The sequence below is a fragment of the Scomber japonicus genome, chromosome 5 (assembly GCF_027409825.1).
Source record: "Scomber japonicus isolate fScoJap1 chromosome 5, fScoJap1.pri, whole genome shotgun sequence".
In the NCBI taxonomy this organism is placed as follows: Eukaryota; Metazoa; Chordata; class Actinopteri; order Scombriformes; family Scombridae; genus Scomber; species Scomber japonicus.
Window position 1 is genome coordinate 14492174 of NC_070582.1, and position 71260 is coordinate 14563433.

A 71260-nucleotide genomic window follows, 5' to 3' on the forward strand; every position below is an offset into this window, starting at 1 on the left:
GCCTTTCACATCTGACATTCATGAGTCATATTGAAAACTGTACACTCTAATGATTCATCACATTTGTCTTCTCAATAATGTGTTTAATATGAATTCACACCACTTTGACTTATTATGATTAATTTAAAAAGCAAGTTAAATATGGTATGGCTTTCACCAGGTATAAAATATATTTTTCAGGTATTTGATGCCTGTGTTCTGATAAGGTGACTGATAAGTACAACACAAAAAAAACTTAAATTCTTAGACTGACAAACTAGAAAAGAAATCAATAGAAGATGATATATATGCACTTTAATAGCTGTACAAAAATACTAAATTCCCAGAGATAATATAAAACAAATGCCAGAAAAATAAGCTTTTTTATTTAATTCACCTCATTAGTCTGCTGAAAGGCAGATGGCCTTCACTCTCTCAGTGCCATCTTGTGTGCATGTCAGTGAATTGCATCGATTCTCACGTCAGAGTGGAGCAATACTGAGGTCAGACAGACAGTGTCACCCTTGGACCGTCCCAGGGCCACATACTTAATGACCTAAGACGCGGGAAACAAAAATGTTGCTGCAGGGACAGCAAGGGCAGAGAGAATACAAAGAAAAAATAGACTTTGTGCTCCAGGTTATCCTTTAAAAATGAAATGATATTTAGACCAGAGTATTAGTTAGGCCAATAAAGAGTTTATTTTTTATAATACCTCCTTTTGGATTTGTTGATAGGTGTGTAGGACAGTAGCAATGTCCTCCTAACATACATCACATGGAGCATCATATGAAAGACTGTTCTATAATGTGTATTTATTTTTGTCTTTGGACATTAAAAAAACAAATGAAAGATATGACTCAGGATTGCCCATTACATATCTACAACCAGGTTTGACAGTGTGCCAGAAGCCTGACAGAAAATAATAGTTTGGCAATCAAAATGTAGAGAAAAATGTGAAAGATTAATACAGATACATTTTGTGTTCTAATTCATAATATTATGTCTCTTTGTGTACTGGTTTTGGTTACATGCAGTTTCAAAATGGCAGTGTAGCAACAAGTAGTGGCTTTGCAAAGCTCACAATATGCAGTCTTCAATCACACTTTGTCACATCAATGTAAACCCACAGGTTTACAGGGTCAGGGACAGTCAAGCATGTTGGATATATTTTTCGAAACTAACATAGACTCTGATGGGTTTCCTCATACAACCTCCCTAACAGGCTTACGTCATTGTTTTGCAAAAACTTGATCCTCTCTATACGCACTAAAACATCAAGCTGGCATTTTAACATTTATCCACTCTGGAGATTGTCAGCTTATGGACAGGAGGCTGAAATGGAGATGATAAGATGTGTTTGAAATGTGACCGGCTGAATGTAGATGTACTCTTAGTCAAAACATGATTATATGTATGTTGATCTTTTATAGACTCTCCATGCAGTGCAGTTGCTCCACACATGCACTCCCATTCCCCCTGGATCCTATTGTGAATGTGTGCAGTGAGCTGGCTCATTGGGTCCTCATGGTGAATAGCCCACAGCCATTCACTCAGCACACAGAAGCTCATTAGAACTCTATAGACATACAATTGTGAGGCTCACATTAGAAACTTCCTCCTCTGGGGCACAGACACCGCACACAAAGTGCCAGTTTGCTGCTAAGCTAAGCGCATTGTCTTCCTGATTCATGGAGCCTGGCCCTCCATTCATGATATTAAGTTCGAGTGGTGGAATATCAATTGCGTGTGCAATGGGCCGGTATCTTTTTAAGAGCTTTAGTGGGGTTAAAAAGGAGAGAAAAGGGATCTCAGCCGGTCTGCAGAGTGCTAGCTTTCAACAGGGCCATTGTGAGGATTCTGAATGAAGGGAACCCTGTTTTTTCCCTCCATTTCTTAAAAGAGATGGACATCAAATAAATTCACATGAACTTGCTGCAGGGTGTTACCAAGACCTACCGTTTAAGAATATCCTAATTATACCTCCCTCTCCTGGAGAGCTCTATAGGAATCTGGCTAATTACGAAGTGGTGAATCTTAATGACGATACGCTCTTAGCAATGCCTTTTAAAGTCGTGTGAGATCGTTTCCAGACAAAATTTCAATGGACACAGAAATAGCCTATATGGTTCCAACAGGAATACATGAATTTCTATGAAGAGTCATGATGTGTTCTGAGGCACTCATAATTATTTTCTGCTCGAATGCTAATTTTAGGGGTAAAGAACTGTATGAATAAAATGCTATCACACAAAACATATCTTGACCACAATCAGGATCCTTCCAAAGCATAAACAATCATAGTTAATAACATTAGAGAGCAGTCTGGGATTCCCACTTGTTTTCTCTGAGTGTGTCAAAAAAACAAATGACTCTTGACAAAAAGACATGCAGCATGCAGCATGTTAACACACATTCGCTACACAAAAGTAGATATCGCACACAGACTTGCTAACACTCATCATGTGACAGAGCGCTATGCCTTCTCCACCAGTCTGAGGAATAAAACCTCAAATTTGATTACAAGCAACCTTTGGCTCCCTGGCCATCACACAATAGGCCTAGCTGTCTGGGCCAATTTCCATGCTCAGCATGAGGTATCTACACGCGCGGACTGGAGCTCCCTGCCGCCCCCCACAAATCCCCTGACTAGTGTGGATATGCCTGTTTACTGTGCCTAAACTCTTGGTCTGTCGCCCCTCTTGTTGGTCTTTCTATTATGATGTTGAGGATCATTAGTTGCAGTGTGAAAGGTTACACAAGCCTCTCATTCGATGTGTTTACATCAAAACATCACTACATGCATGTACGTGTGTGTTTGTGTGACCATTTTTATTTTACAGTTTCAACCTTCAGACATGCAGCATGACACCCTCCTACTGGAAAATGGAACTAAATAAAAAATGTAGTGGCTGAGTCTCCTACTGCTGGGTTTCTCCTTACTGACCTAGAACTGAATCTCAGCAGGTCCGACATCTCAGTGTAAATCTAAGTGTTTTGACTGATTGGCACTCAAATTAGCACGCTAATGACCAAAACTAAATGAAAAACAAAACAAAAAGTAGTTTTCCCCAAACTACTCATTCTTTCAGATGAGAAATATCTTTGTCAACATATTTTTATTTACTTGACATATTTTAAATCATTTTGCAATCAATACTACATTCACACTGCAGAGTTTCTAAAATGAAACAGAAAAAAGCCCATTGCAAACAAACTGCTCAGGGGTTTGTATGCAGCACAATGAAGCTCTGAGGGAGGCTGGAGAAAAGAGAAAACTATTTACTACTGGGGAAGACTGTTTGGTGCATGTTAAACTTTGGCCAGCAGTTCATTGTCTCTGATGTCTATCATTTAATAGGCTAGTTGACATAATGAATGAGCCAGACCCACCTTCTGCCCCTCCAGAAAGGACCCCAGCCATATCTGAATTGAGAAGCACATTAGAGCCTCTCAGCCAATCACGATACAGCTCTGTAGCAAAGTGCAGGCCCGAAAGAGGAAGAGCAGACAACTTTTGTTTTCCTCAGAGTTTAATGAAGTTGGCCTGGTCACTCAAGAAGGGATTAAAAGAGTTTTTAGTATCACTGAGCTGTGCCTACTGAAGAGGGAACTCAAGTGTTCGGGTCACTGTGTGAACAGGATGATCTCAGTTCAGAGCTGCTCGAGGAGGAATATGGCTGGCTCTCCTCCTGCTTTACCAGGCTTCGGGAGCTCAGGAAAGAGTTTTCTTATTGACAATCTGCTGCAGTCACAGACATCTTCAGCTCGTCAAGAAGGGACAGCAGGTGGGCACATGAGACGAGCAACATGTGAACGTCCGAGGAGAACCTGGGGTCTTGAGCATGGAGCCTACCAAAGCCAGGCCCACGGTCCACAGCCGGTGAAAGACTTAGGGGGACCACTTCTGCCACACTCAGGTAGACAAATGATTTTATAAAGACTGACTTTTCAAAGAAATAGTACATTTTCAGATTATGGCAAAAGTCTTAAGTGTATGCAGCTATAAATGTATACAATGACAGCATGTTCAGCTGCATTGCAGTATAGTGTTCTTAAAGACATGTATTTTATTTTTCTTTCCAACAATGTATACATTCAAGATATGTAATGATAAACACTCTCCATTTTCCTCTGTCATTGTCATTATGCATAAGAAATAGTGTTTCCCTTAAACAACAAGAAAAAAAAGATTGCAAAAAATAGCAAAATAAAATTAATGAAAAGGCCTGGATAAAAGTCATGATTCAAAATAGTTATAATTAAAAGGATGTTCATGTTCCTAAAGTGCAAGAGTGCCCATTATTGATGGTCTTAAAGATCGTAAAGATCATATGCATATATTGTCTTTTAGAAATATCACAATACATGCAGCGGTCCTTGACTGACTGCCATAAATTAACTGTTTTTTTTTAAACTTAAATAAATTAAAATAATTTAATCAAGAATGACTATTAATAATTGAATTGTCCATGCTTTACTACTGCCAATATTTGTTCCTAGCAAATATTATGTGCTGCTAAAGTAAGTAAAACCCATATTTTGCAGTTTACATTTGTAAATGAACCTGCTGAGCCCTATCAACACTGCATACATTAAATTAAGTAGGTCCCTATGAATACATAGCATATAGAAAAAGTCAACAGCAATAATACATTTACTTATAACTTACTTAGGACAATACTAAATACAATAGACACCAAGGCATAACAAATCATGCAGCACCACTGCATACATAAATGTATAATAATAAAATGGAATACGTAAATGGAATAAATCAACAGGTCACATTGGTAAATTAACCTGATAATATATGTACATATTCATACATATCAAAGGTTGTTTGGAGCTGGACAAGGAACCCCTTAATCACTAGCAAAAAAGAAAATAATCTACAAATAATATACAGTAAATAATCTGTATAAGGAATCATGGGAAATGTTAAGAAGTCGTTCATCATTCATTCCCATAACTTAAATTATTAATTATATTTTCAAATATATACTATATTTACTGTAGGTCTATGTAGACTGTTTAAATGGTTGATGAGGCAGTCTCCCTCACTTAAATAAGAATTTTGATAATTGGGGACTTTGAAATTTAACAAGAATTGAATGACATGTAAATTGAAATACGACAGAAAATTAGTAGCAAATACCACTTTATAACTTTGATATTTCATAACATAATAGATTCTCCCAGTCTTGATAAGCAACAACAATTTCAGGAAATATTTTGCAAATTTAAAGTAAAGCTAAATGTAATGATTTAGGTTTTAAAAATACAATAATGCAAACCTTAAAGTTGTGTGAAATTTCCATTCATGACGTGTTCATTAATATGGAACACATTATTATTTAGTAATTCATTTTCGAACTGAATTAGTAAATAGATTCTATCCCTTAGATATGTAGTTTTCAAGTATTTGTAATAAAATGATTTTTGGTTAAACATTAAATACCAAATAAACAGTTGAGGGTTCATCTGTGTGTATCATTTAAAACCTAGCACTGCTGCAAAAATACAGATTGAAAAGGAAACATCACGGCAAATATTCGCAAGAGTACACATTTCCTCAGAAGTTGGTTGTAATCCAGTTAACGCCATTGTGGATCATACCTACAGTATCATATCTGGCTATCACATGTTCATATCTCACTGTCCTTATCTCTCTGTGCAGGTGTGCTGAGCAGTGTTTTCCTGCGGAGCCCACAGTATCTGCTGGCATACTGTGGAGGGTCCAGCCCCCCTCCTGTCTTCTCCAGTGAGTGTTTTATGCCTCATCAGCAATGCCTCAGCTACTCTCTAAGCATTAGCAGCAGGGTCTCCCATGCTCTCCACAGCTAATTACTGATGCAATGCCAAAGAGCTAATTCTCCGCTCAACTCTGCACAGCTCTATTCATAAGCATTCACGGCTGTTTAGGATGGGGAAGAGGGGTGAGTTGCAAGGCTTTTAAGAGTCCCTGGGGCCCCCTATTTTGTAATTGCAAATACACACTTTTTCTAACGCAAATATGCAGAGCTAATAAACATCTTGTCTTCTGTCATATTAAGATTATAATTACCAGGTGTGGATTCTTAGTGCTGAGCAAGGCAGATCCTATCAAAGCTCAGCACTCCCTCAGCATATTAATATGTTTGGTTGTGAATCCCAGCAGTTTCAAGTTTATATTATCTGAATGTTTAAATTTTAGAATAAATTATGCTTTAAATATATCATGTACAACTTGTATTGAGTACGTCTACCATCTAGTACTCTAGTGGTTGTCTTATTTTGGCATTGTCCCAAAGCAATTGGAAGTTATTAGTTGCTGCATCCTATGATGCCTGTCAAGAGTTGTTGAATACAGCACAAATCAGAAAGCCCTCATCCCACAGGTCCCTTGAATCTTCTTGGTAGGTTGACACTTTCCCACAGTGCCCAGCAACACAACAATGCCAAGCCTGGCCGTGACCAATTGGCACTTTCACTCCACCATCCACACGCGACCTCACTTCAATTTTTCACTGCAGCAATGAACTCTGCTAAGCACAAAAAACTCACCCAGTTCTCTGCAGAAGAGGGCTGGACCAGGAACATCCCCCTGCCATTGTGTGGCTAAAGAGCTTGGTTCACCGACCCCCCTCCTTTCTCCTGTCCTTCAACACTCATTCCTTCCCATTGGAGACCTCTTGACTAGGACATAAAGCATTCAATAAGAGTGACTTTTATAGACTTATTCGAGCTCATCTTCACATACAAACTGCCTTCATACCTGCAAGTAAAAAGATTTAGTGTTGGGCCACTGAGCCATCGAGTAATGGTATTTCCATTGAACAGCTCTATTGTTGGTATCCTGCAGGGCTCTATAGTTGGCCCACTAGGGTAGACACACACGTTGCCCAGGAATGACCTGGTAATCAGCTATTTAAGTGAAAGCCATTGAGTCCCAATAGAGAAGTGAGAAGCATGTCCAAACCTGTTATGTGCTCCCTAGAGGTGGTCTATGTGCAGATTTGTCGTACAGATTAAAAAGGCAACGTTGAATGGATTGGATAAATTGTTCCACTTGACTTTTGTTGTGCATGCACCTGTGAGTGAAGCAGCGTGGGATTGCTCCTCACAGTTCACCAAATCCTTTTGTTCTTCAGATGAAATGGCTTTCTATTCTCTTTAGTCACCCCCAGTTTGTTAAATTGGACAAATGGAAAGAAAAAAAAAAGATTGAAAGTGAGTGATAAAGAAAGTGTGACAAATACAGGCATGATCTTTGGTTGAAAAGATAGGAAATGTGGTGTGGTTGGTAAAGTACATAGTGATTGTGGACAGAATCTGATTTTGTGCTTTTGTGCCACTATTTGTCTCCCCCTTCCTTCTTTTCAAACTAAGCTACACATAATTTTAGAATTGTAACAACTTGCACATGGGCCAGAGTGAAAATCAATCAATTGAGATGCTAGCATAGTAGCATAGCATAGTGAATCATCACACCAACATCAATATATATTTTTTCTTCAATTAATGTTTCAGAGGGAGCAAATATCCGCATGTGGTCTGCAGATATAAGTCCTAAATCACGTAGAGGGATCCTTAGGAGGGCTGTGTTTTCCGAAGAACAAAGGAAGGAGCTGGAGAAAACTTTTCGAAGACAGAAGTACATCAGCAAGACAGACAGGAACAAGCTTGCAGCTGATCTCAGTCTCAAGGAGTCACAGGTAATCAAGTATGAATTACTTAAGTTTTTGACTAAGTCATCTATGATCGTAAAAGGTTGTGTGTACTTTTGAGGCATATGGCAGTGAGAAATAGTTCCTTTAATAGCTTAATAGTAGCCTGGACTGCATGGTTATGCCTAAATGTCGACCCATTCAGTGATCAACAACTGACTCTGATTATTCTGTGCCGCTTCTAGTATATCTTATTTATTATTTAATTATTATTTTCCCATATGATTATATGACTGAAAGTCTACAAAAAACACAAACACTATCTTAACAATACTACAGCCACAGTACAGTAGGCTACTGTAAACTTTGGTGCTTTGAGTTGGATGCTAATGTCAGCATGCTACTATGCTCATAATGACATTGCTGACTTGGTGATGGTAAGCAAGTAGGCTATAATATATACCATGTTCACCAATATCACACATTAGCTGAAACCACAAAGTAAAGCAGAGGCCAATATGAATAGTTTTACATGTACTCAGTGATAAATTGTCAAGTATTTGAGAAGTAAAAAGATGACCTGAAGGTGGCTTTACAGGAAAGGTTATGGGATTGATAAAGCTATTACAATTCATCCTTAAACCTCTGTACCAAATGTCATGGCAATCGACCAAATAATTGTAAAATAATGGCGCTGGAGCAAAAGTCAAGTCAGTAGGCTTCATCCTCTATGGAATATGAAGGAGGTACAATATTTTATGGCAATCCATCAAATAGCAGATATTTCCATCTGGACCAGAGCAGTGGACTGACCAACGAACTTTGCCATCCCTAGAGCCATACAGCTAGTTTAGCTAAAAATTAACAAACTACACAGATTAACCAAAACTGCCTTTCCACTTTCCTGATGCTATAGGTCAAGATCTGGTTCCAGAACCGCAGAATGAAGTGGAGGAACTGTAAGGAGAAAGAGGTTCATAACACTCGCTCCCCAATGGATGAGCTCATGGCACGGGGTTTGGCTCAGGAGGAGGAAGAGCCATCACCGAATCATACTGATGCAAAGTCTGATAAATCACCACCACAGAAGAATGCCAGGGACACATGAGATGATGCAATGAATGGGAAGTTAAGCAGAGACTCTAACATCCACCGACAGCTTTAAAAAAGCTACAAGAGTGGGAGGGCATCAACAGTGTGTCGATGGAATACTGTGAAGTCTAACATTGATAATATTAACTTTTCTTTCAATGTATGTAACTGCTTTTTGCATCATAATTGTAATGAGGCTCAAGTGCTTAGTCAATCATCTTTTTGCGTTTCACTGGCTTCAATAAGCAATTTCACGGTTATTACACTGACAAGGATTTCCAGGAAAGATTCCCACTCTACATTTGTCATTTCAATTGCTTAAAGGACAAATGAGTTGCTTCATTTATTGCATTTACATATCAGACTTTTCTTCTATCTTCCATGTTTTGGAAACCTTTACATTAATACTCTGCTCATAAACCAAATCCTTTTTTAAATCAAATTTTACTGGGTATATTTTGTAAATAGTTTTTTTTAATGATCTTGAATGCATAGATCAACTGTAAATAAAGTGTTTAAATGAATGCTGACTTACACAATCTTACTGTTAGGTCTGGTAGAACAAAACCATTTACATGTTAATGAACACCATTTTCCATTTCTTTAAATACAATGAATGAATGAACTGTACAATCCATTAAGATGACCAAAAGAGATACTGCTTTACTTAATTTTTTATTTTTAACCTTTTTATGATTAGTGCTTAAAAGAGAATGTATTTTAATAACCTCTGGCAATTATATTCACACACAGACGCATGCAGTCCTCTACAGAAAATATATACATAAAATGCATTACAATAAATACAAGCACATGAAGTGTAGTTACATCAAATGAAAAATAAAAAATGTTTTCTAATTTGCCAAAATTTTAAGATACTATTTTAGACAGCTTTGCTATCATATTTAACAATCCAGTTCAGGAAGAGTGGTGCATTTCAAAATACGGAGATAATTTTTGACTTTGTTGGAGTCTCTCCGGAAGCAGTAAAGGAGGTCATTATGGTCTATAGAGTTGAGTTCTCCTTGTTTGTAGAAGGAAAGGGCAGAGGAGGGGACCAGACTCTCAGAAGAGATGTAACCCACAGTGTTACCAAGCACTCCTAGTAGCCTCATCTGAGGGGGACAGAATAAAATATATCTAATTCCTTCAAGGAATGCACAAACACATATGATGTAAATGGCATAAATACAAATCTAAAATGAATACATAAACATTGTGAACATTTGCTGTAATTCAATTTTATATTTCCTCCTAATAAAAATTAAACATTGGCTAATTTAGCTCAGATTTTGCAGTGAATACAACATGAGGAAATCCAAATGCATTGCAAATAAGCACATATTCAATATATCAATCCAGCTTTTTTTATTTTATTCAGCTTTTTTATTTCTCTAAATGACCATGAATACAATTTGTATAAGATATAACTGCACACCACCAGCATCTACCAGCTCAGCATTCATAAGTGTACTCTTACCTTCTCTGCCATTTTTGCCACTCCATCCCTCAATTCATGTACTATATCACTAATCTCCAGTGCCTTGTTGGAGCTGTAGTGGTTGAAATCTTGATTCTGATCCTGAGACATGCTTCGGTGGAGTTGTGTCAAGGGGTTACCCCAAGCCCCCAGCAGCCTTAGGATCACTTCTGTCAGTTCTTCTCGCTGCACATGAAAGAATAGATTAAAAAGCTAATGATACTAGCTCCCAGAAGAAAAAAAAAGTTTCTGTCTTAAACCGGTTAAACACTTGTTGTATGTATGAAATGTGTATGTATAGACACAACTGTATGTAATATTAACAAACTGAATACTTACCCCTAGTCTTTGTACATTTTCTTTGTCATCAGGTGTTTGTATGCCATGTGTGTGGCACTTTCGTTTTCCTATGAGGTTCTTGTTGGGAAAGGAATATTGCTCCTGCATAGAAGACAAACGTATCATGTCAGTTATGGATGAAGGGTGATGGATGGTGATGGATGGTGATGGATGATAGATGTCAAGCCAGAAAGAAAGGACTCACAAATTCAGAGTGAAGATCACTGGAGATCCCATGCATTCTGGAGGACTGTTGTATGACCCTGTCGAAGAGATCTGCCAGGGAAGGAACATGGCATCCAGTCTGCCCATAGGCACAGATTGGTGCTGAGCCAACTCTCATGTAAAGCTCCAGGTGCACCAGTGAAAGGACAGCAAACCAAACTGAGGAACATAACTTAAAGTCACTGAACATATTCTCACTTCATGAATACATAAAACTAAACTAAAATATTAAAATCTTTTATCTTACCCATGTTCATGGTTCCTGGTCTTGTGGTGGAGCAGCAGTTGACTAGTAGAGTTCTTTTGACACCAGAGCTACTCTTGCAAGGGCTAACTTGTACAATGATGATGCTGCTGGTTTAGCAATTGATTTATAGCGGGGGGGAAACGTGATTTTTCTCTTTGCCAGTCATGTGCTTCCTTTAGTTATTTGCTCAGCCAAGTGCAGACAAAACTAACCCAGGCAGAAAATGTACTACACACTGTAGGCTGGCTTAGGCAATTAGTCTATTGGAGGTAATGACGCACATTTGCATATGGAATATAGAAAAACTTGTTGTTAGTCAAAGTAGTTTCTTTTAATTGTGATTTTTTTTAAATCCACTACAAAAGCATATGCACTATCCTCACTGTCCTCAATTAACCTTAGTTTGACCAGTCCTGAAGTCCTGAGTATAAAATATATTTTTCATGGTGTATTATTTGATATAATGATGTGATAAATTATGATATTACTCTAAATGGAAAAAATATTATGACTTCACTGCTGCACACTGCAACTGAATTGTCCCCAAAAGAAAAAGACAGTACCATAAAACAAACTCATGCATAAGAAATGATTATAAATTGGTGGGGCAACTAATCATATCTAAATCACTTAGTCATTATGCATTTATTTCAAACTACAAGACAGCAAATCATCTGTTAAGAGCACAATATCAAAAATAAATACCATTGCAAAAATGTATTGAATCAGCCTATTGTTCAACAACCCTAGCTAGTGAAAGTCTGTTCAGCCTGATAGTGAAAACAAGGCTATTCATATGTAAAGTGAGTGATTCATCTTCTCATTAGCCCTAAATAGCATGGTCAATACCACTGGCCATCTACTGTGAATAGAGTTGTGCGTCATTCTGAACAGTCTGACTTCTTACCCTAAAGCTACTTTAAACATTATGAAGCAACTCATTTGTTAAAGACAAAGACTTATAAAGTGACGTTTTTAAAAAGAAAGGGTAAAAAGCCCTGTAGTCACGTATGGTTTGTGTTTACATTTCATTATAAATGGTCTTTTAAAATTTGCATTGGGGAAAGGCATGGCAACCCAAGCCTACACTAATGGAGATGCAGAAGTCTTCTGAATCTCATCTGGTGTGACACTTTGTGGCGATATGAGTGATGAGAGAAAGAGCAAGATAAGGCCAACCCAAAGATTCCATTACGTGAGTTCAAGTCATTTGCAGTCAAGCATCACAAATACCAATCAAGTATAATTTTACAGAATATTTTATTGTCATCTTCTGCCACACGACTTACAAAAAGATGTCATAAATACATCAATATTTTTATAGAAAATAGATTTACATTTATTAATACTATGTACATGTCCTAGTGCATTGTATTACTGTGTGCAGTAAGAGCAGAGATGAGAGGGCGAACTGAAGGAAGTAAAGGGTATTGATGTCTGAGTCCAGCTCCATTCTTGTATTCATTTCTATTGAGTCTACTTTTGAAATCTCCATTAACACCCAAAGCCAAGAAACTCTCCATCTCAAAATTCCTGCTTGATTTTGTCTCAAATCGTGTGTCTCAAGTGTAGAACCATACAAGATTCTTCTTATGCGATACTACACTTTAAACACAAATTCAGAGCTCCAGTATTTAAATATAAGTCCATTCAACATCTATGATGCTTCCACTTGCGAGTGGCCACAGCAATGTTTGCATCTTTTTTGTGCCAAGGGAAGAGTCGGGTGAGAGCAAGGGTGCCATCAAGCTGCACAGAACCAGTCAGTACATAAAGCTGTGCTCGTCCAGGGCGCACAAGGGCAACAGCACAGCGAAGGTTGATGAGGAGCCACTGTTGGAGGAGGTGCTGGGTGTCATAAGGCAGCAGAGGCCCCTGGCGGATAAATTCAACCCGGCCCTCAACCTCAAATTCTGGCTCTCCCATAGGAAGGCGACGACGATGAAGTTTGGCGGTCACAGCTGTAGAAAAGAGGGAAAAAAGAAATGAATCATTTGGCTTGGAAAATTAAACACAACCATGATTTGTAAGTAAGTACCACAGCTTTTATAAAAAAAATCTGAATCTTACCAAAGTCATGCTGGCAAAAAGCATCCAGGACTGTTTTCATTGCAGGAGCCTCTTCCATAGAAGGGCAGTTTTGGCAGGCAGGTTTGGGCAAGTCTGTCATAAAAATTAAAGAGTTTAATTTAACTGCATATTCAGTAATTATAGTAAACCAAAAACAGAAAGCACATGGTAGTTTTTTCTGGCATTGGGATGACAGACAGTTAACTAAAATAGCATTCAAAAAATTAGGCTGTGGTTCTAACCTTTGGCAAAGTGGCTGAATTTTGCAAGGGGTGAAAGGCACATGTCTTCTTCGGCAGGGAAGCGGTCACAGTCAAGTGCCTCAGGCCACGGGTGACCCTGGCAGGCCAGCACTGGAGCACAGCTGTCCCTCACTGCCACACACAGACTACGGCAGGGCTGAATAAAACTGAAAGAAATAAAGTCAAAATGTTACACAATGAATACAAAGTCACTGTAAGACTGAGAAAGAGTTTAAACCATAAAAAATAAGGTATTTTTGTTTTACAAAGAATAAACAAAGACATTAAAAAGAACAAGAAATATAAAATATACTTACGTGTCAAGACAGACAGGAGCAATGAGGGAGCAGAGGAAGGCCTGGGCCTGGGGGTGGCAGCCTGTCTGCAACAGGGGTCTCCAGTCTTCTGAGCGTGGCACCACCTCACCTTCAAGGTTACTGTGGCCCAAAAAATTGGGCAGTCGCATTTCAGAATATCCAACATCTTTGCACACTTTCATTTGGTTAGGGATTGTGACACAACGGGTAGATTGACCCATGTCAAATGCCATTGAAGGACATGCCACAGACAGGAGAGCTAAAATGAAGATCACAGCCATTATGAAGTTTTGCAAAAATCTAGAGTCCACGTGGTAGACAGATGTGCTCTCTCTGGGGTTGCTTGTTAGAAGTCTCTGCTGTCCTTGACTGGCTTTGCAACTGCTGCTGCTTGCTTTATATACAGCAAGGTCAGCCAGCCCCATCAGTCTGAATGTCTGTTATCAACTACCTATCAAAGACGCAGAGACGATGCGTTTGGAGACAACAGCTTTTTTTGTGATGACTGCAGACAGGGGGGGGGGGGGGGGGGGGGCAGTAAGAAGATGGAGGGTGTGTGTGAGGGGGAGGACAATGGGCAATCACAAGCCACCTTTCACTAAGTGAAGCCCAGTCACACAAGGTTGAATATTCTTCATTTGCTTTCATAGTCCATAGAAATTCCAAATTGAGCATTTCTTGGAAAAGGATGAAAAACTGATTCTAGGTGCCGAAGGTGTACATGACTGCTTGGCATTCAACTTTGTGATCTTTGCAGTCTGCAATAGTGAATCAATCAACTCAAAAAGTGAATATTTTAATTTTCAGTTTTGTTCACTTCCTTTACTACATCTACTTTGAACTTGTGCTTTAAAAACAATAAATGAAAAGCAAAATGATGAGAGGCACAGGAAGCTGATGTTAACAAACTGCATCACTGAAGTTCCTTCAAAATGAAATAAAGAAATCTGAGGTTTTTGTAGACAGACAGGCAGTCTCCTTCATATTGCTAGTCTCTTTCATGTATCCCTGCTTCCTAATTGGAGGGTTTCATCGGCAGAGCCTCCAGTTCTCATTAGCGAAGCCTTGTCTCTTCTGGTTCACCTGGCTTTGATCTGCCAATAACACAGACTCAAATCCACATGCAAAATACTATAAGCCCACCTCTATTGCTTTTCTGTTTGATGCAGCAGCAGCAAAGAAAACTCAGCATCACCAGTTAGTGTATATCGTACTCACATGAAAACAGTAGCATCTGTATTATACAGAGTTCATGCATGTTCAGTGTGATGCTGCAGCCGGAGACTATCCTATCCAAAGGACAGACACATACATTTTCATCTGATCAGGATTCATTTGAACTGAATATATATACATACACACACACATATTTGTAGGAATAAATGTTTCGTTTAAATATTTATTGCTACAAATAACCAGAGCAACATGCAAATTCTGTCGTCAGACAGACACAGTAAGTCACAACATGCCAACATCCCTTTCAAGAGACCAGAGATCTCGTCCTGAGATGCAGACTGGTGGCACAGACACAAGTGCTAATTTGTCTCATTCTCTCCGTCTCGTGTGCTTAAGACTCTTAATCCAACAATAGAACTACGTTACAGAATAATCGTATTTGTTTGGATGTCGTCTGTCTCCAGATTTAGATGTGTATCTGGGACTGATGCCTCTGGGCCTTTTCAGGACTTTTCCTCATGAATCAGAGGTCTCTATCCTAGCCAGCCTGTGATGGTCACTCTAGCTTCAGACGTGCCAAAGTAAAGTCCATTCTGACTGGCTTTACTCTTATTTCTGTGTCCAGCCCTGCCTCCAGCAAGGACTACACTCCTGCTGCCAGCCAAAGTCCTCCATCGGCCCCAGCGTAGCCAACTTTTACAGCCTGATCTGATGAGTGGAGGCTGGTTCCAGTGTGGGTAGACGAGTACACCCCGTAAGAGGGGACTAACTGGGCAATTAGAGTCACAGACCAATTTAGGAGAACAATAGGTCCACATATTTAACAAGCTCCCCCTGCCGGTAGCCCAGCAGGGGTCTGTTGTTGGGCCTAATGGCTGCCCTGTAGACACTGTGTCTGTCTTGGTAATGTGTTGCCTACCCCTGCCTCAGTTAATGTGGAGGTAATAGTGTATGAGCTGAATGGTTGGGCACCTGTCTGTCAAACAGACGAGTAGACAACACAGGAAAAATTAAAATTGGCTTTTAAAAAAGGAAGATGTAAATCTTTAAAAAAACAGACTAATAAATGCTCAACCCAACTCAACTTTTTTTGTTGTACAGTCGACCAAAACATGACTTGATATTCTTTTAATTTAGGAATTTGCTTCTAATGCACGCAGTCATGTTCAAATTAACAATGAACAGTTTGTTTAGGTGAAATATCTGTGCTTAAATGGAAAACCCACCCTAAAATAACTAATTTTGTTGTTTAAAATATAGTCAGAGGTGGAAGAAGTATTGAGATTCTTTAAAAATACTCAAGTCATGCATGAAATATTCTACTAGTATCCTACTAGTAAAGTACATATTAGCAGACAAATGTACTTTAAGTACATTAACTTATTTATTTCATTCCTCTGACTGAAATATTATATATGACATCACTGGATTATTAATATTGATGCCTCAGTGTGTAAGCACACTGCTTTTTTAAGACGTCAAAAAGCAAAAAAGGTTGGGAACCACTGGTTTCAATGTGTTGTATTTTACAAGTCTGATATATTACATTATGTTAAACCCTCATTGGAACAGTAACTAAAGCTGACTAATAAATGTAGTGTAGAAGGGAGTAAAATATTTGCTAAAATGTAGTGGAGTGGAAACATAAAGCAGCATACAAATATTCAAGTACCTCAAAATTGTATTTTAGAACACTACTGTGTTTAGTTACCTTCCACCACTGCATATAGCACACATGGTGTCGCTATATATGTTGTTGCTTTGGCTAGGTTCTGGTTCTCCCTCGTCTTGTACGGTGTCGTGTGCATCTTCATGTTAATATATTATATTTGACTATAAATAAAATATAGCACAGGTCAGCATTTACTTGTGATAAAAAATCATTTTTAGCTGAACTTTTACTTTTAGGTGGACTATATTAACTAATCATTTGGAGACCTTGGTGCTGCGTCCATAAAACTGAGGATGACAAAACAACTAATTTTAACAGCACACTGTGGTAATGTAACTGGGATAGGAGTGTGATTTCTGGCTCATTCTAAGAAGGATCAGGCATTATGTCACCTGAAGACATCATGAAGTCAAATTTCCAATATCCAGTCTGGGAAGATGTCAGTTTGTAGTAAATTGTACATTATTTGAAAAGCATAATGTGAAATTTTTTTTGAGTTGATGTTCCCTTTACACTACAGTCTCCACTGGCAGAGTGGGACAGCAGAACAAACACCTGAGACATACATCAAAGACAGAGGCGTGCTTGGGAAGAAAAGGAGGGGCGAATGGGTGTCTGAGATGGGCTCCCTTGTAGCACAGTGCACTTAGATAAAAGCTGTCTCCTCCCTGCACATAAGAGACTCATTAACTTAAGAGATTGAACCCCCATTTGCCCCCACCCTCCACCCTCCATCCTGCTGGGCTCCAGTGGGACTGACAGTCCCTGCACAGACTGTCAGTAGCACTCAATTGTCACATCCAGTCTCCGAGCCTTGCAGGCAGACGCTGCCACGCCGAGGTGTGCAGACAACTCTTCCTGGAAAGTGCAGACAACTGTGGGTCCACTAAGTATGCTAAACCAAGTTAACACACTCTACAACATGCTAAAAATTACAACGTTGTCTGTCTTGCATCTAATTTTTCTTTCTCAAAAAAGAGTCAATACTAAAGCACTGGAAGCAGCGATTAAATTTAGGCTGATGCCATTCAAATCATTTTAGCAGCATCACTGTGCAGCTTTGGCAGATATCAAACGGCTGTGACGCAATTCACAATAATTTACCCAGAATCTGTAACAGTTTAATTGAAAATCTTATGCACAGTCAAGCACATCGGCATAATAAACACAGAACAAAGAAATAATTGTGCAGTGTACAGTAGCGTCATCTTGGTTTCTACCCCCGAGTGGAAGTGCATTTGGCTCTAACAGAAACAAAAAAAATCTGTTTTCAAACCAATTCAGTCAACAATGATTAGGGCTGCTACAGCTCACTTTGTGAACGGTCAACTTAGAGGCAAGCCAAGGACATGTAAAGAGAAAAAAAACTTGGCACACAATGTCAGGTTGACAACGCTGAGGTGCATCATCCATGATTACATTGTCCTCTTATGCACTCCTTTGTTCCTCTGCAGCTCTGTGGGCATAAAAGAGGAGAAGAGTTAGGTTCATAATTTGCCAAATCCAATTTAAACTGAAGCTGTTGTTGTGCTTAGTAGTCATTTTAATATCATTGAGTGTGGCAGATATGTGGAGCTCACTGTATTGAATAGTCCAGTCCAAAATACATACATACAAAGCATCCTAAATAACATTATTAGAATGAATGCTGCAAACAAACTAATCAAACCAGACATATTTTATATTGTGAATACTTGTGTCTTAGAAATTTCTTCACATTTCTTGAAAATCAAAACAACCTAAAGCATGTAGATTAACTTTAACAAATGTTACAAATTTAACAAAAGCATGTTGAAAGTTGGTATTTGTACTGTTATCCATCTACTCTACTATTTTCAATGCAAATTACTTGAATAATATGGGTCTTAAGTGCCAGTACCCTTTGGTACTTACAGAACGGTGGTTTAACAACACTGCTGAGGCGTACTGTACTTTTTTTACCCATAGAAATATTTGGTTTGTATTGTCTCCTGTGACTGCAATGATAATCCTAAGTATCCGTTTTGAATGAAGAAAACATGATGGGCAATTAGTTTACGTACATGTGAGAGTCTCTTAGGGAAGGAGGGGGGTCACAGCCCACATATGCCCCGTTGATGTAGCAGTACTGCAGTAAAGCCCTGAAGCATGGGTCCTTGAGAGATATGAAGATATTTAAAGTACACAATACATGTATAATGAACTCGTATCAACACAATCAAATATTTTATAATATATATGATAAAGCTTTCATGTTTCACTCACCCAGATGAGAATGTGAGGGTTTCCAACAATTAATAACATGGCTTTAGGGCGGGTGACGGCAACGTTGAAGCGCTTGGGGTTAGCCAGAAAGCCAAGCACACTCTGCAAATCATCACTCTCTACCGATTCATTAGAACGCACCTACATTATAAGAAAATTAAAATAGAGCAGTTTCTACATTAGGGGATAAACTGTGAGAGGGTATGACTCATAGCTCCACAGCCCCCCCCCCCCCCCCCCCCCCATTTAAAATGGACTGCTTTATCTGATAGTTTTTTGGATGTGATATTTGATTGTAGTTATTGATTGTTGAAGTGTTGTTAATTGTTGCTAATAATATATAATATATAATAATAACTAAACTCAATGGATACCTTCAACATTTCATGTCTCACTCAAAAAAAAATACATAAATTAGTAACCATGTGACCACATGGAGGCACTGAAAGACTGATTTCAAATTATGGTCAGTAACCTCTAAACCATTCCATAAAGTATGTTCTTCCTAAATTCATTGTATCATAACAAATGTTTATTTGTTTTGCAAGCCAAAAACTTATTACCCACACTTTTTGTCCAAATAGTTTCAAAGCCTTCCAAATAAATCTTCACCACATTTGGCTCTGAACTTCATTTGAGTTTCATTTAATATCAAACAATGGCCCTGTTATTTATAAGGCATCACATTCTGATGTCTGCTATTTCTATTACCCAAATTCAGATTTTGCCTACCGTAGAGATGATGATGACCAGGAATTCTTGTCCTTGGAACTCTTCCACAGACCCCACTTTGATGTCAGACAAGCCTACTTTACCCAGCAGTACACGAATCTTCTCACACTGGAGAGACATAAAAAATTAAAGACACGTTTTGGATTACAGAATGTAAAGCACCACTTAATACATTAAAAACAATAAATATTTAATCTCTCACATATAGATTCATATAACAATCATTTTAAAGGGTAATTCTGGTATTTTTCAACCTGGACTCTATTTTCCCATCAATGTCGCAGGGATCCCACTGGATGCGCCTGCGTAGCATTTTTGCTCCAATAATAGGAAAAAAGGATCCAGGTTGAGAAACACCAGAATTACCCTTTAAGCTTGAGGTTGGATGTGGAGTGACACAAATAGCTTTTCCCCCCTCACTCATGCAACTTATTCTTATGCACCTCTAATATAAGACTGCACATCAAACACCATATTTTCCACAGATTGCGGTCTGTGTAGTCTTACTTGTTTTTTGTAGGGGGCAATGATGCCGATGTCAGAGACGTTCACAGGGTTGTAGAGCTTTTTGGCCAGCTGGCAGCAGTAAAGCATTACCTGCACAGCCTCCACTGGGTTGAACCATGATGGGTTGTTACCTTCCCTCATTTCTGTGCCCTAAAGCAGAGCAAAATCAGTAAAAAGAATGCAGGAGCTAAATATCCCAATAAACTGAAGTGACATTAAAGCCAAACAAGGATTTACAAGGATTAGATTGTAGAGATATACCAAAATTAAAAAAAACAACTAGTAACACAATATAGATTGACAAACTCTGTTACAGAATAGGTCTCATACTCGCTTTGCAAGACCAAAGCCATATTTTTGTAAGACCCCTCACCCTGACACCATGAAAAAGGAGAGGGAAGCCTCTTTTGGGCAGGTTTTTCCACTGGCAGAGGGAGTCCACTACAGCCCTGGGGGCTTTAAAACACAGTTCCCCCTGGTAGAAAAGCTTGGAGGGCAGTGTGAGCAAGGCCTCATGTGAACGGTAGTTGTAGATCAGCTTAGTCACCTGTAGTAGATAAAAACAAATTGCAGTCAGGTATGATACAGCACATTCTGTTAAGCTGATTCATGTGAGTGTGTGTCACTTTATATTGGATATAAACGCATGTGATTTGTATATAGTGCACCAACCAGCTTAGGGTTGTATCCCCACTCATGCCTGGAGTACAGTGGGTTGGCCATAAGCCTCTCCAACAAAGACACCCCCAAGCCAAAGGCAGTGGCTATCTTGGACTTCACTACTGGACCCAATTGACAGGGGTCTCCGGCCAACACTATCTAAGCAAGCAAGTAAAAAAAAAAGTTTTAATCAATAGGAGTCATTTTTTGTTTTAACAAATATTCACCTGCAAAAGCATATAACATATTTCTTATGAAAAAACAAGCACACAGAATGAAGACAGGAAAAAAGTATCTTGTAATAACCACAGCTCTGAAAACCTCAGACATGAATAAATGTAGATATGGCTCAACTTTAGCTGGAGAACATAACAACCACTAACAGGATTTGACATGATTTCTAAACACCACATAAGACAGGGGCACTAGCTTTCCATGGTTTGCATGATGGTAGTGTGTATAACTGAACTGACCTGTCCATCTCTCTCTGACACAAGACTTATGGGGATCAGGGACTCTGGCTCTGTGGCCTGGCCTGCTTCATCCAGGAACAGATGGGTAAAATGTCCCACTCTAAGGAAAAACAGGTGAGTAGTTCACAAACTGGGTCTAAAGTAGGAGAAAGATGAAGAACAAAGCTGCTAACTGGAAGTGTTGACCCCCATCCTGACTACAGCCCAGGACTTACTGTAGTCCTACATTATAGAACATGCCAGCACTGGAGCAGGTGCTGACAACAATCCTGTGAAAAGAGGCATGACGAATGTCCTCTCCAGCCCTCGAATACGGTCTCAGTACTTCTGGAATGAACTATAGAAATAAAAGACATCACAAGTCACATCAACATGGCATGTACATTTTAGATGTTGAAACGTGCTAAAAGTGGATGCAGACAACACGTTATAACAACCACGTCTATTATTTAGCTTACCACCCAACCTGGTGGTGATGGCAGCTGTACAGACCTTACTCTACACAGGAGCATGCATATCATCCCTTTGATCATACATAAGGCAGCGTTCAGACCAAATCAGGCAATGCAGCAGGTTCGGTGGGGGTATGGGTGTTTCACTACATGACCCATTTGTGTGACGTAAGTGATCGTAGCACAAATATAGAAATACCGAGTTGCAGCCCAAAACAATGCCATGTGAATGCATGGTGATTTATGTCTTTGTACTCCCTCATTGCAAGGTTGTACAGTTCTGGAAAAGGCATTAAGGCATCCCTTCCATCTTCACAGCTCCTTGATAAACTGCAGAATGCTACAATGCTACAAGGTAAATAAGATATTTCTCCCCGTTGGCATCTTCGTTCTATCACATTGCGTTCCGGCAAAAGTTGAGCCTGGTTCTTTTTTACACAGCTGAGATTGGGTCTACCCTCAGCCCCAACCTCTGCAATGTAAACAAACTACCTCTATTCAAATGAATAGGATTTTCACACATTGTCATATCTGGTCTGAACGCAGTCTGCAGCCATAAAAATTGTCCAGTAAGTGATTTTTTCATGATGGTCTGCATTACCTCTTCCTGCCTACAAGATGCATTGACACGGGCCAAACTTGCAGCATGCAGGAAGCCGCTGTGATGTAGACGGATGCAGATGAGGTCAGCAGCACTGTTGGAAGGAGTGCATACAAGTACCCGACTACTGGGCAGAAAGTGGTACACCTGGAGGTGGAGAGACTTTATGAAGTTACGGGTATGTCCACATTATTGCAGTTGACTGACAATGTTGATTAGTTGGATTCAATGGACAACAGTGTTTTTACATATGCTACAGTGAGACCTGCATTTTTAATGGACTTGGACTACATTTGTGAGCGTTTGTGTTTGTGAACACCTGCAGTATAGCCTCTATAAGAGTGATGGTTTTTCCAGTGCCTGGGGGTCCAAATAGAACATAAGGGGTGGGTCGACACTCTCCAGCCAAAATCCTCTTCACTGCCTCTCTCTGAGGGGGGTTGAGGTTGGGGTTAAAGAAGTGACCAGGGCTGGGGATGGGTTTGGATGGCAGCCCACCATCTAAAAGAGATTACACATATCAGTGATGCCCTTCATCTTATCTAGTATGCACTAGAGATGTTTGCAAACAAGCCCCAAATCAAATACAGATACCTTTTGTCTGTGTTGCCTTTGACTTCATGTCCACAGAAATGTTCGACACCTTTCCATTTTCTGGATTGTCTGGATTCTAGTGTTCAGATACAATTAGACTCAAAAATCAAACATGTTTTAATTATGTTTTTATGCTTCCAATTTTTTCACCTCTGTGTCCACCTTCATTTCGTTTTGGTCTGCCTCCTCCATCCACTTTCCTGTCCACTGAGGGGTCTGTGAAGTCACTCTAGAGGGGAAAAGAACTATCCAACAACATGAACATTTATTTGAGTTGAATAATTTAAGTCTGACTTTTGAAATACCCACCACAAAAGCTTGTCTGGCATTCTCCAATATCAATAAAAACAAAAGTGTAATTGTCTTATGAAAAAGTAAGCCAAGACTGATAAACTAGAATCTTCTATTAAATTTTCTTGTATATGATTTTGTCTATTCAACAAATACAATGTCATTTTGCTTGCAAAAATTATTCTTAGCATATGTAAAGGCGGATAATCCTGGAAAGATAAATTGAGATACAGAAATCATCCCTTAAGGCAAATTCAAATTTTTTCTTCTCCTCAGTGTGAGAAACAAAAGGGTTGTGGAAAAGATAGAGAATACCACCATCTAGAGTCGATTTTGTGTCACTTCATGTGCAAGGATGGTCTTTCAATGTAGTACTTCACTTCACTGCTGAATAAAAGACAGCCAGAGTATGTTCCTAGATTGATCCAGCTATATTCAGATACCCAAAATGAAGCTTATGACTATGTTTTTGTCATCTCCCAAAATTATATAGTTGATTTGTTTAGTAAAATTCAATAACAACACAATTATTTCATTTTTATATTATTTTGTAGCACAATCTATGTGACAAATTCTAACTTGATCACGACTCTGCAGTGAAACATTTGTGGCTTATCTTTTATAATGACTGATTCCATAGACAGCTGTATATGGCCTGTAACAGTAATGTTGACCCCAAAATAAGATCACGTCCTATTCATCATCTCTAAAATGTCAGGAAACATGCTCACAGTAAAATCCTCACTTACTCTCCCCAAACTGTTTCGTTTGGTCAAGTCCGTGATGACACCGCCTCATGGTCAACCTGGTAACGAAAGCAGTCAAAAAAAAACATCACCAGAAAAACTATGACTGATGACATACTGGTGAAATATAAATGTAAATCAACGTAAGATTATATTAATACTGACTCTCCCCTTTCTCACCTGTTGTAAGAGAATTCCACATCAAGCGGCTCTCCAACATAGCTACGCTGAAACTCTGAGTTCACTCTCAAACTCACATTCTCATCATTGATCTGTAGTGTCAAAACAGAGCATTAGATTTCATATAGATTTAAGCACCATTTATGTTTGATAATGCAGAACATAAAAGATGTTTCAGAGTACCAAATATCTCCCTACCTCTGTGACATAACTAACGTACTCCATTACCATACCGTCACGCCGTGGTTTCTTCAATACTATTCTGTCACCTGTAGAGCAAGTGAGTGGGTCAAGAGCCTTGTTGTGTTGCATGAAAAACTCATCAACTTTTGCATACATTCAGCAATGAAGAAGGGAAATACAGGCCTCCACACCTATACTGAGATTGGGTCTACCCTCAGCCAAGCCATGGACCTCTAGGTGCAGGTAGACAGCTCCTCTTTTTAAAATGGCCCCATTGATTATGAATTCTTTCAGTTCCCACTCTACATGCAGCTCTTCCAACCACAGGAGGGCTGAAAATCGTAAATGTGTGTTGGATTGTGACAGCACCTGGACAAACAGCAGGAGACAGAAAATGTGATTTCAATTGATCCAAAAGTTTTCTCCTTTATGGAAAATACAAATTTGTTTGGCAAATCAGGAAATCATATTTATAGTAAATAAACAAATAATGGTAGATTCCATTAGATACCACAGTGCCCTAATAAGCCACTAATCAACATATATATTGCACAACCTGCCCAAATCCATACTTTTGTTAAACAACTCTATTTAATTACTGAAACTTCATCATGGGCATTCTCACCTCTCCTAGGCATGGCTGCACAACCAGCACATCATTATTTGCCTCCACACAGTCTCTTAGGCCCTGAGGCACTGGGTAGGAAGGTAAGAAGCTTGGCAGTCGCCGCTTAGTAAGCCTGGAGGAGGGAAAGTTATTCTCAAACAAGAGGTGACACAAATTATTCATTCTGTATAAATACTTGCCTCTGTTTTAGAGACAGCAAAACAATAATCACCCACATAAATCCCACTAGGTCAACAAACAAAGCCTTATTTATAGAAGGTTTAGTAAAAACAATGGAAATCAACTTGGTTGAGTTATGTCATGGATCATCTGTTAATTATACAAATGGAAAACAAAAATAGATCATGATTTCATTATCTGACTGAAAGTTAAACTGCAACAGTAGATAGATAAGCAATGCATTCTGAGTTCATTGCTCTTCCTCAGGGAGCAATGTAATTGCATGTTTTGATACCTAGGTGCATCTTTTGGAGCAGAGACAGTGATCACATGACCAGGCGTTGTTGAGACCGGCCTGGCATCGCTGGGACTGTAAGGCACAGATGGCTGCAGCAGGTTCTCCTCTTCACTACCCACTGTGACCTCCAGGCGCCTCCCAATGACAAAACTGGAGAAATGCAGCAGCAGCAGCTCGGCACAGCTTCCCAGGCTCCTGAGCAATTTCCCACACATGGAATTTAGCAGCACAGACATCATACTAACAAGAACCTCACAGAATCACCTAAGAAGAGCTCATTTTATATTTCACAAAAACATGCCCAGATAGAGAATCCGAAAACCTTCCATTTGTCATTGTTATTTATACTATTGTCACAACAATAGTAATATAAAAATAACTCACTTTGCTTGACAGCCCACTACTATAGACAGCCTCTCTCCTGGTTGAATATCCAACTCAATTTGTTCTCTTCTGAGACCAGGGGAATGGAGAGTGTCCTTCAGAATTTTTCCATTTTTTTTGTCTACCTCTTTTGTAGCGCTGACTTGTTTTTCTGAAGGTTCAACAGCAGACTCAGACAATGAGCAGCTTTCCTGCAAAGGCTGTTGTTTCTGTCCCAGTGATGTAGACCCTTTAACAGTAACAAGGGAGAACTGTTCTTCTGAGTCCCAGTTAGCAAAGTCACAGAATTTCAGCCTGTGAGTCTCTGAACCTTTATTCCTGTTTAGAAAGAACAATGAGAATTATATAGTGCGGTAAGTTCAAACAGATGGCAAGAAGTATTTTTTCTGTGATAAGGCATTTGGCCCCTTGTTTTCTCTCGGATTTGAGGTACAAGACGACCAGTGGCTTTAATGAAGGTTGCAAAGAATAATGTCCAATTCTCATCAAAACTATACATATAATTTACAGAAATTTGTGGCTAATTATATTAGTGCTTTCATCTCCTCTTACACTAGGAATGTCAAAATTGTTGTGCTTCTTTGATCACTCACTGTATCCACAGCACCAGCTCTCGTCTCTCCCCAATCATCACTTCCCCAAACTGGCCATAGTCTGTTATATCAACCCCCCCTTTGTTTTCAAGGAGTTTCTGGAGATCAGCCGCTGGTAGATGTGTAGCAGCAAAATTCGTACTGCATCAAGAATAACAAGAAAAAAAGATTAAATTACTACTATCTGTCAATTCATTCATATTTTCACATTACTGCACTTCTGACAAAGATACAAGTTTAAAAACTGTGGTTACCCTTGAAGGCAGGGTGCCATGCACAGGGCCCGCCAACAGTAGAAGGACTGACTGCTCTCCACCATTACCAGGTTGACCACGTGCCCTGGCAAAGGCCGGTAGTGGGCAGGCAGCAGCAGAGAGTCCAGGCTGAAGAACACACTGTCTGCCACCACACCATTGTTACCATACATGCTGGTCACACACGCCTAGAGAAAGGGGATCATTCAAAGGAGGGCAGAGGAATCAGAGCAGGCATTAGAAATATATCTAAACAAGGTTTTAATAAAACCATGTCATTGATGTACCAAGAGGAATTTAATAAATGATTGTGTAAATTCTGTAAAGCCTAAAACTTTCAAGCATGCAGTTACCTGGTCTAGGCGGCAATAGCGTAAAGGGGCCACAGAATGAGCCTGGGTGGTCCACTGAGTAGGATTGATAAAATATTTTGCTTGGACCCAGTCTCCTTTCATTGGCTCGTAACCTAACAGACAGGAAAGAAAATACATAAGTGTGCCAATGGGCAGGGAAGTTAACATCAGCCTTCAGCCAACTGCTTATACATTTTGGTGTGGCTGCAAGTTTGTGTAATCTACTCTCAGTTTGAGAGCTCAACAAACTTGAATTATAAAAACATGGGTGGCTCTTAAATCAGTCACAGGATTCTGGCCATTTAAAAGGCCACTGTAAGTGAAGACAACAGAGTTGATGCAAAGCATCATGGGGCTAAGAGGCTCACAAATTTAGTGTGTGAAGTACAGTGTGCAACAATACCTTCCCAAAGACTGTAGCGTGGGAAGTAAGTGGTCTGGTTAATGTGGCCACCATCTCCATCAAATGATGTGACTGTGCCAATGAGAGGCCGCAGCTGCATACTGTCAGCTTCTGGGGAAGTGCATCCTCCGTCCTCCCAAGCATCAGCACTCTTCTCCACCTAAAAGACAGAATTAAATAGTGTATTTCCAAACAAAGCTCATTGTGATGACCTTATTTTCCTAATTGAACCAATGTAAGATAACGAAAATAAACTTAGACTTTGGTTTAATTTAAATAAAGGGCCTACCAGCTTCTACTCAAACGTTCAAATGTTAGAGGTTCAGTCTAACATGTGATAAAAAGAGGGGGCACACACTGTATGTTTTATTTTACCATATCCAACAAGCTCAACTGAACTGAAGGGGGGAAATGTAACTTGTTCAGTGTTTGCAGGTTTACACTGGAGGACACACAGGTTTCTCACCCTTAAAGCTTTCCAACCCCCTTGGGCACCATGTCGTACTGCTATGCAGTTCACTAGGTCCCCTTCTTTCAGTGGCATCCCACCCAAAACCTCTCCACTAGTGAAATAGACTGCTTTGTCTATCAAGCCGTAGTCCAGGCACAGCTGGGTTACCACACCAGCCCGAATGTGGCGAATGTCCTCCATGCCTGACCAGAAAAGTGAAATATGGAGCAAACACGACAGGACAATACAAATACAATTTGTAATACTGAACGAATACGCTACATAAGTGAGCTGTATCTGGATATATTGGGTGCTATGTGTTACGTGCTGTATTTACCTGGCACACCGGAGAAAATGCCTTCTTCATCAACTTCTACTGGCCTCCACAATGGAGAAACCAGTTTGCACAACATGCGCCGCACAGCAGTGAGCATATCTCCGGAGCTGTCACAGTAGCTCCCTGTCCACCCTGAGAAAACTGGACAGAGAACAGGCGATTTTTACAGCATTGTAAGCAGTCTAACCTAATTGTTGTTTTTTTTTTTTATTGAACTCTAACCTAAAGTAGATGCTGCTACACTACTATCTTAACACGCTCAAAAAATTAGGAATTACTAAAATATAAAATACATATTTTTAAATGACAGGAATGAACTTACAACTAACGCTGGACAACTTTTAAGCTAGCTAACAGCAAACGCGCTAACTCAGATATTCCACAGCCACCTTAGCACGAAATAGCGTCGTCTAGATGCAAGTAAATGAAAACATTACTTCATAAGAAATGGATGGGTTGGACATGTTTCAATACAAAGTTGAATTAACCGTACTCAACGCAAAATATGAACATGAAATTTCACGGATGAGGGTCGAAACTCGAGTGAAGTTAGTCGTCACGAACTTCAAAAATACGTACGGAAGGACGCGGTGGATGGCGGTTCATGACGTGAGGCGGTGTCACGGTTGATTTGGTAAACCTACCAGAGCGGGGAGTTCCTGTCCTCTGAAAAGAAGCCAATGCGGAAGTAACTTAGAGCTGCATTCTATCAAAATGCCACCAGGGGGCGATCGTTTTGTGTTCAAAAAGACTTCCGGCTCTATACAAGTCAATGGAGAATTCACCAACTTCTCACTTGATTTCTAACCTCAGTAAACGTTTTCAAAATGTGTTTATGGTCTCAATCGCTAGTTTAAAGCCTTCTTCAATGCAGTCTGATTTTCATTTGTGAAATGTTAGCCTCCCTGATTTTATATTTGACGATAAAGCAGGCTACGTGGCTACGTTGTGATTGACAGGTTGATTGACCAATATCCTCGAGATCCAGCCCTCGCAACCAATCGCAGCCTCCCCTGCTCCGCCGTTGGTCCCGCCCATACTTCCGTCTATGACTCCGCCTCATGCCCTTATAAGTAGAATCCGTGTTCTTTTTTTCCCAGCATGCACCTGAAATTTTCAAGATGGCGCTGCCTAGATTCGATACTATTGGCTTCCGAGCAGCAGTCCACAAACCAATGGGTGACGTCACGGATGTTACGTCCATTTCTTATGGTCCCAAGTGGCAATAGCCTAATGGAACCCTGCTTAAATGTAAGTTTAAATTTAATTTTAAAGTCTGTGAACTGTCTGTTCACAAAGGCTGTATTGTAAGGTCTAAAACTGTTCAAAATAATGATAATAACAATAATAATAATAATAATAATAATAATGAAAATAAGTCTAAAGTGACGTCTTTAAGAAAACAAGATGCACTTCTCAGAAATAATGCTAATGGTGGCGTACACATTCGTGCCGTTTCTCTGAAGAAAACCCAGGTCTTACTTGTTCTTACTGGTCTATATCTTACTACTTCATCATAAGATAATTAGTAAGTTATCAGGAGGTTATTGCTGTTGAAGTCTGGTAGTTAACCCTGAATTGGCATTAACGGTTTCTGAGTGATCCCAAAGGCTTGAAGCAAGCTATAATGAAGTAGTGGTGGGTGGAAAATCAATATCAAAAGTACTGAAACCTGTAGCCTATATTGTGGTAATGATCAATTCTCATTGCATTAGCACTAGGTAAATATTAACAAAACAGTAGTCTTTCTTGTTCTTCTACTGATGAATTTCCAGCAGGCTGTAAAGTGAAAATCGCAATGCTGCCCTATTTGTCCAACATTCTTGAATACAAAGCAGTTGTGTGGAGAAATCATAAGATTGCTTTACCAGTAGGTTGAAATTTCACTTCAGATGCAAAAATAGACTTGAAAGAGAAAGCCGAAAGACCCAGATCTGACAACTCCCTGAATAACTGTTGCCTTTCACTTTTGTACTTATTGCATGAGAACATAACGTTTTGGACAGTTTCCAAATCTCCTCACTGACTCAGACCGTCTGGATGTTTGCCTATGACTTTCAAGTAGCTGGCTAGACCACAATGCCTCAGTCTCAGCCTAGTTAGAACAACATCATCTCTTCTTCCAGATTTTATCATCCACCTCTTAGTTTTAACAGATGTCTGCAGAGAGAAATAATGCCTATCCCTTTGTTCTTTCTGTCCACTCTTTTTGCCACTGAAGCTCTATTTTTTTTCTTTACAAATGCTGAAGCACTCACATTAACCCAACTGAATCTTCAGATCAATAGTTTCCAGTTTAATAGAGAGATTTGTCAGCCAATTTGTGAGTTTTCATTTCCCTTGACCACTGAGTGCCCAGGTATCTACAAACAGCCTACATTACATATACCTTACCTAAGCATGCAGTAAAAGAATCTCCAGGAGAAGGTCAGGGTGGGCCCTTGATATAGTTTAGTTTAGTCCAAAATGGGACTGCAACGACTTTCATTAGCAGTTAGTTTGGCAATTATTTTCTTGATTCGTCAATTAATGGCCCTATTTTCCAACCTATATTTCTGACCACCATATTTTTTACATTAAAATGAATGAAAATGCTATTTGATTGCCAAATTAGTTGCAGAATAATTTTCTGTTGATCAACTAAATTATTAATCGATAAATCCTTGCAGCTCTAGTACAAAATAAAGATCATTTCCTTTACTGCCAAATTGTGACCATACAAAAGCAATATTATTGCCACAACAGTCACCTCCCCCAACACTACAAAGTTGGTTTATATTTTCAAACAGTTAATAAAAGATTAGCCAACCGCACAATTTATAGAAATGTACCACTATAGGGCTACACATTAGGTTAAACCACAGGGTTAAACATAAACAATACCAGTCATATTTTATTATAATGCAACACAGTATATGAAATGAATCTGAAAATACAGTGTGACTATCCAGCTTGTGTCTTTTAGACACATTTGAGCATTAGAGCGTCATCTGTTTAGTCACCAACTGTCTTGTTCTCCCTCTTCATGCAAATGACCTATTTTTGGCACCTAATGCATCTTTCTATGTCAAAAAGAAGCAGGTGGAACACTTTTGTATTGTTATTTTTTGAAGATTTAAGACCTGGAAGGAAAACATTCACTCTTTTTTTAAGCAACACCCTGCTGCATATTCTCACAGTACTATCACACACAAAAAACTCTGCTGCTCTACAGAACTACAGACTGACTATTACAAATTGACAAACTGAACAGGCAATGAGTCATCAGTCTGCTAATGTGATCTGATGAGATATTGTGAAGAGTAATTATACACCTATCTTTTTTACCTAAAACTCATCATGGCACTTCATATTATGCCAATGTAAGATCAAGCCTTGGCTTAGTCAGATAAATATTATAGTGTTGCTGCCAACTTTGATCTTCACAGCTTTCACGCTCGTATATTCTGTGGTCCATATTTTACCTTAGATTCTGACTTTTCCCACCAAAGTTGTCAAGTTTGTGGATCTTATGGAAGAATACCAGTGGTCAAGTATAAATTATTCCAGATATTGCATCTATAGAGTATGGAAATGTATGGAAGGCAGCACTGCCACGGGTATAGTAGTATCACCAACTAAACTTTTTATCTTTTTCTTCTGGAATTTATTCTGTAGATGTTGAGAGGTATAGAACTTACCTCCAATCGTGGAAGATCCATTTGGATCTCATACTGAAGTGAAAATGGGGATATGACAGCCTAGAAATATGAATTCAAATTCTTTACCTTAGTAAAAGTACAAAAGTATAATTTATAATTCCAGGATACATTTTATACATAAATGATTTTATTGAATCATGATCACTGATGGATTAATGTACTTCATTTCACTTTAATGTTGCAACTAGTAAATGTGAGGATATTTTTTTAAATCTATTTTATATACTGCTGGGTATCTTTATCTATAATAAAACATCAAGCAACATAATTTAATTGTTGATTATATTTTTGTATTGATAATCTGAATCTACAAAGTAGCTAAAGCTTTAAAATAAATCTAGTGGAGTAAAAAAGCACACATTTTATATAAAATATGTGTTGGACCAGTGGACAAAGTAGCATAAAATGGAATGGTGAGAAACTCAACCTTTGACTTATCAGTAACCGGTCATACAAAAATTATTTATAAACCAAGCATGTTGAAAATTAAAACCACAGGACAAACAATAAACCTGATACCTAATATCCGTTGAAAATAATATAAGGTACCTTCTTGCATTTGTCCAGCACCAAACTAAGGTGACAAACTAATAATTTTGTTATTTTGTTTTGCATGTTCCTGCAACACACTGTCTCCTTTTCAACTGCTGTATTGAATATCAGTGCTGTGTACTCTATTACTGTATGCAAAGTATTGATAGGATCAGAATGAAGTGCCAATCAAACTATGTCCGGAAATCAAAACCTACCATGTAATGTTTCAAACTAAGCACAAAATCCCCAAATATGTACTTCACATGGTTCAATAGTTTAAAATGGCATCCTAGAATTTTTTTTTTTTCCAGATTTATTTTTGGGGCATTTTTTTGCCTTTATTTGTAAGTACAGTAGTGGCATATGCTGACAGGAAGCAGTGAGAGTGAGGGGATTGACCTGCAGCAAAGGTCCCTTGACCAGTATTTTAAAGTTTTGAATGGTTTTGTAATTTTCTTATAATAACCAACATACCATTTTTAAAAAAAGACAATGTTTTACATTATATTAATTGTGATTAGTTAACATGTCTCTGCAAGCTGATTTTATCCTGCTGTGCAACTTCCTGAAGGATAAAGAAAAAAACAAGTATTTTGAAAAATGATCTGCTTTGGGAAAAGTGAGGCACTTATGATTTGTAGTTAATGGACTTGCAAAAAGCACTAAAACATGCAAAAACACTGATATGCCTATATGGCAGAGCTGATATTTAGATTTACAGCCATCCCCAAAAAGTATTTTTATGTAGTCAGTTTAAAATTGTGTGCCTTGAGGAAACTGCGGTAAGTGATAGCACATTAACATCCCAGGTTTATATATGAGCCATTTAAACTGTTTCCATGGGTGCTGCCTGGAATCATGGTTTCAAGATGTGGTGGTGATAGTTGTATGTTTAGCTGGTTGAGTGCTGGATGAGAACAGTTTATACAGTGAAAACAGTCAAACTCCCGGTTGTTATATATTTAAGAAAGCTTGTAATGTTTTATATTGTTTGCAACTGTCAGGACCGTTACCACTGATACGACCCACAACATACCACAAGAGGTCAGTGTTGGCACTCTTTCTAACCAAGACAATTATGTCTTTTCTACAGTGTGCAGAGTGCAAATGAGGCCAAGGCAGGAATCAGATCAGATAGTAATCTCAAAGTCTGTGTTGCTATAACTGGACACTCTGCTTACCCTATTTAATGGCAACAAATGCCACGAATCCTCAGAAATTATGCCAGCTATTGTGAGGGCCACAGGAAAAACAGATTCCCTCATCAATCAGATAGGGTCTGACTTGGGCCCAAACTTCCCCAGTGTAATTAGCGGCTAAAATACTCATACATCAACAAGCACAAGTACAGTCAAGACAGTCTGATTGTTGGACAGGAATTTGGCCACAGTAGGTTATCTCCTTAGTGTGCCTGTAGTTATTTAAAGAAGAGTTGGCCTTCTGCCCTCACTGAAGCATGTCAATATGAAAATGTTCACTTCATATTTAAAATTATGAAGAAAAAAAAAGGACAGTAGTGCTGAAATATATAATAATCAACAGAAAATGCATGACTTTTTGTGAGTTTTAAACTATAGAAATGACTCTGCTTGGTAAGGAATAAAGGGTCAGTCCACGATAGGCCCACAATAGGCCGTAGTACAGCCCAGAGGTAATATGGGATTTATTATGTAAACCTGATGTAAATAAATTAATCTCCAATGATGAATGTACCTAAAACACAGAGGAAGTGTAGGAACATTGAAAGAAGCAAGCACAGTTTATACTTTATGGTGTCTGTTACTCATATCAGAACTTTAAAAAATCATGGAAATCATTTGCATATGTTGAACTTTTAGACTTTTGGTTTGGTGGAAGATTAACAACAATAACAAGATTTTTTGAGAATTCAGTATGATATTCAATATAGAACAATCCTTTTCCAATATATTCTCATGTTTAAATTAATCTGAATCTTGATCAGATCAGATTTTTCTAATTTAAGGATGAACAGAAGTTCATGATAGCAAAAAAAAAATGCTGTATCTTGCGATTGGATCCTCACTTGGATCTATATCTGTACCCAAAACACAAAAACAAACATTTGGCTCCTTTTTTATTATCACATGAATTTCTATCAATTTTAGTATTCGTCACATTTTTATAAATAACAAAATATGTTATTGACATGTAAACATTGAAGACTTCCCTTCCATACAGTGCAAATTGATTGTTTGTTAAATGTATCATTGCTATACCACTTCAAGCCTTTTTCAGGTGGTCTTCACACCATTAAGTGCTTGTAGTTGTGCATATAGTTTACATATTAAATGTTTTTAGTTTTCTCAACTCAGAATCTTCTTCCTTTTTACTTTGTGTTATTACTGAAGCGCAGTGAAGCATTAAACTGGGCAAGTTTATTAACCAGTGATCTAATCATCTAATGGTAGTGTGACATTTAATCACAAATTGTTTACATAAAGGTGTATTACATTCTTACCTGTACCTGACAAGGCAAATATGTTTGTCAGTCATGGTTTCATATTCAAGAATGAGCAACAGAGTGCAGGGTTAATATCTTTCAATGCAGGTAACTGTATTACACAGCACCTACATGAATGTAAGGATATTTAAGGATGGAAACAGGTAAAGTCATGGAAATGAAAACATCCTTGCTAAAGGTAATAATTGGGAATAAAGGGGTTTAATAATGATCAATAAATAAATGAATCATCAGCCATTTTTTTACCCTAACCCTACAATAGTGGTGGAAGGTAACTAAGTACATTTATTCAAGTGCTGTAGTGCTTAAGTACAATTTTAAGTTACTTGTACTTTAACTGAGTATTTCCATTTTATGCTACTTTATAATTCCACTACATTACATTTAAAGGGAAAATAATGTACTCTCTATACTACTACATGTATTTAACAGCTTTAGTTCAGTTTCAGATGAAGATTGAACTCAATGAATAATATAACAAGCTTTTAAAACATAAGACATGGTTTAAGATGAAACCAGTGGTTTCCTACCTTTTTGGCTTTTGACATCTTAGAAAAAAAGCAGTGTGTAATCAGGGTCACATTTCAGATGTCTACCAGTTGTTGACAGCTCCACCAAATGATCCAATATTTCACCAAAAATCAAAGCGAAAAAGTCCAAAAACGGAATACTTTATTTTTTTCTTCTTTCCTCCTTCATTCATCATCTCACGACCCCTCAGATTTTCCTGGTGACCTTTGAGAGGGGCCTGGCCCCTAGGTTAGAAACCACCGGACTAACTAAAAGCTGTAACAGTAACATGCTGCTTTAATATTGATAATCTAATGATGTCATATAACTTTTACTGTAATAAGCTACTTCACTTTGCTGCTGGTGGGATTTTTTCATGCAGGGCTTGTAATGGAGTATTTTTATATTGGTATTTTTACTAATGTACAAGACCTGAGTACTTCTTCCACCTCTGCCCTTAAGAGAGGGTGGGGGTGGGGGTGCGCATGATTTCTAGCTACGCCCTTGATTCAGCAGCAGTCATATCAGAGATGCGAGAAGGGATGGGGGGGGAGACACAAAGAGCGAAGGGAAGGGAAAAGACAGGGAAGAAGGAGGTCTGCGTAAACTCCGCCTCCGGTCTCGGATCCTCTCGCATTCCAGCCTCTCACGTTGAGGATAGGGAGAGAGAGAAAAGGGGAGAAAACAAGAAGGGCACACGAGGAAGAAGAAGGAGAAGAAAAAGAAGAAGAAGGGGAGCAGCGAAACGACCATGGCAATTTTCAAAACGTCTCAGCTTGAGATAGTGTCCGATCACAGCGCACCTCTAGTACCACCGTCGACCACGGCTCGGATCATGCAGTCGCACAAAAGACAGATGAGTCCAGATGAATGAGGAGCTACCTGGGCCGTGGACAAAATGAGGGTCATCTTCATCCAAAACGCCGGTTTCGTCGCAGCTTTCTCGCCTTTTAGATGTGAGTCGGTGTCGATGTTGGCAGCGTTTAGGACGACAGATAATGTGAACGAGCCAGAATTAACCACAGATAGATCATGCCAGTCAATTGAGGAGTGAGGAGATTAGCCACACCAATTTTAGACATTTTTTTATTTTTTATTTTATTGGGATAGAGCTTGCACATTATATAGCCCTTATCATCTGTAAACTGAAAGTGGATTCAGCTTCCGGCATGCAGTCCGCTGCCGAAATCTGAATGCCTATTATATTTATATTATTGGCACTAGATTTAATTGATATCCAGTGATAGGACTATGTATCAGGTTATTATAGACCGATAATGTCCATTTTAGACTTTTTTGTGCTTGATCCGTTAGCAAACTAATTATATAGCGATAATAACATGAATAGGTAGAAAGAGAGATCTGTTGTTTTGATCAAAGCCAATTGATCAATCGAGACAATCTGGAAATGTTAGTTTCCACATGTAATAATATGACTGTTAGGCGACGCGTTATTCATTGTAATTTATTTATTTATTATTACTATTATTAGGCCTATAAGTATTATATTATCAATTTGTTGTTAGTAGGTAGTTTGAAATATTTAACAGTGGGAAGGTTGTTTGAACACTTCCCTAGTGAGATGGAAACAGCTTATTTATCGCCCCACCGGGGGGCAACCCGTCCCGAGGCCCCAAAAGGCCAAACCTCTGCGGGCAAGCCGGCGGGGGGTGACCTCTCCCCTCCACCTCAAGCTCCAGCTCTACCTGCCGGCAGCTCCCCTGAAGGGACGTCGCCGGCAAGCAGTGATGGACGGAGGAACTCGGGCGTGAAGAAACACCACCACAAGCACAACCTGAAACACCGCTACGAGCTGCTGGAGACCCTGGGAAGAGGCACCTACGGCAAAGTCAAGAAGGCGATTGAGCGGCACTCCGGCAGAGAGGTGAGCCACTTAACCCCCTGTAAACATCTGTCACGATGCTTTTAGTGAGCTTGTAATACATGGATGTTTGTGTAACACCATTAGTAGCCACCACAAATAACATTGGTCCTAAAATATTAGTGCTTTGTTGTGCTCAGAGGCGTGTGCGTGTCCTTGCCCCGCTGGGAATTCCCTCCATGCTCAAAAGGGCCCATGGGGCCTGGGAGCTGTGGCTGCACACGCCTTGTCCTATGCGGGGCCTCACGACCGGATGCTAGAGTGCAAATCCGGCTACTGACTGACTGATGCGACTTTAGTGACCCCATAGGCATCATGGAAGCTAGTTAACAGTCCCTCAGAGATACTTACAGCCAAGTTGCATTTTTTCCTTCAGCGTTTTAAATGTTTCAGGCTGTGTCCTTTTAGTTTTCTGTGTGGGTGTGAGTGTGTGTACAGGGGTCAATCCACCACTTTCTGTTTCTTTTTGAACAAAAGTCATTGCCCGACTTAAGAAACCCACCATCTGTTGTTTTGTTCTTAACTCTAAGAGCTATGTCATAGCAGACCAATACATATCTGAATATTTCCACGTGTGGCAAAATTTGACCCCTGTGCCCATTCTGGCAGGACACGAGGAACTTTCCATTTGCTGAGAATGTCAGGGGGGAAACTTAGTATGGGTCAACAATGTCCCCAAATGTTTTCATTGCTCCTGGCAAATGCAAGCTTGATATTAGGGGACCATAAAGCCTCCGGTAATGCTTACTCTCCCCAGGCCATGTTCCATTTGGCTGCTTGTCCTTTCTTCAATATGTTTTCCTATTCAGTATTGCCATGGCACCAGCTGTAATGTGAAGAATATTACTTTTACTAGCATTGTTAAATTGCGCAATGTATGCTTGCAGGAAGGGTCCAAGTATCTCATTTTGATAGTGAGTGAGTTTGAGACACTGTTTCCTGTAGATAGCTGGAATTGTTGGCTTTAGGTGACTCCCCAAAGACCTTTTTTACAAGGAGAAACAGTCAGCCATTCACACTAGAACTACTACATATGTTTACATTTGTAGGGTTTTTAAATAGAGTGCAATACTGTATACCATAGTGGTGCTGAGGATGAAAAACTACATATTCGAGCCAAACTCTTAAAAAAAACATGAGCACTCCCAAAAAAACATAGTCAGACCATTTTATGTTTGACAAAACTATGTGTCCTAATGCTTTCCCTTCTCCTGCAATCAGCAGCAATGTCCTGTACATAACAGTCACACTCAAAACAAGATGCCAGTTAAGTATAGTATGTCCTTGCATCACTGTCTTTCACATTTCACACAGGGAGTTTGTGTATCTTTGAGTCCTTGGAGAATCAGCGCCTCTGCACATAGAGTACCAGCAGAAATCAGACAGAGCATGACTGCCGGCCACCTCACAGGCCACGTGTTTCTGGCACTGTGTTCCTAGACTTTACTTGACCTCTGACCCAGTGGTGGTCTCTTGTGTCTGTATGGAAGATACAGCAGTGTGGTTAGGCTGTTATGCAATCATTTTGTACCTTTTCCTTGTTCATTCCAAAACCAAACGAGAAGAGCAGATGGAGCAGGATGAGGAGAGATAGACTCAGGAAGTTTTGTGTGTGTGCGCACATGTGTTTGCACATGAACTGAGGGCACTTGAGGAAGATTGATTAGATGTAGGCACATTCAGTGTGTCAGCTAAAGTGGAACTGAGTGAATGTCTGCTTTAATCTCCAAAGCCTTATGTTGTACTGCATGGCAGCCAAGTAGAAATCCAACGTTATATGAAGTGCAATAGATCATAGAGATCAGAGTGACACGTGCACAAGTTCATGTGTTTGTGCATGCCTCTAGGAGATGTGTTTCGTGTCTGTATACTATAGAGGCAGAGAGAGAGTGTGTGTGTGTGTGTCTTATAAGCTGCCACATACATGCCTATAGTGAAAAGGTTGTGGTGACAGCCAGACCCAGAATGGACAGCGACACATGAAAGACCATCCACAGCAGGAAATGAGATTGGAGGGGAAGGTTAATATCCTGTGTGGGGGGGATCCATCACAGACAAGCAGTGGTGGGCAGTTAGTGCAGAGACACAGGGAAACCCACCACCATAACAAGAGGAGCAGCCTCAGTTAAAGGGGTTACAGAGTCACATTAATACGAGCTTAAAGAACCAGATTACATCATTCCTCAACAATGGATTCACTGGAGAGGTACGCGAGAGGGGAAACACTAGCATTCCTCTGCTATATGTGGTGCCGTTGATGAGGTATTATGATTCATAGCTGTTTGATATAGTTCTCTGGAAAAGTGACGGGCCGTTTCCTCCCACTCCCTCTGTCTCTCTTTCTGTCTGTCTCTCTTTTTCTCTCTCTCTCTCTCTCTCTCTCTCTCTCCTTCTCTTCTTAACTTTGACTCAGACACACACACACAACACATCAGACGATTGTGATCTTTAGACAACGCAGGGAAGGGTGAGCTTGTGATGAATACTTCATCTATTTTAATGGCCTGAGAAAGCGCAGGAAGATGTCAGGCTCCAGTGAAGCGAAACATGGACTTTCACTTCAAACAAACTCTGTTGCAAAAAAAGGGGGGGGGGGGCAGACAAGACCGGCCCCAATACCTGGCAGAAGCCGGCGTGGGCAGCAGTGCAGCGCCTGTTTACTGTGAGTGACAGTAATAGGGATCCACTTATGGACAAGCGTAGCTGTGTCAGCCGGTCCAGCCAGCTGGCAAGTGGCTGTTGCAGTCCTGTTTAATGATCCACATCAGGGTCAGCACAGGGGAACATGAGGAGGTACACGAGGGATACCTGGCTTTGTCTCAAGCCCAATGTGGGAGAGCAAGCTCATTCAATGAGTTAGCATACAGTGAGGAATTAAGATCATGGCAGTTAAAGATTGATTGCTACCCTTTTAGGAGAAAAAAATCATTTTGGTTTTAGGCTGTAGTCATACTGAGAATGTTCATTTGACTTTGTGTGCAACTTTTATGGGTCATTTCTCAATTATGTCCTAAATTAGTGAATTCCTGAATTAATTTATTAAAGCCTGGAGGGTAACTCACCTTCTGCTGCACCACTGAACACTCAAGTCAAAAATGTTATTCACCTTTTGGGATTAGAGATAAAATGTTGATGGACCTGGTGAGGTAAAGGAAAACACCAGCATTAAGACACAAACAACTTTTTTTACCAATTATGAACACAGCATGTGGACCCCCTGGACATCGTTTTGTTTATTATAGTATCATTTCTTTAAATTCTATGTAATCAAGGCATGCTCTGGAAGGGAACTATTCCGGTTTAGGGTTATTTTTATTGATGTACACGGTAATTAGCTTGGCACTCGCTACTGCCTGTGGTTTCTGCTGCATGGAATCAAGCTGGACTCCTCAGAATACCACAGCTTAGCAAGGAGAGGACAAAAGTTTAAACTAACAGAATGAACAGACTCTATACAGGCCTGATCAAAGGAAAGCCGGGACTCAATCCAGAATGTTTAGGCTACAATTATAGTGACATGTGCTAGACTGTGTACTTTCAATTGGTTTATTTGGAGTAGGCTGCTAACCTCTCATTTAAGGAGTGCATAGGCTAGAGTTTTGAATGCATCCAGTTCCTTGCGGCTGACTCTGACCCTGGTGCCATGACAGTGAAAAATGATCAAATCAAGTGTAGTTGTTAAGTGTTGAACCTCCCGTAGCAGGCCCATTGGCAAGATGAGGAGATACCACTTACTCAGCCCCTGCCTTATTCCTCCATATACCCTCCTCCCACTCCCCGCAATGTGGCAGCTTCTTAGGCAGCTTCTCAAATGTAGGCCATTAGCTGTTCTGGATTTGAATCACTAAAAATAAATGAATGGTTGGTGATTTAGTGTCGTCTGTAGGACTCTTTGACAGGAGAGGAAACTCAGGTGTTATATAGGTTGAATCAGTGACACCTGATTTATTGAGGAGCATTCTGACCTCCAGACCTCCCTGACTTCCTCCAGAAATCATGAACACTTAACACCATGCTCACCTCTTTTTCATGGTCCTAAGAAGAGAAGAATTTTCTGTTTTCTTTTCTAACCACAGCTGCTTTCAGGTAGACTGTTGCTATAGAAACTCCCATGTTTCACCATGTGCACCTACCTTCTGATCTCTTTGTTTGGGTTGGTTTGGGGGCCCAGATCATAGGTACAGCCCAAACACTGACTAATACCTGGTTAAATGCAGTCCCTAGCACTGAAAAGTACAAAGCAAGCCTCCATTATTGCACCACGTGTCAGGTTGTTTTTCTCAAAGAGAGCACCTTAATTTTGTTTCGTACAGAAAAGAGCCAGGGTAAATTACACAGTGTGAGACTGGGATGATGCCTCCTCTTCTTTTGACTCATCTTGCTGTTATGTCAGCAAGGATGATAAGGTCAAAGGGTGCTTTAGGGCCCCTGAGAGGGGAGAGGTAAAGGAGGCAGATGAAGTACACAGAATTTATTAGGGAAAAGCAATACATCCTGAGGTGGCTCACATGGTTTTACTGAGACAGACATACATCACATGGTGTACAGTATGTACTCTGTAAGAGCCATGTACGTTTTAAAGTTCGCTGATAAGATAATGAAAAGAACATCTTTTTGTTGTCCTTTAAGGCAACGTTTTCTTTTTCAGTTTCTGTGGTTATTGCTCTTTGATTAAATCAACTTATCTATATTATCAGTTTAAGAGAAAACAGAAAATATGTTTTAAAATAGCTACACGTGATCCATTATCCAATATAACTTAAATCTAAATTGTATGTTGCTAGAAGTCATCTGATCAATGTCCTCTGTGTTTCCAGGTGGCTATCAAGTCCATTCGGAAGGAGAAGATCAAGGATGAGCAGGACATGGTTCACATCCGCCGAGAGATCGAGATCATGTCATCCCTCCGCCACCCACACATCATCTCTATATATGAAGGTGAGGGTTTGCCACGCGTCTATAAATGCATGCACACACATGACAAATCGTACATACTGTGTTTGACTTGAGCACACATAAACACAAACACACATGTCCAAAATCCCCCCTCCTCCCTTAGCTCATTTCAGCACTCGTGGCCAAGCTGTAGGATTGTCATGTTATGACATGCAGATGTCATAATAAGACCTGGACTACAGCTCTGGGATGTTATTCATCTTCTCTGCTCTGTCTGGCTGCCTGGGCCAGTAAAAGTCTGGATGGCTTTGATGGTGTGCGTCTGGATCTCTCTGAGTGTGTGTGTGTGTGTGTGTGTGTGTGTGTGTGTGTAGGCGTGTGTGTGGGCATGTGCACGTGTGCATTGAAAGTTTGTGTGTATAAGAGGGGTGGTATTCTAAGGGATTGCCTCTCCCACATCTAAGAGGTCTCATCCCTTGTCTTCTCTGGTCTTGATCTCAGGGCCAGACATCTGCTGATACTTAAAGACAACTGCAGCTGGGAACCAGACTGTACTTGTGAATGTGTGTGTGTTTGCACATATGTGTGTCTGCATAAGTCCTTATAACTTTGTGTGTGTGTGTGTGTGTGTGTGTGTGTGTGTGTGTGTGTGTGTGTGTGTGTGTGTGTGTGTGTGTGTGTGTGTGTGTGTGTGTGTGTGTGTGTGTGTGTGTGTGTAGCTAGGAAGACTCTGGATTGACCTCTGTCACCCAGGCCAGCATACTGTCTGACTCCGGTCCAGTGCTATGCAGAGGGAGGAAAGGCCTTAAGCCTTTCTCTGAGCAATGTCAACATATATCTACCCCAGGAAGCAACTCTCTAAATATCAAAGCCTTTAAGTCAGGCTTAGACTGCATGCATATTTACTATTTTTTTGATATGAGTCCTTTTGAATGACCTTAACCTCATTGGGAGAAAAACATAGATTACAATTAATGGCGAGTGTAAAGGTTAAACAATTCCCATTGAATTCCTTCAACATATTGCTTGCAATTAATCATCTCTTACAATGCAGTCTGGGCCTATGTGCAGGCAATTAAAGTCACAAGGCACAACAGTGTGAGTCGTATTCATATGATTTGTGAATCATGACTATTTTTCAGGACAGCTGCCCTGGCACAATGACAGCTGGTTGCGTGCCACTGCCCAAACTTGCTTACCCACTGTCCTTTATTCAGTTTCAAAGTCCCCAGGTTGTTATCAGCTATGTGTGTATGCAACAAACAACACTATTTGTCATGGGAACTTGCCAGCAGTCAGCCGGAGGGCTGAAGTGCAGCCAAGTGTGTGTGTTTTTATGCTAACGCGCCGGCTACAGCCATGGCCAGTGGCATTATGTTATTGAGTCGTCAGTCCCTCCTATTCTTGTGAATGCAATATATCAGGAACACGCCTGAGGGAATTTCTTCAAATTTGGCACAAACGTCCATTTGGACTCAAGAATGAACTGATTAGATTTTAGTACGTTTTTGGTCATAACTCAAGAATTCATACGCTAATTAGAAACAATGACAAAGTTTCACACAAATTTGTAGCGCAGTGATGACATTTTATATCCAAAAGGTCAACTTAACTCTGACTCTTTTGGATGCCTACCTTGAATGTCATTGTGCATTCTGTCAAAATCAGTTTTATTGGCCATTAAAGTGAAGACATACAAGGACTTTGACTTATTCGACTTGTTTTTTGTTTCTCTCAATGAACGTACAAACTAATAGCATTACAGCACATCAACAAAGCTGAGGAAAGGGGAAAGACAATGAATAACAGGCTAGACAACAAGCAAAGGAATAATTTTCCAAAATATACTTAACTAGGGAGTCATGAATACACTGCAGCTGAGAAAATGATCTTTTGATGAATGGGTGAAGAGCCAGGGCTGAATTATCACTGGAATCATACATTAATATAGTCAGTATAGTGATAACTTCCATTTTGCCACAAAAGACACTTAATACATTGTGTTAAATTCCTTCAAAGGCTTCACTAATAATATTATATGAGTCTGGACAGACATAGATGTAAACTCCAACTTGACTGGTTGGCAGCAGCGTACAACCACAAGGCGGTATTTCTAGTTTAGGAGAATGATTAAAAGAACACCAGCTTTATAAACTCCAAGGAGCCCTTATGGTGTTCCTATGTGTGCTGCTTTCTCTGTAAGTGGCCTACTCCACCAACAAACTTGACCAGACTCATTGCTCTCCTCTTTGGTGTGTCTCCTCAAACCCAGCGTTTACTGTTGTGGCCTGGCCTCCACCCAGCCTCGCTTTAGAGATATATAGGAGGCCCCCAGATTTGTGTATCCGGCAACACCCTCTTCAACAGCCCCTGCTAACTGCCTTGTGTGAAGCAAAGCTGAACCAGATGTGTGTGTGAAGACTGATTTTTACCACTCCCTCTCTCCGCTCACATTCTGCATCCATCAGCATGCTGTGTGGGGCATTTAAAAGAGGATTTTGCTCTTCTCTCCTACAGCATAACTATGTACCCTACTGCCAAGCCTTTAAAATAAATACTTAAACCTGAAGAATCTTGTAATTGCACAAATTGCAGTTAAAATGTTAGTAGCGTGTTTATGTTTGCAGGGACAGATGCTGTAGAGCTTAGGTCTGACTATTTAAGGGGGAAGGGGAATGAGGAGATACATGTTTCACCCTGCTGTGAGTGAAGAGCCACATGTTTTTATTGACTCATTATACTGCATTCCCTTAAGGTGAGACAGTAAGTTATTTTGCAATAAGAGATAAGTTCAGTAAATACGCCCAATTTAGGAAACAACCATTACCTCAGCATTAAAATACCTCATTTCAAAATATTCTTAATACTTGCTTGTTTATTGTCTGTGTCAGTAGTATTCCTCCTTTCCTCTGTATTAGACTCTGCGGCTCGCCCAGAGCTTGCCATGACGGTCTGTCATCAGTGTAGCAATAGGACAATAGGTGCTAATTAGTCAGATTTGACGGCCTGACGTGTGAACAAAGTCCAGTGAGTGACAGTGAGGCTGTAGTGGAGGCTGGAGTATCCAACGGGCTGTAACAAACTAGTTATGTAAGCCAGGTAATTACTTCACCACGAGGGGTCAAAGGTAAATGGGAGTGCAAGCTGAGAATTGGCTCTCCAAGCAAAACCCCACCAGAGATCATTGCGAATGTCACCCCAGGTCATTACTCTATCCACCAATCAGAAGTCCAGATCTGCTCAGCCTTCCCGGGTGCTTGTCTTACATCCCGTCTGCTACTTCCCAAGCAGCCAGACAGTCACAATCAGGGAGCATTACCATCACTCAGCAACTGTGTGTTTTTGTGGAGGATTATATCCTTTAAAAGGACCCTAGGAGGGGGGTGAGGAAAGTAGTGTGACAAACTTTGAAGGTGCTCACTCAAGGGTGCAGAAAGCAGAGGCCCTCACCCCCGGTGACCCTGCTGTGTGGGAAAATCAGCCCGCACAATACGGAACAACATGGCTGACTGTGTTGTTGTCATCTTCACAGTATTCCCGTGGTCTTTTTTCTCTCTCCTCTTCACTCTGCCCAGCCATTTTCATTCCCTTCATGCCAAAACGCTGGGAGAGAAGTAGGCTGCCAAGTTGAAATTATACACTAGAAGGCTAAATACTGACACAGAATGATATGTTTGGTGAGGTGCAGTTCGTGAATAGTAACATTATAATAATACTTAAGTAATATTAAAACTTTCTCCAGTTACAGATTTCAAGTGATACAAAGAAAACAACTTTCCTATCTTTATATTTGTTTTGGTAATATTAAATCAATGTTGGTTTAAAAGCTAGCCTACATGCAAAAACTTAAAGTTCTTATAAAAGATACCAAGAAATATATGTGAAGCAGTTAATACTGATTCTCGTAATGATAAAATGAGAATGCTCTCACCAATTTTGAGGCATGAATAATTAAGAATTACTGTACCAACATTAAGCTGTTGTACAATCATATGTGATATTTTCCTATCAGATGGTGGCTAGGAATGTGAGACATTGTTGTGAAATGTGTTGACATGATGTGAAGCTGAAGTGTGATGTGCTAAAGGCATCACTTGACACTTAAGTGGACCTTCTATCTGAGAAGCTAACTCCTTAGCTTCTCACTTTGGTTCCTGCTGTCTCTTCTGTTTTCACTGCTCTGTACTCGCTCTGGTCTCTGAGGAGTGGGCTTGATTGAGTTAACAGCCCCTCCCTATAATGTTGTGTAGGATCCAGGGAAATGAGGTGGGGTTTTGGTGATGTAACCCTGGTAGAAGATGTTATATGGTCCTCTGGAATTTGTGTTTCTGCTCCTAAACTTAAAGAGGGGTGAACTGATTTAGTCAGATTTTTTCATAAAAATTTCTATTTGTTATTTTAACATGATAGAAAGTAATTCCAGGTTAATTCTAAGTTGTCCTCCTATCCCTGTTGTTTTAAATATCCATATATTTTCCTGAAAGTAGATATTAATGGACTGTGGTCATTTTTGTAATCATTTCTCAGTGTTTGAGAACAAGGACAAGATTGTGATCGTGATGGAGTATGCCAGCAAGGGTGAACTGTATGACTACATCAGTGAGAGGCGGCGCCTGAGTGAGCGAGAGACGCGACACTTCTTCAGACAGATAGTCTCCGCCGTGCACCACTGCCATAAGGTGAGAAAATACATACCACATTATACATAGAGAAAAACAAGCACATACATTTTCTCTGTTACCTTAAATCTGTCTTTGCCCCTTTCACACACATCCAGATTTTGTTTACCAGGCTGCTGCATGCTTATTTTAACATTAACCATGCAGCTCCACAGTCAGTCATATAGCCAGTTAATCTGCAGGCCCTACACAGCACCCTTTTCTTGGCACACTGGTGTTAGGGCGTCATCTGTTTCTGAGTGAAGATGGCACACAGGCCTTTTTAATTCAGGTTTAGGCTCTGATTACAATTCACCAAACAGGCTTTGCATTAATTCTGTCCTCATCTGTTGACACACTGATGGATGTCCCAAGATACCCCCCCAAAGCTTTTCCCTAGAGATTTAGGCCCAGTCACACCCATTTCAACCCCTGTGCCACACCTCACTAACTCCCATTAAAATCCCAAGGTCCCGGGGCTTATTTGGATGGGCTCCCCTCTTGTCATGCTCTTCCCAGCTGGAGATAGGCATGATGTCATGGTCCTCAGATAGGAGAGTCCCAGACAGCCATGAATGTTGAATCATCACTACCAAGCGCAACCTCCCACCGGGTGGGTTAGCATGAGTCACTGACACAACAAGCAAGCAACCATTTCTTCCTTGTATCAACCAATCAGGGTCATGTGAACATGAGCTCCCTGTCAAGCAATAACCAATGGAAGATGCCATGCAGATTGCAACCCTTGGGGGGGGTGTGTAACTGGTGAAGTCACTCCTCCACATCTGAGCTGGGCTCTGTCTGTCTGCATACCACATGTTAATTCCTGGGTTATTTTTTTAAAACCCAGGCATACACAACATAGTTGTTTTTTAATCCCAAGATGTTGTGAGAACATCTTTCATACAGGGTGGTAATTACAGGCTTATGTTTATGTGACACATGTGAGTTGATTTAAAAAAGAAAATCACAGCAGATGTCAGCATAAAGACACCAGAGGGGACAGGACCAATTAAAGAGTACTAGACCAACAGGCTGCCTTGATTTCCCCCGAGAGCCACAAGCCAGCTCTGTCAGAGTAAATCATCTCCCAATACAATGGACTGTTTATTACTTGGATCCATCTCTCATGAATAATGCATTAGTAGATACATCAATCATTATTTTGTTTTTTCTGGTTGTCTTTCAGAATGGAGTGGTGCACAGGGATCTGAAACTGGAAAATGTGCTACTGGATGAAAACTGTAACATTAAGGTAACTTTACCCCTTGATCTGTGATACGTTACCAGTAAGACTGTAATACCTTACCTAAGATGATCTTTGTATGAGGGATTAACGATCACATGGTGACTTTAAAATTCACACTTCACACTGTGTTCACAGATTGCTGACTTTGGGCTGTCCAACCTCTACCACAAGGACAAACTGCTGCAAACCTTCTGTGGCAGCCCACTCTATGCTTCACCAGAGATTGTCAATGGGAGACCTTACCAAGGCCCAGAGGTGAGACCCATTGAACCAAATGACCCAAACCTTAGCTGTTTGTTTGTGACCTTAATTTCCAGGACATGTAGTTCCTTTTATATAACCGTCATCATTGTGTATTGTCAGGGATGGTAGATAATAACAATGTTAGCTAGTGAGATTGGTGCGAACCTCCCAGATCTCACCTCTTATACAACTTTAATCATTATTATCTCCCTAGTGATTATCATCATCACACTGCCCATACACAAAAAGGTGGGAAGGCTTTATTTCTGGCTCTTTGATGGGATTACTATTAGTCTCCAGTCTAATGGAGGTCTCTCTTGCAACTCCACAGCAGGTCAGCCCAGATACTGTCCGCATCTCTCCCCTGTCCTCCCCTTCCGACTGTGTTGGGGTCCTTTGAAGTGAAGAACTGGAGGATAGTTTTTTGCTCACTTTCCCTTCAGTTTAATGGGATCGGAATGAGCTTCACAGCCTCAAAGAGCACTCATGGTCACAGTCAGCGTCTAACAAAATAGTTTTGGTGAAAGAAAGAGTAAAAATGTCTCCTCAAAGCCACTTATCTGGCAATTCCAGAGTCATTCTGAAGGGCGTTGTCTCTAAATTGCATCAGTTACATGAAACAAAGCAAAAATGGGGGGAAGGGGGCATTGCATTTTTAGATATTCAAGTCCAACCATTCAATTTAGCGTAATTCACTATAATTTACTCCAGAGTGCTAAAAACTACAGCAGTCCGATTGCAATCAAAATTACAGAACCCCAGTTGGGGTGAGGCCACAAATTACAGCAAACACAGCAACGAAAATAGAATACAACAATAGTGCGTGCCCTGTCTCGCCCTCAGGAATGGACCAATAACAACAGTAGAGTGATACATTCTTGATGTGGGTCCAGAGACTTAGAGGAAGTACACTAGCTCCTTAACTGGCCCTATCCGATTTCCTCTTCCTAGACTATGTCTCAAAGGTTCAGTTACTGCCATCTGAGGCACATTCCTCCGGCCACCTCATCCTCCACTACCCATACTTAACACACACGTCACATTTCCCTTTTTGTCACACGCATTCACATTACCAATCACTGAATGGCAGCATGTCTCCAGTGGGTCATCAGGGACCAGGATATCACAACTCTGCCATCTCTGCTTGACTCATGGCCCCCTCCTTTTCCACCACCTTAACTGCCTACTTAGAAAGCCACATTGCATTAGGTTGGTCAGAAAGTTCATGCCTCTGCCTGACGGAGCAGGAGAGTAGGGGAAGAGGAAAGGATGACATGTATGGAAATAGGCCATTTCCCACTTCATCTATGAAATATGAAGTGGAGAGAACACCACAGCATCACAAGTTCCTTAACTGAGATATTCTTTTATGATGTTAGTGTGAACAATGTGATTGGGATGCTTATTAATATCAAAGTAAACTGAAGAACATAACTCAGACGTCTGCTCTGATGTTGAGCAGAGCTGAATTCATTCCACAACATTTATTTTGATGCCATGAATCACTAATCAAAACAGGACAGGGCTTTTCCATTGCATAACACCAGATGTAACACACACACCTCAAATTGTAGTATTTCCTTTCCACACAGAATAAACACCTTATGAGATAGGCATTGTGTGCAGAGACTGAATAAACTAATTTGTGACTTTTCACCAGGTGGACAGCTGGGCACTGGGGGTGCTGCTGTATACCCTGGTCTACGGGACTATGCCATTCGATGGGGGAGACCACAAGAACCTCATTCGCCAGATTAGCAACGGCGAATACAAAGAGCCCACTCAGTCCTCAGGTAATGCCTTGGTTTTATGTTTTCCCCCAATTTATGTGACATAATGAACGCATACCTGATCCCTGATTTTGAACAGCAGTTCTTTATAAAACAATATCATGAACACTATACTGGGTAAATCTATTTCAGTTGGCATCATACAGAGTCCGTGAGGTCCACAATTTGTCTGAAAATGAAACCTTTGACCCCTGACTTTCTGTCGATAAATTGTACTGGACTCTCGAAAATAATGTAAATTCTAGAAAATACTTAGAACTTCTTGAAACATTGATCCATAAACTGTTGAATGGAATATTGATCAGGGTGCTCTGAATGTACTCATAATAGTAGACTGTACAATCCAGTTCATACAATGCTTGCTGCTTTTTACATACAAACAGTACGAAGAAATTAAGTGATACCATTTAAGCTACAAACCTCCATTGATTTATTTTGTAACAAATAAATATTTGTTTTTAATAATCCAGTGTCTAACTTAATCAGGAACTGCATTGTATGGTAGGAAGGCTATCCTTATAAAGTTCTGTATGTTCCTCAGTTGCGAGATACACTCAGATGAATTTAGTCAGGGCCATGTTGTTGACTGAAGATGTATTATTGTGGTTTACTGAACAATGGAAAATAATCATGTAAAATATTAGCTTAAATAAGGGTGTAGAAAAACTACACTTAAATAAATGCATCATGAAAAGAGTTTGAACAGTAATATCACCATATTAAACATACATACTTAATTACTACATTTATGAATAGAAACCCACATCAACCATGGCCATTTCAGCAGCTTTTGAATTTAGAGAGCCTAAAGCAATGTCTGCAACATCAAACTCAGTACTGTAAAAGCATGTGATGTCAACAAAACAAATAGCATTCTGTATGAGAAAGCTCACAGATTGTACTTGTGCTGTTTCCTGGTAGATGCTCGTGGACTGATCCGCTGGATGCTGATGGTGAACCCTGAGCGCCGGGCCACAGTGGAGGACATAGCCAATCACTGGTGGGTAAACTGGGGCTGGAAGAACAGTGTGTGTGACTGTGAGACCCAACGCGACCATGGAGGCTCACCCATGCTAGCCCGCTTCATCGACTGGCAGAACCGCACTGAGCCACGTGGTTCTGGAGCCAAACCTGCAGCCTTGCCCCAGCTGATGCGCCAGAGGCCCAAAAAGTCCAAGAAGGAAAATGTTGAGGCAGGGCAGACCAACTGCGAAGCAGAGGACAAACCAGGTCTGAAGAGACCCAAGGGCATCCTGAAGACCAGAGTTACAGAAGAGCAGCAGTCTGCCAGTCTGGAAGAGGTGGAGTTGGGTCAGACAGCGCTGCCTCAACAAGCTGAAGGGGGAGAGGAGGCCTCAAGCCCAGACCAAGAGGAAGAGGAGCAGACCTTGAGTGGAGGTTCGCCAGCCAAGATGGTGCCCTCTCTGCCCAAGAAAGGCATCTTGAAGAACAACCAACAGCGGGAATCAGGGTATTACTCCTCCCCAGAGCGCAGTGAGTCCTCTGAGCTTTTAGGAGGTGCCAGTATGTCTTTGCTAGCCACCTCCCCGCCCAAGAGAGTGATGGGGAGAAAGGGAATCTTGAAGCGGAACGGCAAGTACTCCACCTACAGTGGGCCTCCCTCAGCAGCAGCAGTAGCGAGTGTCCTTGGTGAGCCATCTCCCTCGACTGACTCCGGTCTGTCCCGAAGCCAGAGTCGACCCTCCAGTATCGTCGGGGAGGACAGTTCTGTCCTGTCCCTGTCACCCACCTCCCTCAGCGGGGCTGAATGGCATCCCTCCACTACCCACCTCCGCCCAAACATCAGGGCCTGCGTCTCGGCTGAAAACCTGCTGCAGCTTGCCAACTTCAAGGGCTTCCAGGCAGCGCCGCCGCTCCAGGGACCCAAGTTCAGCCGTGGCCCCAAAACGAAAGGCTCCCCAGGGGACAATGGCAGCTTCTCCTTGCTGGGGGACCTGGAGGACATGACTCAGGTGTACCAGCAAGCCCTGGACATCAGCAGCAACCTCACCTAACAGATGGGCAGAGAGAGAAGAAGCAGAGGAAATTGAACAGGACTGTGTGTGCATGTGTGTGTACAGAGGTATATTGGTTGCATTAACGACCAGTGTGTTACTGGGATACAGCAACATTTGGGAAGTTGTGGGTTTTTAAATTGGGCTGAAATCGATGGAAATGATGTATGTCTACACACACACATACACACACAGATTGAACACACTTAGGTGCACTTCTCTGGCCAGAGGAAATTCACTTAGGGTTTTGTGAACAGGATAGAGATGGAGCTGGCACACGAGAATGCCACCCAGTCTGCTTTCTCGGCCCGGCCATAGACTTTGCTGTGTTCAACATGTTTACATATTCAGCAAGAAGGCAAGTTAGAATCACAAATGCAGCAACCAGAAACTGGTTGGCTCTGCTTGTACACCACCCATTTAGAGTTTGAGTTTACAAAAGCACCTTAAAACTCACACAGAGCACATGCTTTGATGATTTTTACTTCCTTTAAAAAATGAACAAACCAGGGTCTTGTTCCAAAATTAACTGACATTGCTGATTATTTATTAATATTTTCGTAGTTTCTAGTTTTAAGTGCAAAACTGGTGGGTGCTGGCTGTTACTGGAAGAGTCCAAAGCTCCTTGTCTCCAACTCTTTGTGTGGAACTGACATATATAATTATGTTACTCAGTAATGAGAAACATATATATACTCAGCATTTATAACTATGCCTGCGCATGTAATACACGCAGGCAATTATAGCTTCATAAAAGCGTATGTCCTATATATGTGTATGATACTAGAGGATATATAGGAAGTGCCTTTTTTGATTCATAATAAAAAAATTATGTATGTCATTTCCTTAAAGTGGAGGGAAAGCCAGGCCAACCTGTCACCAGTTGTGCTTTTTATGATGTTATTTGTGAATGTGGAGAGACCCAGGGCCTTCAGTGCACAGCTGACTAGCTTTACTTGTCAGGGTTCAAAGGTCAATCTCAGATAGTTGAAATCAAACAGTTTCGTCTCCTCCCCCTGTTCATTCCACAAGTACATTCATACATAGATATGCCGGGAGCTACAGGCAGCCTTGAAAAGACCTCCCCTGTGTTCTTTGTCATTGTTCAGCTCATAGTTCAGTTTGTCAGCAATTTAGGTGGCTTGGTTGAACACAGATTTGTTGGCAACACCAGAGGTCTGTAGGGGCTCACCTAGTGGGACACTTAGTGAAGGGAGATAGCGCAGACAAAACCTCACAGTCCTGGAATGTGCCTGGCTCTCTTAACTTTGGTTGTTTCCAATTTTCAAGGCTACCTGATAAAGTAATGAGAGATTCGGTTTTTTTTTTTACCAAAGACATATACTGTGGTTTCCACTGTCAGACTTGTTAGTATTCTGCCCAAAGCTCTTCAAAAGAGCAGAGTAAGGAGGTTTGTTTAAACCTGCTGATGACACAGCAAATTCCACAGACAATGGCTGGAGACATGTTGGTGCTAGAGATCTGTATCAGCCCCGGCCCAACTCAGCACAGGTGGGATCTGCGGTCCGTGCTCAGCCCTTCAGCTGTGTATGCTAGTGCATTATGTCAACCAAGCACAATTAGCCAGCTATTGTTTTCATTTGAGAGTAAAAGAGAGAGGCAGAATGTTGTGATTTATAGCTAGAGGGGGGGGAAAGGGTGTGTAAGTATGATGCAAGAAGGGTGCAGAGATTAGAAAGGACTTTCCTGTGAAATACAGGAAAGGTCAAGGAGTGAGATTTATTTTTGAAGGGATTACAATGTAGAATAGTGAAAGTGAAGAAAGTGAGTCAAAAGGATACATGGAAAGTGTTCTGTTTTATACCAAAGATGTGGTGAAGCGTTGACATGATTCAGAGGAACGGATAGGTCAGGGACTAATGAGAGCCTTTTGGATTTTTCTTTGACTGGGGAATCCCCATCGGTCAATGAAATCATACCCACATTGGCTTCACCTCACATTTGTTTTATTTTTCTTTCTCTTTTTGAGTTTTTATGTGAAATGCTGGAGGCTGTTGATACAGCTTGTCTTGAGGGTCAGTGTGTGGCTTGCGTGCTCGGTATGGCCTTAGACAGTATGTAACACTTTTCAACAGCAGTGAAAAAACAGGGGGAACGGTGACTGACATCATACAAAATATCAAATGATGTGGATGGAAAACCACGCAGCAGATGACCCCAAGGTTAAAGATCACACGTTGAATGTTTTCAGTGGTCCGCTTGTGTGAAGGAGAGGTCTTGGGTATTGATTTAAATGAATGACCCGCTGCGTATTATATTGCATTTTATTGCCTTTTGTATTGCATTTTATTGTCAACTGGATTTACAGTGAGAAAATTATACTATGTTAGTATTTTGTTTTATCGTGCTTCTGTTTTTGATTTTCCAAAATATAAGAAACTTTATATTGCTTTATGTTATGGCAGAAAAAATACTTCCTTTCTCGAAGTATTAAAACCTCTCTCTAAAAATTGACAAATCTGATGTGACAATGGTGTAGTCTCAGCTTTCCCCTCTTTTGGTATACCTGTGGACCATCAAAATCTACCAAATGGCAAAATGAAGTCTTGTACACTAAAATCTTTATTGGAATAAAGTAAAATACAATCATCTTTTCTTAGATATAAACAGCTGACTCTAAGATAATTGTCTTTCCACCTTTACCAAAGCAGGGGATTCCAAAATGCTGGAACAACATCAGGAGAAAAGGAAATAAAGCAATGGAAAGAATCTGATGATGAAACTTTAACTCTGCCAAACTGGAAATAACTGGTGCATATCTGTTAGTTAGCAGAAAGTCTAATCATAGGAAAACTTGACTGGATATTGTTATGACAATAATAATAAATTAGTATTATTATGTTATTTAAGTATTATTTTTGTTATGGCTCATTACTATTGTTGGCTATGGCCACAGTTTTGGTTTGTTTTTGTTTTTGTCTGTTGGTGATCCTGGACTGCCAAGGTGGATTAAGTTGCGTGCCTTTGGTATCTTTTATGAACTTTTCTTTTTTTTGATAATGAAAATTATTATCAATGTGTTTTTATACTTGTATTTATTGGTGATCAAGCCATTTAATTTGTTGTCAAAGTACTCCATATTCACGCTTTGGCCTGCTTTGGACTGTGTGTTATGTTTTGAGGACGAACTGCACACAAAAAATATAATAATTGTTCGATCAAAATAGAGTGGTATCATCTCATTGTGAAGGCATTGGTCAAGTGTGTCTTCTTTAAGAATAGCAAATCAATAAGAGTTCCTCAAATCCTGTAAAATGTCTTAATTCATCCATTCGGGTGTATTTCTACTCAACATGATGCCTCTGTAGTACTGTATGAATTCAAATAAATGGATCTTGAAAGATATACGTTTGTCTTCATGTGTGTTTTAGTCATAAGTTTAAAAGTTTAAAACAGTCACGTCAAGACATTATGAGGACATCCTTGTAAATAAAAGTAAAAAAGGGTTTCAGTTATGATCAGTATTGACATGCATGTTATCCACATTGCAAACACTACTCTGTTCACCCAAAACAACAGGCCAAAGAATGCCAAAATTCAGGGTCACACACACTGCAGCTTTTGATTAAGGTATTTCCACTGTTAAAGTCTAAGAGACCTAAATGCAGTGATTCAAAATTGGATGATGTTGACATTATGAGGCTTTTCACTTCCACAGGCCAATTTTTAGTTTCATACAGTGGTGAGATTGGATTAATGGACAGTGCCAGAAGTTTGTCCCAGTCAAGTAAACTTCAAATAATTTCATCCACCACTTTCTTTCTTCTCACTGTATGGACATGTGTAAAACAAACTATTCTTAGTCAGATGGCCTCATTTATTTTCTTTTTTAAGAATATGTGACCCAAAAACCTACATGACTACATAATGGAGGTCAGCAATGGTGACCGACATTGCAAAGCTGCACTGTTTTCATCTTTAACTTTGACATAATGAATCCAATTAACAGGAGTAAAACATTGGTATGGTGGCCGAGACCCGCCATAGCTGCAAATAAAAGTAACGCTGCAAACAAAAAGAAACGCTGCTGCAAATAAAAAGAAACGCTGCTGTATATAAAAGAAACGCTGCAAATAAAAAGACACACCGCAGCAAACAAAAAAAACGCTGCAAATAAAAACAAACACCGCTGCAAATAAAAGAAACACCGCAGCAAACAAAAAAAAACAAAAAAACACCGCAGCATATAATAAAAAAAAACGATGCAAATAATAAAAGCAACAACGGAAGTGGATTACCGGGGACTGTTTTTGCCGAAACACCGGAAGAAGAAACAACAACAACAGGACTACGAATTGGATTGCTACATGTACTTTTTAATGTGTTATTTTGTCAGGCAATGTAGCCCCAGGTTTGAAGTTGAACTGGAGAATGCCGGTGTATTGTTAGCTTCGGCTAACACAGGGAGACCACTAACGAGAGTGTGTTATTACGTTACGTGTTGGACTAAATACATGGACATATTGAGGAAAGTATTTCGATGTTATGGAAACGGATTTCATATTTCACAAGAATGGATACTTGGCGAGCTGTACAGAAAGTCCTGAGTCATAAGATGATCGGTGTGGATAAAGGGAAGACTTTGAAGGTATGTAGGCATTATAGCTGTTTTTACTTTAGCTGAGTGGCTAGCCGAGCCATTCGCTAATACTATTACGGCTGTGAGCAACCATATAAGTCGTGAGTGGTCTTGAATGAATCAGGGCAACCTATGCTTTCTAACAATGTACGGCATGAATAAATATGTTTAAGGGTTGGTGTTTAAAACATTCAGAAGGACTTGTGGCTACCTCCAAACCTCCGACCCGTCCCGTAGGCGGAACAGCGTGTTGCAGTTCCGATCCTCATCCCCATGTTGGCTGAAACAGACAAGTCACCCTCAAACATGTTGAAAACCATATTGATGTTTGGTTTGCAGTTAGTCATCCCTAATGTTTATGTGGCTTTGAGGATGTTCCTCACGTTGCCGGTGACAAACTGTGAGGGGGAGCGCTCATTTTCTCATTTGGGGAGAATCAAACTTTCTACTTAGTTTTCCAATTCGTAGTCCTGTTGTTGTTGTCTCTTCTTCCGGTGTTTCGGCAAAAACAGTCCCCGGTAATCCACTTCCGTTGTGGCTTTTTTTTATTTGCATCGTTTTTTTTTTATTATATGCTGCGGTGTTTGTTTTTTTTGTTTGCTGCGGTGTTTCTTTTATTTGCAGCGGTGTTTGTTTTTATTTGCAGCGTTTTTTTTGTTTGCTGCGGTGTGTCTTTTTATTTGCAGCGTTTCTTTTATATACAGCAGCGTTTCTTTTTATTTGCAGCAGCGTTTGTTTTTGTTTGCAGCGTTACTTTTATTTGCAGCTATGGCGGGTCTCGGCCACCGTACATTGGGGTTAAAATGTCATACTAAAAGAGTGTCAGTCATTTCATCTTATTTTGAAAGGATTTTTTAAAACCAGACTATAGTAGGCAGCCAGTCTTTCCTTAGCAGAACTACCAACGGGCAAGCTGGGCACGTTTTTTTGAGTCTCTCCTTGAAATTAGCCAATGTTTCCACACAGACTCAACAGCTGTAGTTAAAGTTAAATTAACTTGATGAAGTGCTGCTCCACCCAAAACCCATTTTTTGAGCATTAAAGACCAATTCCCTGCAGGCTTGAAAGGTAGCTGTAAAAATGTGTGTACCATTGTCAGTCAGAGAATAGCAGTTCTGGACAACTTGAATTCATTTTGATTCATTTACATAATGGAAAATAGTAAGAACAGAAAGACTTTTAAAAAATTAAGAATAACCCACTTCTTCAATGTACATTTGTAGGCTCAGTATGATCCGAACATATCATATTTCTACCAAAATAAGATTAAAGACACAACTTTCATCTCATTCCTCATATATTACCCTGTCAAGCTGGGCATACAAATTAGAGCCTCCGCCCCTTGCTCTTTTAATGGTAGAAGAAATGGCTGTCTTGAGTTTGTTGTTTTGTTTATTGAAGAAGTCATTTCTCAACAAACAAGTCAGATTCAGCTTCATCAGGCCAGCCAATGATTGATCTAAGATCAGGCTGCTCTGAGTTATGGGAGAGTAAGAGGCAGGTGCTGTATAGTGTGCAAAGCAATGCGTACTTGTGAGTTTGACCCTGCCATCGTCGAGGACTGAGATGAAACCAGCATACTTAGCCATATTTAGGCAGAAATAACTTATAAACATATTGAGAATACAGATGAGCAGCAGAGAACTGAAGTATGATGCAGGAGTGGAGACATTTCTCTGGAAATTTTGACTTTTTCCATCCTGAAAAGTGGTCACTACTGGAAGCCATTGTACTGACCACAATTGCCATGCTCAGTGAAGAACCAAACTACAAACTTTTTAGTGCCAACTTTCAACTGGAAGACCATGTGTTTGTACTTGGAACCTCTTCAATGTACATACACTCAGTTATTCTGGGAATGAGCTCTGGGTGATTGATTGGCACCCAGTCTCAACAAAAAAAAGAGTGATTCTGGCCAAATCCAATCAAGATTGGACAAATTTATACCCAAATAGGAAGGTATGTGCCAACATCAACAGGTAATAGTGGCTCACCTAAGCTGTAAATACAGCAGATATAAAACAAATCCTCAGGCAGTTATGTGACAAAAGTGTTGATATTACATTTTCAATGAATAGTTGTGTGTTTTTGTACTAAGCATGCCTGCTAGTGATTGCTAAAAAAGTAGACAACAACAGTCTTAGTTCTCTGGAGGAAGGCAATTTTTTGTCATTAGAAAACTGACAGAGTCAAACAAACAACAGTAGACAACACGGAGCAGAAAACACAGTTCATGTCTGGCTCATGGAAGAAACAACAGTGTCTGTTTTTAGGACTTGGAGAGTCGATTGATTGTCGAGGGAGAACATTGCTGCTGCTGGGTTAATTTGATCCACATTTTGCAAGGGGGAGCGAGTGGGTGGCTGGAAGTTCTGGAGTCTTTCGGGGCTTTGGTACTGATGAGTAGGACAGCACCCCCCAGCTCATGCTGGCCAGACACAAGCTGCAGGCTCTGAGAGAAGACAACATCAAATACTTCTACAGTATAGTGCAGGGCAGGATTTAGATTTCCTTAATCACACATTGAAACCGTATCCCAAGTCTAAAATTGACATCTTTAAACTAGCCTGAGCTAATAAAAGCAGACTTTAAGCCTTATATGAATAAATCTCTCCTACAGCAATACTCATTTTTGTCACAGTGACAGTGATTTACAGAAAATTGCATCAATCATTGTCAGTCATTAATTTTTTTGGGACATTTTCTCAAAGGCAGCACGACAATTACCCTTGGAACAACCGCAAGTCTCTTTTTGTTGTAATGTAAATTCCAATTTTCCATGTCTGGGGAAATATAACAATACAAAGAGAGGGCAAACAATAAAAGAGCAAATATGCAACCATTTGAATGCTTACTGTAATGAATTGTCATATGTCATAAGATCAATATAGTTCAGAAATGATTTTGAGACTTCAGTGGCTGCACTCCTGACATCGATATAATCTGAGTTTCAAAGGGATTTTTTTTTATGTCTTCAGAACAATTTCTGGTTCACTTTTTGACCCTTAAATAAAGTCCAGCTGCTAGACCCTCTGAACTATTCCCTCCTTTATTCTCCTCCCTCCATCTGTGGAAGGTGAGCCTGTTTGCCCCTGAAGGAGGGAGGGGTGGGGGGGGGGTGTTATTGGTGGGGACGGCATCCCCAACTACACTTTCAAAACGCCAAACCCCCCTCCTCCTGAAATACTCCATCCGGTCCTTTAGCATGACCCCAACTCTATGCCTTGCAGATATGGAAGTCTGCATAATGTTGGAGGATATAAGCTATTCTCTACTTTTAGCTTGAAGCACAAACTTGAAAAGAGGCCTCTCCCTTCACAGCCCCCTCGAGCTGAAACGGATAAAACCCGTCACACGCAGAGGGATTTGAGACATGAAAGCTGAAGGATTTACATGCGCTTCAAATCAGTTTACAACTCCTTTGTCTCCAGAAAAATGGCTTCATATGAAGAAAGTTGGGGGATATTCTGCAAATTGAGCAAAAAGCAGCAGAGGATTTGGCGAGGTCAGTGCTGCCTTGGCGCGTCTGGCTGCTGTTGCAGGCAGGATGTTCCACAGTGAAGGTGTAGGGTGGCTGTTGTAAACCGAGCTGCCCGTTCATTGCAGGAAAAATAAACAGAGGGCTGGGCCTGAAGAAAGTCCTGAGTACAGTGGAGCGTGTGTTCCTCGGTTAGCTGACACATTGTTTTAGAAATAACAGTCTGAGGGGCCGCTTTCCATGGCTTGCACATGCACACACATACACAAATGCATGAGCACACTTGCATGTGGATGCACACATTTTTATGAGCCCTCTTTCATTCTTTCTCGCTCTCTCAGAAAGCACTCACACAGGTTCCCAACTCACATCCCTGCAGGACTCCTTTTCCTCTGCGCCACTGTGATAACATTGTGACTGGATATGGAATGGAATAAACCACCCTACTTTCCTGCCCAACTTCCACTCCTCTATCATTCATCCTCCATCCAGCTTCCCCCTCCACACACCCAGCTCTCCATCCCTCTCCTGTCCAGATGACTATTTTTAGCGGCAGCGCTGCTATTCTGGAATTTGTTGCTGACTTGCTGCTGCTGGGTGTCTGGGCAGCGTTCTTTTCTGGAATGTCTGGCCCACTCTCAAACCACTCCAAAGTCCCAGCACTGGGCAGACGGCTCACGGCTCTGATTACAACTTTAAGCCTGCTGTAGCTGGAGCTCACTCTTCCTCCAGCAGAAACACAAAAGTGAAGTGAGGGGAGAAAGTCTCTCTCTGTGTCTTGTACCGATAGAGTCATTTTATGTATGACTGACCGTGGTCTGTATTAATCTTTACGTGTGCTTTTGTATTTGTCTTGATCATAATTAAGGATGTTCCAACATTGAAAATGTGTTGAACAATGACTTTAGGGTAACAGTTCGGGTTAGGCATGTCCTGGTTATGGTTAAGTCTCCAGGAAATGAATGAAAGTCAATGCAATGCTGCCTTGCTTACATATTTTTGTGTGTGTGTGTGTGTGTGTGTGTGTGTGTGTGTGTGTGGTCCATGAAAAGAAAATAAGCAGCACTAATGGGAAGTTTTTCCTGTCTTGGATCAGGCTTTAGGGGTTTCAAAGCAAAATTGTTTGCAGTGGAGGGAACGCCGTCCAAGCACACCTGTTGCTCATGATTGCAGAGATCCGCTTGAGCTGGGCCTTGTCGAGAGACATACTGCAGTGTGCCACTCAATGACATCAATGGACCAGGCAGGCCCATTCATTCCATGAGATTACCCAAGCAGAGATGATGCACTGCAATGCAATAAGTACAAGCATGCCTGAACTGCTAAGCGATCGCAGAGGTGCAGTCGGCAGTGCTGTTCAAGTTTCTTTATCCATCACTCAAATATTCAGGAATGACAGAGCTATTTAGGACAATACTGCTGCTTGTCATCCCAGTAAATCATTGCTCTGTTGATCTTTTCCTCCAGGCAACAATTTAAATCCAGAAGGTATATTTTTTTATAAACGTCTCCATCATATTTAATGAGATAAATCCTGCCTTTCCAAATGGCAATGAAAGTTCATCCGGTGAGGGAGTGGTTTCCCCCAGGCCGTGTGATTAGGGCATGAACTGGAGGGTGTAAAAATAACACGATGGGTTCCAGCCAGGTCTTTTAAAACACGTTTTCATGCACCCGTTGCCTCTTCAGAAGCCAAGAGGAGGAAATGCTCCTATGGTATGTAACCATTTCATTGTAAATCAGTGAACTCCACATCCCGCCGATTCCTGAGTTACTGATAAGAATTCCCATCACAAAACATCTTGTTCTTGTTAGCATTAGGATGCGAGTTTGAAAAGTGAACAGTGTGAGCATGGATGCAGCTAATTGGCCTTGGCTCCCAATAAGGGGATGTGGGTTTAGCTCCAGTGTGGCAGGGCAGAGTCTAGGCCGTAGAGAGGGAAGGGTGGAGAATGCGAGGCAGACACTGAGGCCCAACTTGTTCACCTAACTGGTCAGTCAGGTAATTAAACAGCCTTCAGCTTTCTGTATGAGAGCTGTGCCTCTCCAGAGTGTGAAAGACTGAGGCGAGGGCTGGGAAATGGAGTCGTTTTGGCTAAAGCTCAGAGATGTGTGGCCTGGCTGCTCCGGGACCCAATCCCATGGCCGCAGGGTTTTAGCACTGCTGGTTTTAGCTCATCCTTCAATTTGGTTTTTGTTTCGGAGACTTGTCTTCTACCAACCCCCATCCTCATCCAGTTCACCCGTAGCTTTAAGTAGAAATACAGCAGAAAGGGCTGGATGGAAGGATGTATCCCCCAGCTGGCTTACATTCCTCTGGTTTCCACTTGTGTCTGCTTCTCCTTTTTTATGGGTCAGTGTTTCTGTGATTAAAGTTTCTTTTCCTTTTTCCCCCTCCCTCTACTTTTCCTCTCTCTTTCCATTCATAGCTATTTTCCTCTCTGCCTTTTTTGCTTGTCCGTTTTTTCAAATGAATTTTAATAGTCCCCAAAAATTGAGCAGGGAAACTCCCATCCAGTTTTGTCCTACAGTCATTTCACCACCAAAATAAAAAAAAGAAATCCATTGTTATCCATACATTAATTTTAAAGCCCAGTTACTGGATTTTAGTGCAGGTTGAAACAGCTCACAGTTAATACTATGTTGTCTTTGCATATTGTAACATCGCTATCACACTTTCTCACGCTCTGCCACTTCTTCACATAGTCTTATCATCCATGCCAACTGAATGGCCATCCTCAAACTGACATTACAGTGATTGATATGAGCAGGGGTGTGCACTCCTTGTCTAGCTTCCTCTTCCTCCACTGCTCTCTAGAAGTGGCTGTTTCACACGGAGGGGGGCTCCGTTGTGTTGATGAGACTGTAAGAGTGAGATGATTGATTTTTGGCCATTCAAAGCAAAACAAACAGAAAACACCACATAATATCCAGGTAGGTGTGCTGAATGCTGAGTAATCTGGTCATCTTTCCTAGCAGCACTGGTGCAGAATCCATGTATCACCGCAACAGCCAAATACACACTTGCTCTAAAAATACCAACCTAAAATAAGATTTCACCTCAACATTACTAAATTAGATTGTACGTTTCTTCCACATCCAGTTAGTTTATCTTGTTAGAGAGTAATCAAATTCACCCAGTCTTGTGTTTCAGCAGCTTGTTTGGAAAAGCACACTCAGTCCATTAAAATATTCTGCTCTGTACAAATACTGTACATATGGCCACATATCTCCAGGAATGATTTGTTTATCTGACCTCTTTGAACTTTTGCCACATTCAGATAACTTGGTAGTAAAACCCAATGACCCCCTTGTCCACATTAATCCCTGTCAGGGTGGTCCATCGACCGTTGTCTGTCTTTAAAAGGAAGAGGGAAAAAAAACTTCCCAGGAGTATGTGGGGCCTGACATCCACTATCCCATTACAGCCCACCTAAGACACAGCAGCACACATAAAACAACGTGAGACACAAGGTAATGAAGTGCTAACCACTGAGGTAATCCTTCTCAGAGCGGCGACCCTTTCCCCTACCCATCTCGTCCTTCCACCCTTGGTCTTCCATCCCTTCCTCCTCTGTTCAAAGTGAATACTTTTTCACTGACAAGAGATTCTTCCAGATAAATGATTTTGTTCCAAGCATAATTGTGGAAAGGAGACAACTATGAGGAGGTTTTGCGGTTCTTCTCATGATGAGTGGATTAAAAGAAGCCTCACAGGGATGAATACACGCTTCTTGGATTGATTGAAGAAAAAGGGAAACATCCTAGACAGATATCAAAGTCTGTATTGTCTGCCAAGTAAACATTCTTTTGGGAAGTGCTGAGTTTCAAATAAAAGCAACCGCTCTGCGACTACAGGTGAGTCCTATTTGATGCTCACTTAGGATGACATTTGGATGGGAGTGCAGTGGTTTCTCTCCCAGGCAAAGATACAGATCTCCCTTTATCAGCTGCAGTGTGTTGTGGTGTCTTGTCTTAACATGGTAGATAGCCTGGTGAGTCGTTTCTGATAGATTCCTTTATGACTGATGACCATCTGGGCCGTTTTTCAGTATGTGTGTGTGAGCATGTGTATGGTTTCCTTTTTTTCTTTTTTTCTCTTCCCTTTTTTCTTCCTCCTAAATAGCAGTGAAATGTTGAAGGAAAACAAATGAAAAGATAGTGCTTTGAAAATGGATCTGTCCCAGCAGCCTTCTAACCCTCCCACCCCTCCTCAATTCTGACCCCCTCCTCTCTCCACTTGTGCAGTCTTGACAAAAGAGTATACCTCCCTCCATTGCACGCAATAGGGTGTGGGGGACTGGGGTAAAAATAAGAGAAAAAATTGTGAGGGAGGAGAAAGGAATGATGGAGACAAGAGAGAGGGAGAGAGTGATGGTTAGAGGAAGATTAATTAGAGGAGGCTGATGATGAAAATGTTGAGTAGCTGGAGAGCGGATAGCATAAATGATATGAGAGAAAATAAATGGAGGAGAGGTTGTACGGGAGAGAAAAGGAGAAGGGAGAAGGTTTCTTTTCTCTTGACAGCTAAAGAATATTAGCAGGTTTAGCAATAGCTAAAGGACTGTACAGTGGGCAATGGATGGATGGAGGAGTGCTGAAGAACATGGATATGCTTCATCAGAAAAAAAATTAAAGGGGACATACCATGCACATTCTCAGGTCTATATTTATATTTTGAGGCTCTACTGGAATATCTTTACATGATTTACAGTTCAGTAAATTCCTTTTTTATCTTATACTGGCCCTTTATGCAGCCCCTCAGTTCAGCCTCTGTCTTAAACAGGCTGTTGTAGCTCCTGTCTCTTCAAGGCCCCCTTGTGATGAGCCCATTCTGTTCTGATTTGTTAGAAGTTGACCCTCGACTTTCAGTGGCTCTTGAGTATGTAAACGAACAGTAGTAGTAGGATTTCACTTATTTTTCTTGTTCTTTATTCAAAATGAAAACATCCTTACATGTTTGAGCCCGGATCCAATCCAAAATAAGAGTGGATAATATGATTAAACCTGTAACAGACAACTGTTTGTGGGCATTCACAAACAATTTGACATCATCACGAGGAAAGAAGAAAGAAAGAAGAGGTAACTTTGCAATCAAAGCGTTCAGAGCAGGCTGAATCCCGGGCTTTTGATTTGCAGGAAGATTTTATACAAACATTCACCTAACATTTTTGAAATGTCTATGTTTATGTTTTGATGTCTATATTTAACATAGATATCCGACATTATAACAACATAAACATGACAGAAGATCACAAAAAGCAGGCTATATCTTCAAATGCTGAATAAAAGGAGGGGGTAGTCAAAAAGAAAACGAAAAAAAGAAGAAAATGTTTCACTCTACTGTGTAAAGAATCACAACTTCTGAGGCAGCTGGATTCCCAAGATCACAACATCACATGCTCACATAAGAATCCATCTTCTTAGGCTTCAAGTTATGGGCTTCTGTCCATCAATCAGCCTCGTGAATCAAGCTGCTTTGCAAGGTAAGATGGTGATAAATGGTGATAGACATATGGTTCATCCAATCACCTGCCAAGTATTTATTTGAAAGTGCTTGCCATTCTCCAAACAGTTTCCATGGATAACTTCTCAGATGGTTCTGTGTAAGAAATCATCTGGTGCGTCTGGTTAATTTTAAATGTGCTCTAGTTTTTACAGCTGCTTTAATCTGATTTTGGCCATTTTAGGGCAAAAGAACAAGTTGAAAATAAAACATCTGACATGTTATCACCTTGTAAAGTTTTTTATGACAAATCCAAAATATTGCACATATATTTTACATCCTGCAGACATTGGAGCTACATTTGCATTCGTTTGGATGTGTGTTACTGGTCACCTGAAGAATATTAAGTTCAATATTCACTCTCCTTTGTTTCCACCAACTCATGAGAGAAATATCTGACTCCTTAGCTGCTTGATGTTCAACTTTCTTCAACTTTTTCTGTAGAGCTGTTTGATTAGAGCTGTTTCTGTTGCTAAAAACAGCTGCTGAATGGGACTAAAAGCTTCACAAATAATTCTTCGTGCATTCATCACTATAAGCAACATTCAGCTTTTAAATTACACATAGCAGTTTGATCCATTCTTTACATAAAATACTGATTGTTAAACCTGCACCAAACAAGGAAGAAAAACACTTATGCTACAGCTGTTCTGTCCCTACAATTGATGTAATGTGAAAAAAGTCTTTTGCATTCATCTTTGTTCTGATACAACCATTAGTGTTTCAAACAAAACCATTATTCTGTGATTAGCAGGGGGCTGCCATAACTTGTTCCTGTGACCACGGAAACATCTGACACCAAGACGTTCAGTACCTGACAACATCAAAGATAGTAACACACACGCACACACACACACGCACACACACACGCACACACACACACTCCTCCCTCACGTCTCCTTTTCAAAACACAAATCTTTCATACTCTAATGACACGCTATAGCGGTGAGCTATGTGCTGAGCAGGGTGGGAAAGATTAGTGAACTGACAGACATTCCTAGCAGCTGATGTCAATGCACTATCACAAAATATGCTCAATATGATGTTACGAACCAAAATATTAACTCCTTGGACAATGTGAGAGCTGATATGTTTGGATGAGGGTGGTCCCCAACTGGCTGACCCAGAGGTCAAAATCATAACTCCTGAGGTAGAAATTCCTCAGTCCTGGTCCAAAAAGAACCCCACAAAGGTGAGAGGTGGAGCAGGATGCCTTTGTTGCCAGACTCTGCAAGCAATACTAGTCAAATGACTGGTTCACGGGCCCACTGACCACAAGGGCACATTCCAGGCATTCTACCGTCAGACAGTGACGTCCGGGTGAGTTTACGGAGGACAGATGTCCTTCTCAAAACCAATGCGGCAGAAGGGGGTGTTAGAGACCAAGCGGGGGATCTTTTGATATCATTGTTCTTTCCCACTTCCAGACTGGCTGTGGTTTGAACTCTGGTGAATCACTCTGTATGAGTCTCTGTGAAGCTCATCCATCTGAAAGCTGCCAGAAGTTTATTTAGACTGTGATGTTAGAGCAGGAAAAATAACTTTAGACCCTGCAGTTTGTAGTTTCAAGGTCAGGTCATCTGAACTGTGGAACAGAGCTCAAACTCACATCAGAAAAACACTCTGCCTGCTATAATGTCCTTGAGCAACAAAAATGAGTGCTTCCCCCAGCCAAATCACAAAAAATGTATTTTCTCATTACCTCTAGCAGTATCCAGACATGCAGATAGTTTTGGTTTTATTTGTTTAAGTTTTGAGATATCCATCTCTGAGGTTTCTCCCTCCACCCTCTGAGAGGAATTTCATTTTGGAACACAGAATTTAATTGCAGTAGTGACCTAGTAACTATTATTAGTATTGGTTGTAGTAGTAATAGTAGCAGTAAAATTATTATCTGTAGTGGGTTGGTTATGAAATCCCCATGTTTATCTTGTCCATATAAACCAGTGTGAATCACTACACATCTGCCAAGTGAATTACCTGCCCTCTTCTTCAATCTTTAATTTTTCCCAAGGGGTCAGTGCTCATAGAGCTTTGAGTGAGTTCCACCAGGTGCACATACAGTATTAAGACATGTAATTTTCATCTAATTCACATCTTGAAATGGCTGTTTTATCTTGAATTTACTCTGAATAAAGCAGCTGCATAAACAGGAAAGGCAATTTGAGTGCATGTGATGCTAAACGCCAAGGCTTCCTCCGACACATTTGGCTCTCAGCGAAATGTCAGCGACAATTTAGAGTTCCATTCCTGATCCAGTTTCCCTCCTGCCGAGAGAAGAGTTTCATTATAGTGGCTTGCTATAGAAAGACGATCTCATTCCAATTAACCTCTGCCTTCTGTGGATTGAGATAGAAGCTTTGAGCAGTGCATGTGACTGAACGCAAGCCTTATATCCCCAGTGTAAACATAGCAATTATTGAGGGGTTTTGACCAGAGCCCTCTGCATTGACAGACTACAAAGGGTTTTGTCTCTGTGGTGGTGTGTTTGACTTCCTTTCCCATACACATGATTTGTCTTTCAGTCAGGCACGACCATGGGTGGAGCAGCTACTTCCTGTGCAAAGTCAGAAAAAGGCTGAAGGGGTTAAAAGGGAGCCCACTGACCCACATAAACAAGCACTCTCATTCATGGCCTCTGTTACTCCCTCATTGCTAAAGCCTGACTCACAAATGTTTAAACACCACTGAGTGCTGCCCCCCCCCCCCCTCCTCCTACCCCATCACCACCACCAAACTCTTCTTCTTCTCCCACACAATTCACCCACTCCAGAAAGGCTCTCTCCAGTATCCTCCCCTCGGTTTGAAAGTCAGCATCCACACCCCGTACACTTCATAGAGTCACACAGTACATACAGCGTATGTGAGCATATACACATACTGTATGCACACACATGCATGTATGCACGCACACACACACACACACACACACACACACACTCAGTCTTTCCCCTCACACAGACACACACAAACACCCCAGGAGAGGGAGAGGTCAACATAACTCTTCTCTCAAGAATGCAGAAGAAGTTTATGTTGCCATTGGAAAGGGAGAGAGGCATCTTGTGTGAGCTCAGATGAGCAATTATCCTTTTCAGCACACAGACAAAAAAAAGGGCCCTTCTTCTGGGAACGTGCCTCCCACCAATATTTCTCCCAGCAGCCGCAGGAGTACAGCAACATTTGCACTAAATGGGCAAACGTCGATCTGTCACTCGGCAGGAATGTGTTATTTTTACCATGACTATTTTTACCTCCACTTATTTCCATGGCGCCAAGTAATAACATTTTGTTTGAACACATAAAAGTGCAACCAGAAAAGGCTCTTGAAGTATTGGTTTTCAAATGTTATTGCACTTTGCATGCAAGCCACATAGGCCTATATGAATGGTAGATATTGCATTTTGAATTATAAGCATTGGTGCTAATTTGGTTTATGGTCCCATCTTACTAAGATGTGGTGACATAACATAAAGTCATGGCATTATAAAACACAGAGTAAATGAGATCCATAAAGATAGAAAAAAGCACTCATCTCAAGCAACTAATGCAGGCATCTGTCTGTGTTAAGTAATGATAGCAACTTATGTCTGAAGAAGTGCACACAACTTTATGGCTTCACAGATTTTGGGGTTGTATAAAGTAAGCTTCTGCAATGTAACCAATTACTCTCATTTCAACTTTGATAAAGAGTAGAAGTAAACATCCAGGGCGCTAATCTTAACTAGGTCCACACCCGTATATACACTTAAATACTGTATGTGCATGCATGGAGATTCACAAATGCAACACACACTAGTTTGTAACCACACACACACAGTCTGGCACCACCAACCAATCCCTCCTCTTCTTCCGCTGATACAGTGTTTACAACTGGATTCCCACAGTTGATCTGTGATGCCGTCCACATCAACATTTTAGCAGCCAGTCTGTTTATGTGGTCCAGGGTATCTTCTATGGCACATTTTCCTTCACGATCAGTGTTTACGTCTCCTAATCTATCTCTTCTCTCTCTCTCTCTCTCTCTCTCTCTCTCTCTCTCTCTCTCTCTCTCTCTCTCTCTCTCTCTCTCTCCTTCCTTCTCTGTGTTTATCCTGTCCTCTTCCCAGTCTTTCTGCCCTCTGCCAAAGATTAATTGAATTGTTTTCTGGCATCTCCACTCACGATGTGAACAAATGAGAGGCATGCAAGTGTTTACAGTTCATTTCTCCAGTTGGCAAATCAAATGGACTTCATGTTTTGGTTTGCCTCTGCAATCCCTAGTAATGGAAGTCTATGAGCTACAAAGGTTTATTACATTTTTCACGAGGTTTCATAAGAAAACATTTAAGAGCAGGTTGTACTTAGATGTTCACATTGCTGGTTATTTTGTGAGATATGTGAAAAGAAAAATGTATGAAAATCAACAACAATTTCCTTTAGGAATAGATGTTATTATGAGGATAATTAGTATGAGATAGGTTTCTATGGCTATTATAATGAGCAATTTGGTTGCCAAATTCAAGCCAGATATTTAACAGTTATTGTAGTCTTTTTTTTCCAAAAATCTTAGAATACACTGTACATTCCAGACCATATCCCTATGAGAAATCTTCTCAAAAATGGTCCAAAAATACTGAAAAACATTTTTTATAAACAAGGCTTGTGATCCCAAACACTAATGCATCAGTGTTTTTGCCTCTTTTCCCCTTTCAGCCTCCCTCTCAATCCCTCAGACTGTGTTTTAAGAAAGGTTGGCAGACAGAGCTCAGTGTAGAAAGAGACAAATCCCCTCCAGACAGGATGGGAGCCCTTATTTACTTTGCAGATAAGGATAGTGGGTAGTGGAGGTAGCGAGGTTTGCTGGCATGTTGTGTTGTTTTCGGGAAGCTTCTTGGATGTCTATGATAAGAACACATTGTGGGAGGGGTGGGCTGTTTCCAAACAATTAAAGACTGCTTCAAATCAAGTGTATTAGCTCTGGCTCCCAAGTTTGTTTTTTTGTCTGACATGCAGGCCTATGAAGTGAACTCAAGAAGCCTACTCCTTCAGTGACACCGTGCTGTCATGTCCAAATGTGTTTATTTGAATTGATTTTAAACAGTTTTATAATTCTTACCTCAATTTAACAGTGCCTAGTGACTCACTGCTCAGTACACCTAATGCTGCACACCTGTTGTCACTGTCACTGATTAAGCAGACAAAACAAAGAAACACTTCACAGCAGGTCTGAAGCCCTACAACAAAAAACACAATTAAAACATTATACTACTCAACTACATTATACTACTCTGATTACTTTATTTGTCAGTAACCGTGTGTTGTTGTGTATTGTTTTGTGTTGTTTTCATGTTGTCTAGTACAGAGGCCTGTACTATGAAGCTGGATTTTCTCTTATCGAGGTAACTTCAGGGTTAACTCTGGGTTTTCCGTCCTACGATGCTGGTTCACTTCTTACCGGGGTAAATCACCATGGTAACTTATGCTGAATGGCTAACTTGCCCCGGAGCAGGTTATGTTCTGGATAAGAGATCAACGAGTATAAAAGCACAACATCCTGACCAATCAGTTCTCTTGGAAAATGGCCTGCCCATTAGAAGATGCTGTCGACATTGGTGGTGAGAGAAAGAGTTTTTAGGGATAGATGCAATCCTTTTGATGTCCCAGATGACATCCTATACGAAGGTACAGATTTTCATTGGATGGATTGCGCTACATTTGTCAACTGA

General features: G+C 40.5%; 5 protein-coding genes across 6 annotated transcripts; 2 read left to right on the forward strand and 3 right to left on the reverse strand.

The window, feature by feature from the left end:
* The first annotated feature begins 3655 nt into the window (after window positions 1-3655).
* Window positions 3656-8736, forward strand: dbx2 (developing brain homeobox 2). The gene is made up of 4 exons (XM_053319881.1): window positions 3656-3899; window positions 5660-5743; window positions 7492-7676; window positions 8545-8736. The coding sequence occupies exons 1-4, from the start codon at window positions 3656-3658 to the stop codon at window positions 8734-8736; spliced, it is 705 nt and encodes a 234-aa protein (XP_053175856.1).
* An 889-nt stretch (window positions 8737-9625) lies between these two features.
* Window positions 9626-11021, reverse strand: LOC128359389 (prolactin-like). The gene is made up of 5 exons (XM_053319882.1): window positions 11012-11021; window positions 10745-10923; window positions 10540-10641; window positions 10201-10386; window positions 9626-9835 (listed from the first exon to the last, which is right to left on the reverse strand). The coding sequence occupies exons 1-5, from the start codon at window positions 11019-11021 to the stop codon at window positions 9626-9628; spliced, it is 687 nt and encodes a 228-aa protein (XP_053175857.1).
* A 1640-nt stretch (window positions 11022-12661) lies between these two features.
* Window positions 12662-13930, reverse strand: szl (sizzled). Its single transcript, XM_053319575.1, has 4 exons — window positions 13641-13930; window positions 13324-13490; window positions 13082-13174; window positions 12662-12972 (listed from the first exon to the last, which is right to left on the reverse strand). The coding sequence occupies exons 1-4, from the start codon at window positions 13919-13921 to the stop codon at window positions 12662-12664; spliced, it is 852 nt and encodes a 283-aa protein (XP_053175550.1). The 5' UTR covers window positions 13922-13930.
* A 1529-nt stretch (window positions 13931-15459) lies between these two features.
* mov10l1 (Mov10 like RISC complex RNA helicase 1) lies at window positions 15460-36147 on the reverse strand. The gene is made up of 25 exons (XM_053319883.1): window positions 36042-36147; window positions 28012-28152; window positions 27690-27877; window positions 27224-27383; window positions 26821-26933; window positions 26468-26655; window positions 26214-26354; window positions 25621-25689; window positions 25234-25431; window positions 24777-24891; window positions 24343-24520; window positions 24167-24237; window positions 23969-24060; window positions 23792-23847; window positions 22477-22658; window positions 22158-22304; window positions 21320-21441; window positions 21105-21204; window positions 20644-20790; window positions 20345-20518; window positions 19972-20121; window positions 19465-19572; window positions 18733-18873; window positions 18527-18622; window positions 15460-15585 (listed from the first exon to the last, which is right to left on the reverse strand). Exons 1-25 carry the CDS (start codon window positions 36145-36147, stop codon window positions 15460-15462), a joined length of 3309 nt encoding a protein of 1102 aa, XP_053175858.1.
* On the forward strand, window positions 35806-55337 carry nuak1b (NUAK family, SNF1-like kinase, 1b). Of its 2 annotated transcripts, XM_053318989.1 has the most exons (8): window positions 35806-36194; window positions 36817-37123; window positions 41938-42058; window positions 46544-46695; window positions 47864-47929; window positions 48059-48178; window positions 49827-49959; window positions 50878-55337. In XM_053318989.1, the coding sequence occupies exons 2-8, from the start codon at window positions 36821-36823 to the stop codon at window positions 51969-51971; spliced, it is 1989 nt and encodes a 662-aa protein (XP_053174964.1). In that variant the 5' UTR covers window positions 35806-36194; window positions 36817-36820; the 3' UTR covers window positions 51972-55337. The 2 variants fall into 2 exon arrangements, with proteins under 2 accessions (XP_053174964.1, XP_053174963.1); XM_053318988.1 differs by having other exon boundaries at window positions 35806-37123.
* The last annotated feature ends 15923 nt before the right edge of the window (window positions 55338-71260 follow it).

Excerpts from the sequence above, each read along its gene's own strand:
- dbx2 (XM_053319881.1), top strand. The coding sequence starts at position 3,656 with ATGGCTGGCTCTCCTCCTGCTTTACCAGGCTTCGGGAGCTCAGGAAAG. Across the intron at positions 3,900-5,659 it reads ACCACTTCTGCCACACTCAG|GTGTGCTGAGCAGTGTTTTC; the intron begins GTAGACAAATGA and ends CTCTCTGTGCAG. Across the intron at positions 7,677-8,544 it reads TCAGTCTCAAGGAGTCACAG|GTCAAGATCTGGTTCCAGAA; the intron begins GTAATCAAGTAT and ends CTGATGCTATAG.
- LOC128359389 (XM_053319882.1), bottom strand. Across the intron at positions 10,642-10,744 it reads GTGATCTTCACTCTGAATTT|GAGCAATATTCCTTTCCCAA; the intron begins GTGAGTCCTTTC and ends TCTTCTATGCAG. Across the intron at positions 9,836-10,200 it reads TGGCAAAAATGGCAGAGAAG|ATGAGGCTACTAGGAGTGCT; the intron begins GTAAGAGTACAC and ends TGTCCCCCTCAG.
- szl (XM_053319575.1), bottom strand. The coding sequence starts at position 13,921 with ATGGCTGTGATCTTCATTTTAGCTCTCCTGTCTGTGGCATGTCCTTCA. Across the intron at positions 13,491-13,640 it reads GCTCCTGTCTGTCTTGACAC|TTTTATTCAGCCCTGCCGTA; the intron begins GTAAGTATATTT and ends TATTTCTTTCAG. Across the intron at positions 12,973-13,081 it reads TTTTTGCCAGCATGACTTTG|CTGTGACCGCCAAACTTCAT; the intron begins GTAAGATTCAGA and ends TCTTTTCTACAG.
- mov10l1 (XM_053319883.1), bottom strand. The coding sequence starts at position 36,147 with ATGACCCTCATTTTGTCCACGGCCCAGGTAGCTCCTCATTCATCTGGA. Across the intron at positions 28,153-36,041 it reads GGTCGACGGTGGTACTAGAG|TTTTCTCAGGGTGGACAGGG; the intron begins GTGCGCTGTGAT and ends TTCTCTGTCCAG. Across the intron at positions 27,384-27,689 it reads GGGGTTGGAAAGCTTTAAGG|GTGGAGAAGAGTGCTGATGC; the intron begins GTGAGAAACCTG and ends TCTGTCTTTTAG.
- nuak1b (XM_053318988.1), top strand. The coding sequence starts at position 36,821 with ATGGAAACAGCTTATTTATCGCCCCACCGGGGGGCAACCCGTCCCGAG. Across the intron at positions 46,696-47,863 it reads CCGTGCACCACTGCCATAAG|AATGGAGTGGTGCACAGGGA; the intron begins GTGAGAAAATAC and ends GTTGTCTTTCAG. Across the intron at positions 49,960-50,877 it reads AGAGCCCACTCAGTCCTCAG|ATGCTCGTGGACTGATCCGC; the intron begins GTAATGCCTTGG and ends GTTTCCTGGTAG.